This window comes from Heteronotia binoei, chromosome 5 (assembly GCF_032191835.1).
Source record: "Heteronotia binoei isolate CCM8104 ecotype False Entrance Well chromosome 5, APGP_CSIRO_Hbin_v1, whole genome shotgun sequence".
NCBI classification, from domain to species: domain Eukaryota; kingdom Metazoa; phylum Chordata; class Lepidosauria; order Squamata; family Gekkonidae; genus Heteronotia; species Heteronotia binoei.
Window position 1 is genome coordinate 15,489,279 of NC_083227.1, and position 71,619 is coordinate 15,560,897.

At 47.2% G+C, this 71,619-nt stretch overlaps 2 protein-coding genes across 4 annotated transcripts in view; both read right to left on the minus strand.

Moving 5' to 3' along the window:
• The window catches only part of LOC132571089 (gastrula zinc finger protein XlCGF57.1-like), a 13,526-nt gene extending 7,654 nt beyond the window's left edge, over positions 1-5,872 (minus strand). The window contains exons 1-2 of one of the 3 annotated variants that reach the window (XM_060237761.1): positions 5,781-5,872; positions 553-638 (exon numbers count right to left, since the gene is read on the minus strand). In XM_060237761.1, the coding sequence (XP_060093744.1) occupies positions 553-567 (15 nt within the window). In that variant the 5' untranslated portion in view covers positions 568-638; positions 5,781-5,872. Of the gene's footprint in view, positions 1-552; positions 639-5,582 lie in introns of all 3 variants that reach the window. The other 2 variants (XM_060237763.1, XM_060237762.1) reach the window with 2 other exon arrangements.
• Positions 5,873-13,268: 7,396 nt separating this feature from the next.
• On the minus strand, positions 13,269-56,859 carry LOC132571040 (zinc finger protein 208-like). The gene is given in 7 exon segments (XM_060237671.1): positions 13,269-14,612; positions 34,968-35,967; positions 35,970-36,226; positions 52,610-52,637; position 53,613; positions 55,651-55,738; positions 55,740-56,859. Coding segments are annotated over 7 exon segments (3,558 nt in total). The 5' UTR covers positions 56,816-56,859; the 3' UTR covers positions 13,269-13,504.
• Positions 56,860-71,619: the final 14,760 nt, after the last annotated feature.

Genomic DNA, 71,619 nt, shown 5'->3' on the forward strand with positions numbered 1-71,619 from the left:
GGTGGCCAATGGTAGCTCTCCAGATGTTTTTTGCCTACAACTCCCATCAGCCCCAACCGTTGGCCATGCTGGCTGGGGCTGATGGGAGTTGTAGGCAAGAAACATCTGGAGAGCTACCATTGGCCACCCCTGCCTTATGTGATTTTGGGCAGCAGGTGGCTTGCTGGCCTTTTGACTGGGAGGGGTGGCCCAGGAGAGCCCCAGGCGAGAGAAGCCTACTTGGGCTGGCTAGATCTCTAGCCAGCCCAAGCAGGCCTCACTCGCCCAGGGCACTCCTTTCTTCCATCGGGTTGCTTTTGGCTGGTGGGGGGGCGGCATATGCTAATAAGTTATGCTAATGAGCTCCCCCACCTATTTTTCTTCAAAAGGACCCCTGATTCTAATTGTCCTGCTTCTCTGCAAAAAACATCCTAGACAGGGAGGGCCATTTTACTGCCTTCCCAGTGGGGGCCACTAGAATCCGTGGGAAGGAGCCCGACCCTCTGTGCATTACAACAGAAAAGAAAGCATCGCTAACATTTGCCACATGTGTCCCCATTGATTTCCCCATACCTGAGCAGGCTGCATGGCGGCTCTTTTTCTTTCAGCACACAGAAGAGATGATTCAAAAGGCACTGAGAGTGTCTATCCCCTTGTGCCTGGAAAAGAGAAGAAGAAAGAGGGCGGGAAACCCTTTTTGCTCCACGCACATTTTCTGTGCCAGTCTTTGGAGTGAACCTCTCACCATATTGGATTCAGGGAACAATTCAAGATACTGCATTTGATCCACCAAGGCTCAAAAGGATTTGGCCCAACGTCTCTCCCCTCAACCGGCCATTCTATAGGGAGTCAGTTCTGCTTTCCTTATTCATCCATCTCTCTCCTCCAGTGTTCCCTCTAGGCTGAGTTAGTGTGAGCCAGCTCACAGTATTTTAGCCTCTGGCTCACACACTTTTGTCTTCGCTCAGGAAAAATGGCCCCAGAGCAGACTAATGTATGCAGCGGCTCAGTCACAACTTTAACGCCGGTAGCTCACGAAGTAGAATTTTTGCTCACAAGACTCCACAGCTTAGAGGGAGTGTGCTTCCTTGCAAAGTCTGCCAACATGTTCCTGGGAGAGGAATCCCTTTCCCTGCCTGAAGCCACACCCACGGCCGGTGCGTGGGAGTAGGCCAAGTAGGCAGCCATCTAGGGCGCCACCTGGCTTAGGGCGCACCACCAGGTGTTCCCTCTCCCCACCCACAGCGTGTGTGCTCCTTGCAGCCTGCCTTTCCCAATGGAAAGCAGGCTCCATAGAGCGCAGATGCTGCCCGGCCAGTTTTGCATGCCCCAGGTCTGTCACAGACCCAGGAAACACAGACGTGGACGGCGCCTGCACAGTGTGCCCCTCGGAGCCCGGCAGGGATAAATTAACCAATTGTAAATGCTGAAGAAGAGCTAATTCTAAAAAGTGGCTCCTGTTGGAGTTGTCTGCTGCCACTCATCCTTCCGACTCTGCTTTAACAGATCCATGGGGTGGAGCCATAGCTCAGTGGTAGAGCATCTTTCTCACATGCACAAGGCCTTGTCAGTGGTGCCTCCAGCTAAAAGGATCAAGTGGAAATGGTCATGTGAAGGTCTTGTCCCTGGCACCTCTGGCTAAAAGGATCGAGAAGAAATGGCCATGTGAAGGTCTTGTCCCTGGCACCTCCAGCTAAAAGGATCAAGTAGAAATGGTCATGTGAAGGTCTCGTCCCTGGCACCTCCAGCTAAAAGGATCGAGAAGAAATGGCCATGTGAAGGTCTTGTCCCTGGCACCTCCAGCTAAAAGGATCGAGAAGAAATGGTCATGTGAAGGTCTTGTCCCTGGCACCTCCAGCTAAAAGGATCGAGAAGAAATGGTCATGTGAAAGTCTTGTCCCTGGCACCTCCAGCTAAAAGGATCAAGTAGAAATGGTCATGCGAAGGTCTTGGCCCTGGCACCTCCAGCTAAAAGGATCGAGAAGAAATGGTCACGTGAAGGTCTTGTCCCTGGCACCTCCAGCTAAAAGGATCGAGAAGAAATGGTCACGTGAAGGTCTTGTCCCTGGCACCTCCAGCTAAAAGGATCGAGAAGAAATGGTCATGTGAAAGTCTTGTCCCTGGCACCTCCAGCTAAAAGGATCGAGAAGAAATGGTCACGTGAAGGTCTTGTCCCTGGCACCTCCAGCTAAAAGGATCGAGAAGAAATGGTCACGTGAAGGTCTTGTCCCTGGCACCTCCAGCTAAAAGGATCGAGAAGAAATGGTCACGTGAAGGTCTTGTCCCTGGCACCTCCAGCTAAAAGGATCGAGAAGAAATGGTCACGTGAAGGTCTTGTCCCTGGCACCTCCAGCTAAAAGGATCGAGAAGAAATGGTCATGTGAAGGTCTTGTCCCTGGCACCTCCAGCTAAAAGGATCGAGAAGAAATGGCCATGTGAAAGTCTTGTCCCTGGCACCTCCAGCTGAAAGGATCGAGTAGAAATGGTCATGTGAAGGTCTTGTCCCTGGCACCTCCAACTAAAAGCATCGAGTAGAAATGGTCATGTGAAGGTCTCATCCCTGGCACCTCCAGCTAAAAGGATTAAGAAGAAATGGTCATGTGAAGGTCTTGTCCCTGGCACCTCCAGCTAAAAGGATCGAGTAGAAATGTTCATGTGAAGGTCTCGTCCCTGGCACCTCCAGCTAAAAGGATCAAGTAGAAATGGTCATGTGAAGGTCTTGTCCCTGGCACCTCCAGCTAAAAGGATCAAGTAGAAATGGTCATGTGAAGGTCTTGTCCCTGGCACCTCCAGCTAAAAGGATCAAGTAGAAATGGCCATGTGAAGGTCTTGTCCCTGGCACCTCCAGCTAAAAGGATCAAGTAGAAATGGTCATGTGAAGGTCTTGTCCCTGGCACCTCCAGCTAAAAGTATCAAGTAGTAGTCTCACAATTTTTATTGCTTAATCTCACTTTAAAAAAAAAAACAACCCTGTAAATTAAAAATGTAAATAAATTTCAAGTAAATTAAAAATGTAAAAAGTTTCAAGTTTCTTCATTTCTCCTGCAATTCTGTTTTGTTTTGTTTTAATTTGGGAGGGGAGAGCTAGTGGGCAGCTTGCTGAGGGCACCAAAAACCCTAGCACCAGCCCTGGCCACAGCTCTCCCTCCTCCCCTGTGAAGGAAGTCAAGACCTTCCTGCCTACCCCCCCCCCCCCCGCCTTTCCATGAATTTTGCCTGCCTGCCCCCGGGCCAAAGGAGGCCCGCTTGAAGATCACAAGAGACCGGGCCTTCTCTGTAATGGCTCCATTTTGGTGGAACCAGCTGCCGGAGGAGGTAAGGGCCCTGCGGGATCTCACCCAATTCCGCAGGGCCTGTAAGACAGTCCTCTTCCGGCTGGCCCACAACTAACGGCCCTGTATACCGACTACTGAATGCTGTATATTGTATACTGAATTTTTATCTGAAGCTGAATAGAGTGTAGCTCCACGACTGCTGGCTGTTTTAATGATGTATAGTTATAACAAATGTTTGATTTTAATTATATATTGTGAAATGTTAATTTAAAGTGTAATTTTATACTTTTATGTTAGTTTTATATATGTTGTAAGCCGCCCTGAGCCACTCGGTGGGAAGGGCGGGATATAAATCCCAGATAAATAAATAAAATAAAAAATAAATAAATAGGAGAAAGTACAGAGAATGAGGTGGGAGGGCCCTGATGAGATGGAGTGCCTAACAAGAGGTGGCAGGTGAGAGATGCCAGCTTGGAATTAAATTCTCCCTGCACTCAGAAAACTAGCCCTTCAGGGAAAGAGATTTTGCTCTCTCTGCCTGGGTTGGCCATGATGTAGTGGGGAGATTTCAGCAAAGGGAAGCCTCCCAAATTGTGTTCCTCCACCTGCAGTCTTCAGGGGAGCTGTCTTGAATCCATGCGTGGAAAAAAAACTAGGAGAAAAGAGCACAAATGAATCCTGTCTGCTCCCTCAGCTCCCTGAGCCTGCTTTGGCGGGGAGGGCGGGATACAAGTCAAATAAATAAATATGTCTCTGCCTTAAGGGGACAGGTTTCCATGAATTTTGCCTGCCCGAAACTCCCTGAAGTCCACCCTCCAAACAATGGACTGCTCCAGGGTTTCAAAAACCATCAGTTACCATAACAACATAAGAGAAGCCATGTTGGATCAGGCCAATGGCCCATCCAGTCCAACACTCTGTGTCACACAGTGGCCAAAAAACCAGGTGCTATCAGGAGGTTCATCAGTGGGGCCAGGACACTAGAACCCCTCCCACTGTTGCTCTCCCCCAGCACCTAGAATACAAAGTATCGCTTGCCCCAGATAGAGAGTTCCAACAATAGGCTGTGGCTAATATCCACTGATGGACCTCTGCTCCAGATGTTTATCCAGTTCTATGCGAATAGCCTGATAGACGTGTGGTTAGATTGATACTCTAGTCAACTGGCAAATTAAAATACAACACTAACACATATCCAAGGAAGGAAAAACAGCTGTCATTGGGATGGGGGAATGTGAAATGGCAGCCATCCCCTCTTGTTTCCTAAATCCCGCTTCCCCCCAAAGCAGCTTTGGGCAGGATCGCAGAGAAGCCAGGGGGAACTCCAGCAGGGACCCAAGTGTTGCAGGGGGCTGCACAGAGGCAAGAAAAATAAAAACCCCGAAAACATCAAACCCGGATTAAGTCACCTGTGGGGAGGAGAGTGGACCCTCCTGTTTCCATTTCCCCAAGACAGAAGGGGCACTGCCTTGATGCTGAGAAAGAAGATTTCCTCCCAATATCCCCCTTTGCCCTCTTCAGATTCTGTCTTGTGTGGGTCTTCGGAGGGTCCAGTGACACAGTCCCTGTATCACCCCCCTTAACCCCCTCTTCCCAACTCCCCAAACCTTTGCTTCAGCCCCTCCACCCCTGCCCCCCCAATCTCTCCTCAGTTCCCCACTCCTTCAGCCCCTCAACTCTGCCCGCCCCCAAAATCTCCCCCTCATTCCCTCCCCCCACTTCTTCCTAACTGTGCCTCTGGAAGCCACTTGAACTTCCTCTGGTCCCTAGAGGTGCCAGATTCGGATCCTGCACTCAAGTCAGGAGAAGGAACCTGGGTGGCTCTGTAAAAAATTACCAGGGGTGGCCAATGGTAGCTCTCCAGATGTTTTTTGCCTACAACTCCCATCAGCCCCAGCCAGGATGGCCAATGGCTGGGGCTGATGGGAGCTGTAAGCAAAAAAAACATCTGGAGAGCTACCGTTGGCCACTCCTGCATTCGAGGATATGTTAAAGATGTCAATGACCTTTTTGCAGCTTGAAAATATAATAGAAGTTCCATCATTATTAGCGTAATGCAACTAAAATTTGCATGGTGTGCAGGGTTGCCAGCCTCCAGGTGGGGCCTGGGGATCACCCGCTTTTACAAACTGATCTCCAGCTGGCAGAGATCGGCTCCCCTGGAGCAAATGCAATTTGTATTTACATTTAGCATCTATGGCATCATGCAATATGTACAATATAGGTACACTGTAATGACTAAAATATATATATTTCTTTCGCAAAAGTTTTAATTGCGCCTTATTTCCACATGTATTTTTTTTTAAAAAAATTGTATTTATTTCTTACAAAAATTACATGAGAGCCTTATAGTTGTAGGCGGCCGCCCTATGTCTCCTGGCAGCCAATATTTTTAGACCCAGCCCGCTGCTGGTTGGGGAGGGGCAAGGAGGAAATGGGGGGGGGGGACTCTCTTTCACCCTCTGCTAATCCCCCTTCCTTTGGGTCTTGCATTGCACCTCCCAACCCACGCCGCTTTGAGCTCACCGGATTCCCTCCGAAGCTTTGATCAGAGGCTGCTTCTTGCATGGAGTGGAGGAGGAAACGCCTCCCCCCCCCCACCGTGCCTCTCTAGGACTGCGGCTCTGTCTCTTTAACCCTTCGGGAGACAGTGCTCATTGGGTAAAAGGAAATGTGGGAGAATTCCCATAGGACGCTGCACTGTTTTCCACCCCTTCTGCCCTCAGGAATTGGGAGACCCCCCCCCCCCAACAAAAGTTGCTTCTGCACCACCCTGGGGAGAAGGGCCCCCCAAAAGCCCTCCAGGAATCCCTTCTTTACAGAGCATTTGCAGCCCTTCAAGGGAGCCAGGAGGGGAAATGCAAGCCGATAGGGTTGCCAGTCCCCAGGTGGGGGTGAAACCTAGAGTCCCGTCCCGCAGAACAGAAAGGTGATGTAAAGCCGCAAAACCCCCCAAAAAACAAAAACCCCAAACCTGGAAAAATAACGAAGAAAAAAAAATGAAGATTATTTCAAAAATATATGTGATCGTTTAACAAACGATTAAGCCATACCATCCATTAATATCTCTACAAATGCCAAAATAGGAGGTAAACGTGCAAAAGAACACGTTTCCACCGTCCTCTCAGTTCATTAAGCGCTTGAAGGCTGAAATTGACATGATGAACTGAAGGACGGTGGAAACGTGTTCTTTTGCACGCTTACCTGGTATTTTGGAATTTGTAGAGATGTTAATGAATTGTATTGCTGAATAGTTTGCTAAGTAATCACATATTTTTGAAATAATGTTCAATTTTTTTTCGTTATTTTTCCACAGGGTTTTTTTTTTTTTTTTTGAGGCTTTATATTATAAATCCCCAGGTGGGGACAGGTAATCCCCCGGTTTGGAGGCCTTCACACACCCACCCCAGCTTCAGGGTTATCAAAAAGTAGGGGGACGGGTGGAGGGAAATGTCTGTTGGCCATTCCATTATTCCCTATGGAGACTGATTCCCTTGGGGAATAATGGAGAATTGTTCCTTAGGTATCTAGGGCTTGGGGGAGGGCTGTTTTTTTTAAGGTAGAGGCACCAAATTTTCAGCATAGCATCCGGTGCCTCTCCTCAAAACACCCTCCAAGTTTCAAAAGCATCGGGCCAGGGGGTCCAATTCCATGAGCCCCCAAAGAAGGTGCCCCATCCTTCATTATTTCCAATGGAGGGAAGGCATTTAAAAAGTGTGCTGTCCCTTTAAATGCGATGGCCAAAACTCCCTTTGGAGTTCAAATATGCTTGTCACGACCTTTCACCTGACTCCACTCCAATGTCTCCTGGCTACACCCCCAAAGTCCCCAGATACTTCTTGAATTGGACTTGGCGACCCTGCAAACAGAGCTTCTGAGAATGCAATACATTATATCCCTGGGCAGACGGTCAAGCTTATTTTAAAGGGATGAAGATTTTAAAAATCTCTCTGATACGGGGGAGGGGTTACCTCTCTGTAAAAAGATGTTGGTTTGGGGAAAAGGATACCAGCCTCCAGGTGGGACCTGGATCCCTCTTAGCCCATCACAGGGCTGGAGGGGCTGTCCTCATTGGGAGGGGGTTGGCTGCCTCCTGGGGAAAATGCCACAGAAATCCATATGGAAGAGACCAAAAGGCCTGGTCCAGTATTGTTTCATAGTCCCTGCTTTCTCTACACAGGCCATCCTAGATGATGATGACGACGACAATATTGGATTTATATCCTGCCCTCCACTCCAAATCTCAAAGCAGTTCACAATCTCCTTTATCTTCTTCCCCCACAACAGACACCCTGTGAGGTGGGTGGGGCTGAGAGAGCTCTCCCAGAAGTTGCCCTTTCAAGGACAACTCCTGCGAGAGCTATGGCTGACCCGAGGCTATTCCAGCAGGTGCTCTTTAGCTTGGAGAAACGCCGACTGTGGGGTGACATGATAGAGGTTTACAAGATTATGCATTGGATGGAGAAAGTAGAGAAAGAAGTCCTTTTCTCCCTTTCTCACAATACAAGAACTCGTGGGCATTCAATGAAATTGCTGAGCAGTCAGGTTAAAACAGATAAAAGGAAGTCCTTCACCCAAAGGGTGATTAACATGTGGAATTCACTGCCCCAGGAGGTGGCGGCGGCTACATGGGCCACTGGCCTGATCCAACAGGGCTTCTCTTATGTTCTTATGTGACACAGTGTTGGACTGGATGGGCCATTGGCCTGATCCAACATGGCTTCTCTTGTGTTCTTATGTGACACAGAGTGTTGGACTGGATGGGCCATTGGCCTGATCCAACATGGCTTCTCTTATGTGACACAGGGTGTTGGACTGGATGGGCCATTGGCCTGATCTAACAGGGCTTCTCTTATGTTCTTATGGCTGGGAGACCAGGCCCGTAGCCAGGAAATTTTAGATGGGGGGAGAGATCAAAATTTAGTTGGGGGAGCCGTGGGGCAGGCAGGCGAGGAAGGTGGCAGACGGGTAAGGAAGGCCAGAGGAAGGAGAGAAAGGCAGGAGAGGAAGGTGGTGGGTGGGCAAGAAAGGAAGCGGGAGGATGAGGAAGGCGGTGGGCAGGCGAGGAAGGCAGCATGTGAGCAGTGGAGGGGCCAGAAAGGTAAAGCAAGAGGAAGATTTGTGGGGTCCAACCCCCCAGGTTCCCCACCCCCGGTAGCTATGGGCCAACGGGGGACCAAAAGCTGCCTGCTGCAACTGGGAACAAGATCTACCTGTGGAAGGGGGGATAATGAGAGAGCAAAAGACCCCCGCCACACACAAACCAACCAACCGGTAACATTGCTGGCCTTTCCCAGGACTCGGGCAGTGCAGCCTTGTATGATATCACACTCTGTTTACCTGTCTTTGACCAGGCTTTCATGAATGCAGGAGGGCTCCTTACCTTGACCTGATGATGTTAACACATGGATCCATCCCGTAAGAACCACGTGGCTAGGCTACTGTAACACGCTCTACGTGGGTCTGCCCTGAAAGTCAAAGCTCCAGCTGGTCTAGAATATCATAATTTAGTTCCTGCTAGGTTTGAGGCAAAAGATGCATATTAAACCCATTCTGCAGTTGCTCCAGTAACTACCCGTTAGGTTTCAGGTTCAATTTCAGGCGCTGGTTTTAACCTACAAAGGTTTTCAGGGCCCAGGGTTCAAATCTCAATATTTGTATCTTGATAAATTTATTATTATATGTTGAGGCGGAAAGGAAAGGAAAGGTCCCCTGTGCAAGCACCTGTCGTTTCCGACTCTGGGGTGACGTTGCTTTCACAACGTTTTCACGGCAGACTTTTTATAGGGTGGTTTGCCATTACCTTCCTCAGTCATCTACACTTTCCCCCAGCAAGCTGGGTACTCATTTGACTGACCTCGGAAGGATGGAAGGCTGAGTCAACCTTGAGTCGGCTACCCAGCTTCCGTGGGGGATCAAACTCAGGTTGTGAGCAGAGCTTAGGACTGTAGTACTGCAGCTTTAACACACTGCGCAACGGGGGAATCATAAGTATCATATTTACCTGTTATTTGTACATCATAAGGACAAATAACATCAGAGTAAGCATAGAACAGACATTTAAGATACCCAGTATCGAGCAATTTCTACATACTATGCTTGTTACTAAAACCTAAAATTTATTATCACATATTACTATTGCTAACATTCATTATTTCTTGCTGTAGCAAGTTTCATTGCGTAAACTGATATCTGAATTTTACGTTCTAATACTGTCACGGTTATCAGAATCAAATTTAAATCTCAGAGTATTTTTTAAAACATTTCTATAATGTAAAAAGATAACAATAAAGTCCATAGGTACATCAAAGTCAACTTTTCTATTCTGAAGTGTATCATTATTTCATAAGGTATAATGTTTCAAAAATACCTATATTTATGTCATTACAACTGTAACAACCTAAGTTATTTAGGTCGTTACAGCTTTATTAATACCTATCCTAACTTTATACTAATAACTGAAATAATAGTCCATAGGTACATCAAAGTCAACTTTTCTATTCTGAAGTGTATCATTATTTCATAAGGTATAATGTTTCAAAAATACCTATATTTATGTCATTACAACTGTAACAACCTAAGTTATTTAGGTCGTTACAGCTTTATTAATACCTATCCTAACTTTATACTAATAACTGAAATAATAGAAAGCATTTCAGTAGCTAATACAAATAATTCATTTTTCATCATTGTAATTTGCCCTTTTTTCAAATTCTTTGACTTGTCTTCTATTTACATAATTGGTTAGTTTGGCCATAATGGCATATTCTGTCAGGTTATTTCTCCAGTTTTTATCGCACGGACCCTCCTCAGCTTACCATTTGGTTGCCCATATTATTCAGGCATCCGTCAGCATGTATCTGAACAATTCATTAAGTATTCTTTCAGTTTTATCTGGTATAATCCCCAGCAGCATAGTCTCTAATTTTTAGAACTTCCTGAATATCTGTCTTTCCAAAATCTTCTTGCCTTTTTGCAAGTCCAAATTTTTTGGTAAAAAATGCCTTCTGCCTCAAGCTAGAATGGGTCCAGAGGAGGGCGACGAAGATGGTGAGGGGTCTGGAGACCAAGTCCTATGAAGAAAGGTTGAAGGCGCTGGGCATGTTTAGCCTGGAGAGGAGGCAGCTGAGAGGTAATATGATCACCATCTTCAAGGACTTGAAGGGCTGTCATCTAGAGGATGGGGTGGAATTGTTTTCTGTTGTCCCAGAAGGTAGGACCAGAACCAATGGGTTGAAATTAAATCAAAAGTTTCTGGCTCAACATTAGGAAGAACTTCCTGACCGTTAGAGCAGTTCCTCAGTGGAACAGGCTTCCTTGGGAGGTGGTGGGCTCTCCTTCCTTGGAGGTTTTAAACAGAGACAAGATGGCCATTTGACAGCAATGAGAATCTTGTGAATTTAGGGGGAGGTATTTGTGAGTTTCCTGCATTGTGCATGGGGTTGGACTAGATGACCCTGGAGGTGTCTTCCAACTCTATGATTCTATGATTCTTCTGTGATTCTTTGCACTTCCAGCAGAACCCAGCACAGTCCTTTTCCATGTTTCTAATATCTTTAGGAGTGATGAACCATTGAAAGAACATCTTATGCCAGTTTTCTCTCAGTGTTCAACTCACAGTAAATTTTATACCTCTCATTCATAAGTCTTTCATTTGTTGAAATGTTATTTCTTACCCATGATTTTGAGTCCATTTCAGCATACACATTTTGACTCGTTCAGTTTCAGTATCATAGTGAAATAAAAGTTTTTAAATTCATCCTAGTGGATGATCCTTCTGTTGAATAATTGTTTCCCCCCCCCCAAAAAATCCGTTAGATCTCGTATATGTTCTCTATAAGCATGAACAGCTTCTTTCAGTCTTGAAATTAGTTCATATGATATCGGCCTTTTGTTATTGTTTCTTTTAATAGAGTAAATGTTTTGGACCTTTTTGTAGGAGAGTTCAGACCATTCATATTTAGTGATATAACATTTAGGTCTTGCATTTTGCTAGTATAATGGTTTATAATAGTATAATGCTAGTATAATGCTCGTATAATAGTATAATCTCTCTCTGGTGCTGAAAGCAAAACACCACCTTCAGCACCCCATGGAGTCAAGGATCACAGGAGCTGTATAATGAAGCAACTGTTCAAGATGCCATACCAGAAGTCAGGTCAACACTTATCATCCCTCTGTGTCTCTAACTCTCTCTGGATATCAGCCAGTCTATAAATACAAGTTGATGGTTGATGGCGGAGACTGACCAAGAGAGAGCTCTTGGGGTCGTGGTAAATAACTCACTGAAAATGTCGAGACAGTGTGTGATTGCAATAAAAAAGGCTAATGCCATGTTGGGAATTTAGGAAAGGAATTAAAAACAAAGCCGGTATCATAACGCCCCTGTATAAATCGATGGTGTGGCCTCATATGGAGTACTGTGTACAATTCTGGCCACCGCACCTCAAAAAGGATATTATAGCACTGGAAAAAGTGCAGAAAAGGGCAATTAGAATGATTAAAGGGTTGGAACATTTTCCCTATGAAGAAAGGTTAAAACGCTTGGGAAAAGGGCAACTAGAATGATTAAAGGGTTGGAACACTTTTCCTATGAAGAAAGGTTAAAATGCTTGGGGCTCTTTAGCTTGGAGAAATGTTGACTGAGGGGTGACATGATAGGGGTTTACAAGATTATGCACGGGATAGAGAAGGTAGAGAAAGGTATACTTTTCTCCCTTTCTCACAATATGAGAACTTGTGGACATTCAATGAAATTGCTGAGCAGTCGAGTTAGAACTGATAAAAGGAAGTCCTTCTTCACCCAAAGGGTGATTAACACATGGAAATCACTTCGGGGGGGGGAGGGGGTGGCAGCTACAAGCATAGACAGTTTCAAGAGGGGATTGGATGAACATACTGAGCAGAGGTCCATCAGTGGCTATTAGCCACAGTGTATTGTTCGAACTCTCTGTCTGGTGCAGTGATGCTTTGTATTCTTGGTGCTGGGGGGGGGGGGGCAACAGTGGGAGGGCTTCTAGTGTCCTGGCCCCACTGGTGGACTTCCTGATGGCACCTGGTTTTTTTGGCCACTGTGTGACACAGAGTGTTGGACTGGAGGGGCCATTGGCCTGATCCAACATAGCTTCTCTTATGTTCTTAATCTATGTCTCACTTGATGCGGCAGAGACTGGAGTAAATCCCTGAAGTGGCCATTTCAAAAGGAATTGGGTGGGAGAGGCTTCAATGGTCCCCAATTTTTTTTCCTTTTGGGATTTTTCTGCAGACCCAAGAGTCCCCTGGGTCTGTAGAAAAACCTGTTGGGGGAGAGCATGCCCTCTGTTTGAGGAACTAAGTATCTGAAGGCAGATGGGACTGTTGAGAATTAGATTACAGTTCTCTAAGATTTAGGGAAGTCAGTTTTCAAAACTGATAGGCAGAAGAAGGCTATGTACAATAGGTGGCCCTACACATATGATATGCTCAACTGATATAAGGTATTTTCTGATTGGAAGCCACCGGTAGAAAGCCTGATTTACATGACACTTTTGATGGATGTGACAAAAGAAGAGAAATAAAACTTTTGAACTTAAACGTGTGGTTGTTCTCAAAACCACCATCCCCCAGCAACAATTGGACCCTAAAGCGATTATGAAAATAACCAACTATGCTAAATGGACGGAAATATGTCTCGATAGCTTCCATTAAATTCTCAAAACGAGGGTATAGGACAAAGGGCAGCAGTTGTTCATAATCCCAGACCAATAAATCTCTCATGTCTTCAGTTATAGAAGAAGATATTGGATTTATATCCTGCCCTCCACTCCGAATCTCAGAGCAGCTCACAATCTCCTTCACCTTCCCCCCTCCCAAGTGGAGAAGTGGGGAATCAAACCCGGTTCTCCCAGATAAGAGTCTGCACACTTAACCACTACACCAAACTGCCAAAGCTGAGAGGTGGTTCTGAATTCTGATACTTTTCCTGAGCAGGAATTGAAATTTACGGAGGTTATGTAAATACATAATGCACAATTATTCGTAAATACAATATAATTAAAATCATAAATATATGACATATTTCCTCTCCCCTGTGTGCATCCTTCAGTGGGATGTAAGATGTGCACTATGCTAGAAACTTTTCCCACACTGCAGGCATTTGTATGTTTTTTCCCTTGTATGAGTTCTTTGGAATGGGAAGTAATTCATTCTCATAAAAGTTTCTTTTTTGATGGACAGTAAGGAGTCCACTCTTCCAGAAGCTTATTAACATTCTAGGCATTTATATGGTTTCTCTGTGTGAATTTTTCAATGGGAAGACTTGTACTGTGAAGCTTTTTCTGATGGACATTAAGCTGCTTATTGCAGTTGAAGCTTTTATTACACTCCAGACATTTGTATGGTTTCTCCCCTGCGTGACTTCTTCTATGGGAAATAAGGTGTGAAATCTGTCGGAAGCTTTTCCCACATTCCACACATTTGTATGGTTTCTCTTCTGTATGAATTCTTCTATGGGAAGTAAGGTCTGCACTATGCCTGAAACTTTTCTGACACTCCAGGCATTTGTATGGTTTCTCCCCTGTGTGAATTCTTTGATGAGAAAGAAGGTTTGAGTGGTTGCGGAAACTTTTACCACATTCCAGACAATTGTATGGTTTCTCCCCTGTGTGAATTCTTTGGTGGTAAGTAAGGCTTGCACTGAGGCTGAAGCTTTTCCCACACTGTATGCATTTGTATGGTTTCTCCCCTGTATGAATTCTTTGATGGAAATTAAGGTGAGAACTATGGCTGAAGCTTTTCTCACACACCAGGCATTTGTATGGCTTTTCCCCTGTGTGAATTCTTCGATGGGAAGCTAGACCAGAACTCTGACTGAAGCTTTTCCCACACTCCAGGCATTTGAATTGTTTTTCCTCTGTGTGAATTCTTCGATGGGAGGCAAGACCGGAACCATCAGTGAAGCTTTTCCCACAGTCCAAGCATTTGTATGGTTTCTCCCCTGTGTGAATTCTTTGATGGGAGATGAAGTTATCTTTTCTTCCAAAACTTTTGCCACACTCCAGGCATTTATATGGTTTTTCCCCTGTGTGAATTATTCTATGGGAAATAAGGTGTGCACTCTGTCGGAAGCTTTTCCCACATTCCAGACATTTGTATGGTTTCTCCCTTGTGTGAATTCTTTGATGGGAGATGAAGTTATCTTTTCTTCCAAAACTTTTGCCACACTCCAGGCATTTATATGGTTTCCCCCCCGTGTGAATTAATCTATGGGAAATAAGGTGTGCACTCAGTTGGAAGCTTTCCCCACATTCCAGACATTTGTATGGTTTCTCCCTTGTGTGAATTCTTTGATGGGAAGTAAGGTCTGCACTCTGGCTGAAACTTTTCTGACCCTCCAGGCATCTATATAATTTATTTCTGTTACACTTCCTTTGTTGAATATTAATAAGTGCTATTTCTGTGAACTTTTCCCTACTTGCATTGCACTCATTCGTGTTGTCTCCTTGACATATTTTTGGCTGTAGAGAGCCATCTGCCTGTAAAACTTGGGCACTGCTCCTCCCTTTAGGCAATTGTTTTTCCTCTTCCTTCCTTGGCGTGTCCAAATATTCAAATTCCTGTTTCAGTTCTGAATCTGTATCCTTGTTCTCCATCAATAAGTATTGCCTTGTTTCATTTGATGAGTGCCACATGTCTCCTGATGAAAGAAAGAGATACCTGGTGTGATGGCAGACACTTCCTACAAATACCTCATTTTGTGTCTACCGTGTTTCCCCGAAAATAAGACACTGTCTTATATTTATTTTTTCTCAAGAAGACACACTAGGGCTTATTTTCAGGGGATGTCTTATTTTTATTAAGTATAATACAACAATCTACATTTATTCAAATACAGTGGGGCTGGTGTTAGTGATGTGTGAACTCCTTTCCCCTAACCGCTCGCGCGTACGCAATAGGATGCCTGCAACCGCGGTTACCACACGCGCACCCGCGCATGCGCAAACGGCTAGGAGAAAGGAGTGATGAGGTTGCCACTCACGCACCCGCGCAAGTGCGAATGGCTCAGAGAAAGGAGTTATAGCAGATAAAAGGTATTTCATTCTTCCTAACCGCTCCGCGCCGAAATGCATGGCGTGGCTATGCAGATACGCTGCATAGCCACGCCCATCACTAGGTCTTATTATCGGGGTACGGCTTATATTTAACAAATGCATAGAAATCCTGCTAGGGCTTATTTTTTGGGTAGGTCTTATTTCGGGGAAACACGGTAGTAGCACTTAGAATCATAGAAGGCATCTCTAGTCTAGACTCATCTAGTCCAACCCCTTGCACGATGCAGGGAATTCATAAATAATTCCCCCCACACACACACCAGTGACCCCGTTCCACGCCCGGAATATGGCAAAGAAACCCTCCAATATCCCTGGCCAAACTAGCCTGGAGAAAAATTGCTTCCTTACCCCAAAGTGGCAATCAGCAATTCCCTGGGCACGTAAGAAAGGGTCATGAGAACTAATCACTGATGCAGCTCTTCCTGCTCTCCTTCACATGATCTGCCTAAGTTTACACAATCAGCATTGCTGTCCGATGGCCATCCAGCCTTCCCTTAAAAATCACCGAGGAAGGAGAGCCCACCACCTCCCATGGAAGCCTGTTCCACTGAGGAACCACTCTAACGGTCTGCATCATTCTCTATATGACAGCCCTTCAAGTACTTGAAGAGGGTCATCATATCACCTCTCCAATCCAGGCTAAACACACCCAGTTCCTTCACCTTTACCTCATAGGACTTGGTCTCCAGACCCCTCACCATCTTCGTCGCCCTCCTCTGGACCCGTTCCAGCTTGTCTACATCCTTCTTAAGAAGATATTGGATTTATATCCCGCCCTCCACTCCGAAGAGTCTCAGAGCAGCTCACAATCTCCTTTTCCTTCCTCCCCCACAACAGACACCCTGTGAGGTGGGTGGGGCTGGAGAGGGCTCTCACAGCAGCTGCCCTTTCAAGGACAACCTCTGCCAGAGCTATGGCTGACCCAAGGCCATTCCAGCAGGTGCAAGTGGAGGAGTGGGGAATCAAACCCGGTTCTCCCAGATAAGAGTCCACACACTTAACCACTACACCAAACTGGCTCTCCCAGTTTGTGGTGCCCAAAACTGAACACAATATTTTAGGTGACGTCTAAGCCAGAGCAGAGTGAAGCGATACCATCACTTTGTCTGATCTAGACGCTATATTTCTGTTGAAGACTCACAAGATTTTCCGGGTAAAAGCTTTTGAAGTTAAGTCTCCCTTTGACATTTTAAATTAAAAATTGAGATCTTTCAGTCTTTATATCCCAGTCAGAGGGTGGGAGGGGTTTTCTAGAAAAGAAACTCAGGATGCAGAGGCATCGATCACAGTGTAATTAGCTATATTAGAAAAAAGAAATGTTTAGGGACAGAAAAACAGAATTTGTGGGATAAGAATCCTGTATCCCTGTTCAGCCCTGGGGGTTCCATTGTTCCAAATCTGTGAGTGAAGTTAAGCTCAGCAATGATACATTTTGCTTTCTCCTTGAAATGTCTCTGTTTAAGGACTGACACTCTTTCATCCAACAAAGCAGGAGTCAAGTGGCACCTTTAAGACCGACCAATTTTTATTCAGAACGTAAGCTTTCGTGTGCTCTCTAAGCACACTTCACCAGACGAGGGGATCAGGTACCTATGTTTTGTCTTAGGGATTAACCTGTTTGTCCAATGAATAGAGTGGAAGGCCACTGCTGCCATTTGCTTTGGAAACTTTGGAAAATAACAAGTGAATGAACCTGGGATGGCATGGCTGGTGTTGTGAGGGGATAGTATTGCCCGAATGAACTTGAGGAGAGTTTGTTGCAGGCCACGCCCTTCGATACTGTGTCCATGTTAGGAAAGGATTTGTTCTGGGTTAGAACTTGTTAAAAGTAAGAGGCAAGAAAAAGTTTGCCTTCCAATGCCTAGGCTTTGAGAGTAATCTATCATCATCCAGCCACGGCTGGCTCTTCCACTAGGCAAACTAGGCGCTTGCCTAGGGCGCTGGCCCTGGAGGGGTGCCAAATTGGGCACCCCCCACCTTTTTGTTTTAAAAAATTCCTTCCCTGCCCCACCCCAAATTGCTGTCTTCCTCAGTTGCCTTTCCACTGCTTCTTCCTGCCTCCTTCCCCTCCCACCCCGCCCCGATCGCTACTGTCTTCCCCATTGCTTTGTCGTCACTTCTCCCCACCTCCTTCCCCTCCCTGCCCCAATCGCTGCTGTCTTCCTCTGTTGCTGTGAAGGGGTGGCAGGGAGAGTGGGGAGGGGGCGGCAGGGGGCGACAAGGCTGACTGGGGCCCTAGGGCCGGCCCTGCATCCAGCATAGGTTGTTAATGAAGCACTGAACTGGTTTTAGCTGAGAGCTATCTGTGACCACCAGTAGAGAAGATAAGAAGAGCCCTGCTGGATCAGACCAGCAAGGGTCCATCTAGTCCACCATCCTGTCTCACACGGTGCCCAGATAGTCCATCAACAGGCCCCTACCTGCCAATCTCTCCTCTTCATCAGAAGCCAGAAGAAACGGCTCTTCTTCTTCCTCCAGCCGGGATATGAGGTCAGGTTTGGCAATCAGAGGTCCTGTTTACCAGAGAAGAAACCCACAAAATTAGACCTGGAGTGTGAGAAAAGCGTCAGCCAGAGTTCTCGCCTTAATTGCCATCGAAGAATTCACACAAGGGGGAAACCATACAAATGTACAGAGTGTGGGAAAAGCTTCAGCCAGAGTGCAGGCCTTACTTCCCCTCAAAGAATACACATATTTCCAAGCCAGATTGATTGTCCCTACAGAAACACACAACGGGCATGAAATAGGGGTAGGGTTCAGTACAGTAAGAGATCAAGACTCATCCTTTTTGTTAACCTGAGACTCTGCAGGAGAATGGGTATATGGCCATGCACACATAAGTCACTGAACTCTAGCCTCTGTATACACAGACTGCGGATGGGCGCAGCATTTTCCCATAAAGTTGTGAGACCACTCTTTTAAAAGGGCTCACTTTTATCAAGTGCAACGGTACAGATTGGGAGGCATGACAGAAAGGACAATTTTAAAGGCAGCTGGCCCTCAACACCCTAAAATATCTACTTGGGTAATTCTAAATTGAACAATTTCTAAAATCTTTTATTATTAAGGTGCCCGATTATTTCTCACTCGTGGCCAGCCCAGGAGAGAGTTGTGGGACTGCGTGCAGACCCTGAAGAACATGAGAGAAGGAAGTCTAGATGACAAAGAGAATGAAACACTGAGGCTTGTGGATCCAAGGAGGGGGAGAGTTATGTTGGGAACATGGCTAAAAGGAGGGCAGGAGCCAGGGAATCGAGGGATCTGGGGCAATGATGCTCTGTATTCTTAGTGCTTGGGAGGGCAACAGTGGAAGGGCTTCTACTGTCCTGGCCTCAGTGGTGGACCTCCTGATGGCACCTGGTTTTTTGGCCACTGTGTGACACAGAGTGTTGGACTGGATGGGCCATTGGCCCGATCCAAGATGGCTTCTCTTATGTTCTCTCTCTCTCTCTCCGGGGGAGTGATGCTTTGTATTCCTAGTGCTTGGGAAGCAACAGTGGGAGGCCTTCTGGAGTTCTGGCCCTGCTGGTGGACCTCCTGATGGCTCCTGGGTTTTGGCCACTTTATGTCAGAGTGTTGGTCTGGATGGGCCATTGGCTTGATCCAACATGGCTTCCCTTATGCTGTTGTGTCTGGGACAGTGATCTCTGTTTTCTTGGTGCTTGGAAGGGCAACAGTGGGAGGGCTTCAGGAGTTCTGGTCCTGCTAGTGGATGTTCTGGTGGCACCTGGGCTTTGGACACAGTGTGACAGAAAGTACTGGACTGGATGGGCCATTGGCCTGATCCAACATGGCTTCTTTTATAGTCTTATGAGAGAGACACTGAGGGGTTACCCAGCAGATACCAGGAGCAGCACTGGAAGCAACGGGGAGAAATTCTATGGTGACTGTGAGCCATAGTGAGAGAAAGGGAGAGATGAAGAAAACCAGAGAAAGATCATAGCTGCCGACTGAAGAGCACATCTATCTCCTTCAGGGTTGCCAGTATCCCCTTGCCACTGGAATGGGAAGTACAATAGGACTGCCAGATTCAGACTGGCAATCTGGAGATTTTGGGATGGAGCCTGGGGAGGACAGGGACCTCAGTGGGGTAAATTGCACAGAGTCTAGCCTCCAAACCATCCTTTTTCACCAGGGGGACTCATCTCTGTAGTCTGGAGGTAAGTTGTAATTCCTGGGGATTCCACCTGAAGACCAGCATCCCTAGTTTCCTTAGGGCAAGGATGGGGAACGTCTGGCCCAAGGGCCGTGGACGGCCCATGAAATCACTTGGTCTGGCCTTTGGGGGTTGCTGGGCTGAGCGGAGCCACGTGGCGGCCTCCCTGGGGCCCGGCTGGCCAGCAAGGATTGTGGGGCCCAGCCGCACTGTGCAGTGGCCTCCTCAGGGCCCAGCTGGCCAGAAGGAATTGCAGGGCCCAGCAGCGCTATGTAGTGGCCTCCCTGGTCAGCCAGGATCGCTGCAGGGCCTGGAAAAATCACTGTCACAGTTCAGGTAAGTTTTCTCCTCATTTCTTTGTTTCCCTTTCTTTTTATTTCTTATCCCATTTCTTTGTTTCCCTTAATTCCCCTTTCTTCTCCCCTTTCTTTCCATTTCTTCCCCCCATTTCTTTATTTTCCTTTCTTTCCATTTCTTCCCCACATTTATTTCCTTTTCTTCCCCCTTTCTTTATTTTCCTTTCTTTCTTTCTATTTTCCCCCCTTTATTTCTGCTTATTTCCCTTTCTTCCTCCCATTTCTTTATTTCCCTTTATTCCCATTTCTTTATTTTCCTTTCTTCCCTTTTCTTCCCACCCGTTTCTTTGCTTTCCTTTATTCCCCTTTCCCCCCTCCATTTCATTTCCTTTTCCTCCCCCCTTTCTCTCTGTGGAGCCTGAGTGGTGGGCATTGTGAAGGACTGCTGCTGGGGTACATGGGTGCCATTAAAGGTCTGCTGGGAGCAGCTGCAGTTTCCGCGTGAAGGGAGGGAGGGAGGGGTGGCAGGGGTGGGGGTGCAAGCCAGCTATCACCAGTTCAATTTGCACTTGATTATCCCAGGTGGTGTGGCATAATATGCTAATGTGTGTGACCTAATATGCTAATACTAGGAGATGTGGTCTAATATGCTAATGAGTTCCTCATTTTTCTACAAAAAAGTCCTGGCCTAGGGCAGCGGGCCGGGGTGTGAGTGTGTGTGTGTATGTGCCCGATTAGGCTCTCCCCACATGACGTCAAATATAAAAACAATTATTTGCATTAATTTTGCTGGCCTGAATCGTTCTCCCTTGACGGAACACTGTTTTGATAATTGATAATTTTTTACGGCTGATAATTTTGTATGGCTCACAAACAATGTTATAGATATCCAAATGGCCCTTTGCAGAAAACAGGTTCTCCCACCCCTGCTCTAAACTAACCCATTTCCTGTCCTGTGGGGCAGACTGAGACCCTAGACAACTGGAGGGGTGCTGGGACAACAGAGCAGTTCCATGCCTGTTCCCTGCCAAACTGAGATGGAAATGCCAGCTGAGAATTAAAATGACAGGAAAGAACAGCAGAGTTCCTTCCACAGCCACATCTCAGCCCAGGTAAGGCCAGGACCAGACTGGAGAGAAGCCCCTGCTTAGACCACCCCACCATCTCCAGACCAGGCCTCCCTGGCACCTCTTCTGATGCCCTCTCACTTGGCTCGGGCACAGAACTGCCAGGCAGGGGCTCTCTCTCTGGAAGGAGAGCACAGAATTCTATCCATATCAGAGGAAGGATTGTGGAGGGAGGCAGAGACCAGCTGTGGGGACCAGGGCAAGCAGCTTGACCACGTCCTTCCTCCTTTATTGTCACTCCTCACTTCAAGAAGGAGAAGAGACTCCTCACCCAGAGAGGCCACGTTCCCATAATTCTCCAGCATGACTTCCTTGTAGAGAGCTCTCTGGGCTGGGCGCAGCAGGGTCCACTCCCCCGGGGTGAAATGCACGGCCACCTCTTCGAAGGACACCCCAGCCTGTGAGAAGGAGAAGGAAGCGTATCTGCGCATCGCTGGAAAGCTGGTCCATGAGGGGAAGCCAAAACCAGAGAGAGTCAATTCATAGCGGAAGAACATCATGAAGAGATGGTGAGAAGATGCCCCGTGGGGACATCTCCCCCCACCCAGCCCTACTCAGGAGCATTTTGGAAGCAGAGAGGCTTGTCCACAGGTGCAGTGGTTTAGCAGCAGCGTTCCCTCTAAGCTGAGTTAGTATGAGCTAGCTCTCAATCTTTTAGCCTCCATCTCAAACAATTGTGTCTCCGCTCAGGAAAAACGGCCCTCAGAGCAAACTAATTTATTCGATAGCACAGAGTTTTAATGCCAGCAGCTAACGAAGTAAAATTTTTGCTCACAAAACTCTACAGCTTAGAGGGAACATTGATTAGCAGCCTTCTGGGGTAGAGGAAAGATATGTCCAGGTAATAAAGGACAAAATAGATGGGAAATTCAACATTGCTATGAAGACATTTAGAGTTGGGCCAAATCAAAAGTAATGTCGTATTGTTTTGTTTCTCTGCAAAACACATCCTAGACAGGGAGTGACTGGTTTTTTTTTTTTTGTCTTCATATGAACATATATGAAGCTGCCTTCTACTCTCGGCCCATCAAAGTCAGTCTTGTCTACTCAGACTGGCAGCGGCTCTCCAGGGTCTCATGCTCAGGTTTTTCACGCCTACTTGCCTGAAACCTTTTTAGTTGGCGACTGAACCTGGGACCTTCTGCTTACCAAGCAGATGCTCTACCATTGAGCCACCACTCCTCCCTGAAATATATTGAAACAGATGACACTGCCTTATACTGAATCAGATTCTCGGTCCATCAAAGTCAGTATTGTCTACTCAGACTGGCAGCGGCTCTCCAGGGTCACAAGCGGACGTTTCTCACGCCTATTTGCCTGGACCCTTTTTAGATGGAGATGCCGGGGACTGAACTTGGGACCTTCTGTTTACCAAGCAGACGTTCTATCACTGAGCAACGGTCTGTCTTCCTTTCCTTTCCTCGATCCATCAAAGTCAGTATTGTCTACTCAGACTGGCAGCAGCTCTCCATGGTTTCAAGCTGAGGCTTTTCACACCTATTTGCCTGGACCCTTTTTAGTTGGAGATGCCAGGGGTTGAAGCAGATGCTCTACCACTGAGCCACCATTCCTCCCTGAAATATATTGAAACAGATGAAGCTGCCTTATACTGAATCAGAGCCTTGGTCCATCAAAGTCAGTCTTGTCTGCTCAGACTGGCAGTGGCTCTCCAGGGTCTCAAGCTGAGGTTTTTCACGCCTATTTGCCTGGACCCTTTTTAGTTGGAGATGCCGGGGATTGAACCTGGGACCTTCTGCTTACCAAGCAGATGCTCTACCGCTGAGCCACCGTCCCTCCCACTAGAATTAATGAGGAGCCTCATCTTCTGAGCATTACAACAGAGAAGAAAGCATCTCCAGTCTGCTTCACATCTCCCCAATGCCCCCTCCCCCCAAAAAACCTGAGCTGGCTTCATGGCGGCTCTTTTCTCTTCAGCGCACAGCGGAGATGGCGGAGGAGGCATCCAGGGTGTCCTTCCAATCTTGCCTGAGGAGAGAAAGAAAGAAGGTGGGAAACCCTTTTTGCTCCCCACACATTTTCTGCTCCAGGCCCTGGAATGACCTGATTGGATTCAGGGCACAACTGAAGATACTGTATCTGATCTATCGAGTCTCAGCAGCATTGGCCCCATATCTGTCCCCTCAACCGGCCATTCTATATGAGGGTGGTCCCACCATCCTTATTCACCCATCGTGCTCCTGCCCTCCAAATATTTCCTTATAATCTCTGCCAACCAGTTCCTGGGAGACAAGTCCCCTTCCCTGCTTGAAACCACAACCCTTCCTCCTTTCCTCCAAAAATAGCCCAGTGTTCCCTCTCAGCTGAGTTAGTGTGAGCTAGCTCACAGATTTTTAGCCTCCAGCTCACACATTTTTGCCTTGGCTCAGGAAGGAGGACCCCGCAGCACAATAATTCATGCAGTAGCTCACAAGTTTAATTCCAGTAGCGCACAAAACAGAATTTTTGCTCACAAGGGAACGCCCTCCTGCCTGCCCCTTCCTTAGAAGAACGTGCTGGGCGGGGCTTTTCTTTTTTTAAACAGAAACGCACAGGAACACAGTTCTGGCTGGCTTGGTGTCAAGGGGCGTGGCCTAATATACAAATGAGTTCCTGCTGGGCTTTTTCTACCAAAAAAGCCCTATGTGAAACAATGCTGACATCAGGAGGTGTGGCCTAATATGCAAATCAGTCCGTGCTGGCCTTTATCTACCAAAAAGCCTTATGTGAAACAATGCTGACATCAGGAGGTGTGGCCTAATGAGCAAATAAGTCCATGCTGGGAGCGATGCTTCCGGTTGATAAACTTTGGTGCGAAGTTTCCAGCGTAAATAATTGTACTGGTGTCCCCGTTGATTTAAATATGATGCTTTAGAAGGAGCTGTCAAGCAGTAAAGTACTAAGAGATGAGTGACTGATAAAGGTGTGAAGCCGAAACTGGTCTCCATTACGTCTGAGGCTTTGTCTGACGCACTGTGAAGACTACCTTGCAAGATTGCATTTGGAAACTTTGAACACAATGTCTGAATATTTATTAAGGACTATAGTGTGATTGTATTTTGACCACTTACATAGTGGGTTTTGTTACAAGTGAACTTTGTGTCATTATTTAATGTTTACTGTACCTTTAATGACTGCTGATAAAATATGATGTTTCCTTGAATTTAAAAGAACAGTTTTTGTGTTACACAGATATCTTTACTTTTGTACCATATCCTACTGTGCATCCTCTATTGTTATCTAACATTGAATCCATGCGGGGACAAAGCAGGAGAAAAAGGGAAGATGATGATGAGATTGGATTTATATTGGATTTATATCCAACCCTCCACTCTGAATCTCAGAGTGGCTCACAATCTCCTTTATCTTCCCCCCCACCCCAACAGACACCTTGTGAGGTGGGTGGGGCTGAGAGAGCTCTCCCAGAAGCTGCCCTTTCAAGGACAACCTCTGCCAGAACTATGGCTGACCCAAGGCCATTCCAGCAGGTGCAGGTGGAGGAGTGGGGAATCAAACACGGTTCTCTCAGATAAGAGTCCGCGCACTTAACCACTACACCAAACTGGCGGGCTATCTTCTCTCCCCACAACAGACCCCCCTGTGAGGTGGGTGGGGCTGAGAGGGCTCTCACAGCAGCTGCCCTTTCAAGGACAACCTCTTTCAGAGCTATGGCTGACCCAAGGCCCTTCCAGCAGGTGCAGGTGGAGGAGTGGGGAATCAAACACGGTTGTCCCAGATAAGAGTCCGCACACTTAACCACTACACCAAACTGGCGGGCTATCTTCTCTCCCCCAACAGACCCCCTGTGAGGTGGGTGGGGCTGAGAGGGCTATCACAGCAGCTGCCCTTTCAAGGACAACCTCTGTCAGAGCTATGGCTGACCCAAGGCCATTCCAGCAGGTGCAAGTGGAGGAGTGGGAATCAAACCCGATTCTCCCAGATAAGAGTCCGCACACTTAACCATTCCCAGATAACAGTCCGCACCCTTAACCACTACACCAAACTGGCTAGGGTTGCCCAAAGGAACGAGGGTTGCAAAGTCCAATTCAAGAAACATCTGAAGACTTTGGGGGTGGAGCCAGGGGACATTGGGGGTGGAGCCAGGAGCAAGGGTGTGACAAGCATAAGGGAGTTCTGGCCATCACATTTAAAGGGACTGCACAGCCTTCCCTCCATTGGAAATAATGAAGGATAGGGGATCTTAGACTTGAGAGAGAGGACAAGGAAGTTTAAGTTGTTATTAATCATACAAAATAAGCATACATAGTTAGACTGCACTCTCCTGCCTTTTAATGTATTGTTTTTGTGTAAGATATGCGGCAAATTTGAGTATGTAGATATAGTTTATTTTGGTTTATGAAATTTGAAATGTCATGTAACTTGATACTGTAATAAAGATTAGTATAAATGTCAAAAAAAAGGATAGGGGTACTTTCTTTTTGGGCTCATAGAATTGGACCCCCTGGTCCAATCTTTTTTGAAACTTAGAGGGTATCTTGGGGAGAGGTACTGGATGCTATGCTGAAAATTTAGTGTCTCTATCTAAAATAATACCTATGGATCAATTCTCCTTTATACCCTAAGGGAATCGGTCTCCATAGGGAATAATGGAGTGCCCAGCAGACATTGCCTTACTCCTCCCCCCACTTTCTGATGACCCTGAAGTGGGGGGGCCCCTCCAAACTGGGGGATCCCCCGCCCCGCCCTGTGGATTAGCAACACCAAGAAAAACCGAGTAGCACAACACTATATTCTTAAAGATACATTACCAATTTACAGTCAAGTGTACCAAAAATCAATGTCATAGAAAATTGTTATGTGGGAATCAAGTCCTCAGTATCTGTTGATCCTTGGTGTGAATCCAGGGAAGACAGCCATCCACGTGGCAATGTAGCACAACTGTAGTCCGGTTTTGAACTTGCCTTTCTCAACTGTGGACTCTAGCAGCAATCAATGTATCATAGTTTCCCAATATAAACAATTTTTCACAAATGGGGACACTAGTACAAACTGGTTTTTTTGCAGGCACGCCCTTATCACACTCTCATTACTGGTAACGTTACAAACAGTACAACTTTAAGAATATAGTGTTGTACTACTCGGTTTTTCTTGGTGTTGCTAATCTACACCGAGTATCCATTGTTTGTTACCCACCTGGGGATTGGCAACTCTAAAAAGACCCCCGTCTGCGGGGAGGGATGGTGGCTCAGTGGTAGAGCATCTGCTTGGCAAGCAGAAGGTCCCAGGTTCAATCCCTGATATCTCCAACTAAAAAGGGCACAGGCAAATAGGTATGAAAAACCTCAGCTTAAGACCCTGGAGAGCCGCTGCCAGTCTGAGTAGACAATACTGACTTTGATGGACTGAGGGTCTGATTCAGTATAAGGCAGCCTCATATACTGTTCATATGATCTGCTTATGTCTCTGCCCCAAGGGGAACAAGTTTCCCTGTCCCAAACTCCCCGCAGAGCCCCACAAAGCAACAGTTAACACATGGGCTAACCAACGTTTTAAAAAAAACATCCATTCTTTATTAATACATTGGTGCGGCTAGACAGTAGAGTGGTTATAGTGACACTACTCAACTGCCAAAGGAAAAACAAAGCAAAACTGACACACTCCATAACTGGGGAAGGCGAAACATCTACAGCTGAAAGGGGCCAGGGGAGGATTTGAAATGGCAGTTCAGTTAAGAACATAAGAGAAGCCATGTTGGATCAGGCCAGTGGCCCATCCAGCCCAACACTCTGTGTCACATAAGAACATAAGAGAAGCCATGCTGGATCAGGCCAGTGGCCCATCCAGTCCAACACACTGTGTCACATAAGAACATAAGAGAAGCCATGCTGGATCAGGCCAGTGGCCCATCCAGCCCAACACTCTGTGTCACATAAGAACATAAGAGAAGCCATGCTGGATCAGGCCAGTGGCCCATCCAGTCCAACACTCTGTGTCACATAAGAACATAAGAGAAGCCATGCTGGATCAGGCCAGTGGCCCATCCAGTCCAACACTCTGTGTCACATAAGAACATAAGAGAAGCCATGCTGGATCAGGCCAGTGGCCCATCCAGTCCAACACTCTGTGTCACATAAGAACATAAGAGAAGCCATGTTGGATCAGGCCAGTGGCCCATCACCAGCCCAACACTCTGTGTCACATAAGAACATAAGAGAAGCCATGTTGGATCAGGCCAATGGCCCATCACCAGCCCAACACTCTGTGTCACAGTGTGGCCAAAAAACCCAGGCACCATCAGGAGGTCCATCAGTGGGGCCATGACACCGGAAACCCTCCCACTGTGTCCCTCCCAGCACCAAAAATACAGAGCATCACTGCCCCAGACAGAGAGTTCCAACAATACGGTGTGGCTAATATTTGAAGTTCTGAAATTAAACTTCGCCCCAACCCAGCTTTGGGCAAGATGGCAAAAAAGCCAGGCGAGACTCCGTCGGGAGGCCAAGCATTGCAGAGTGCTGTATGGAAGCAGGAAAAATAAATCCCCCTAAGTTTCGAACCTGGAGCACATCTTCTGTGGGGAGAAAAGCTGGATAAACATCTGGAGCAGAGGTCCATCAGTGGCTATTAGCCACAGCGTATTGTTGGAACTCTGTGTCTGGGGCAAGAGATGCTCTGTATTCTTAGTGCTTGGAGGGGGGGGGGAGCAACAGTGGGAGGGCTTCTAGCATTCTGGCCCCACAGATGGACTCCTGATGGCACCTAGGCTTTTTGGCCACTGTGTGACACAGTGTTGGCCTGATCCAATATGATTTCTCTTATGCTCTTCTTCTGCTTCCATTTCCCCAAGGCAGAAGGGGCACTGCCTCTCCTCCCAAAATCCCCCTTTGCAGTCTTCTGATTGCTTGGTATGAGTCTTCTGAGGGCCAAGGGGTACAGTCCCTTTGCCTCCCCCCCACCAACCCCTATCCCGGCACCATCAGCCTTTTCTTCGGAGCCAGTTTGGTGTAGTGGTTAAGCGCCTGGACTCTTATCTGGAGGAACCGGGTTTGATTCCCCACTCCTCCACTTGCACCTGCTTGGAATGGTCGTAGCTCTGGCAGGAGTTGTCCTTGAAAGGGCAGCCGCTGTGGGAGCCCTCTCAGCCCCACCGACCTCACAGGGTGTCTGTTGTGGGGGAGGAAGATAAAGGAGATTGCAAGCCGCTCTGAGTCTCTGATTCAGAGAGAAGGGCGGGGTATAAATCTGCAATTCGTCTTCAGCCCCTCTGCCCCTGCCCCTGCCCCGTCATATCTCCCTGGGGCGGGGGGGGGGTTGCTTTCTTTCACTCTCTGCTACATCCTCCCGCCCCCCCTTGCTCTCTGCATTGGGTCTTACATTGCAGCCTACAACCCCAGATTTCCCCCCTGCAAAACTTCTTCCAGCTCACCGGATTCCCTCCACGCCGTTCAAGCAGAACCTCCCAAAATTCAAAGGCGCTCCCTTCCAAGGGGGCGGAGGAGGAAATAGCTCCCCGATTTAGCCTCCCCTCCCTCCCTCGCATGTTCCTCTCTAGGGCTGAGGGTCTCTCTCTCTCTTTTTAACCCTTGGAACAAAGTTGAGACTCCAGCAGCTACCACCTTTAAGAGCAGGCCTTATTTTAAGCCCCGTGGCGCAGAGTGTTAAAGCTGCAGTACTGCAGTCCTAAGCTCTGCTCGTGACCTGAGCTTGATCCCCGGTGGAAGCTGGGTTTTCAGGTAGCCGGCTTGAGGTTGACTCAGCCTTCCATCCTTCCGAGGTCGATCAAATGAGTACCCAGCTTGCTGGGGGAAAGCGTAGATGACTGGGGAAGGCAATGGCAAACCAACCTGTAAAAAGTCTGCCGTGAAAACGTTGTGAAAGCTAGGTCACCCCAGAGGCGGAAATGACTGGTGCCTGCACAGGGGATCTTTCCTTCCTTTTTCATTTTGGGCAGGCACTCACAGGAGTGGAGCTCCGGAACCTCTTAAATTTTATGGTGCTGTTTCTTTCTTAAACCTCCCCCCTTACAGTTAGATCCTTATGCAAAACTTTTGATTACAGGTGACATAGGAAGAGAAATAAAACTTTTGAACTCCCCCCTTCTTTCTTAAACCTCCCTTTCTTAACCCCCCCCCCCCAAATAAATAAATAATACTCGCTTCTGGGCTCCATTGTTCAAGCCCCCTGTGAGAATTTTGCTGAACTCTTCAGATTTGACAAACTTTCTAATATTTTCCCTCACAAAAACATAAGAAAAAATAAGCAAAACATATCAAGCTGACAGATGGGAATCTTCATCATGCCACTGTGGCCACATAGGAGAAAGTCATTTAAAAAGTATGATGGGAGTAAGATTTTATTATGATAATTATAATTCAAGAAGCATTTTAAGGTAGATGCTAGAACATAAGCCATGTTGGATCAGGCCAATGGCCCATCCAGTCGAACACTCTGTGTCACACAGTGGCCAACATATGTGTGTGTGTACATTCATACACACATATACACACACACACACACATACCGGTATATACTGTGGTTAAAAGCCACTACCTCTGCTCCATATTTTTATCCAATCCCCTCTTACAGATGGCTATGCTTGAGCCGCTGCCACCTCCTGTGGCAGTGAATTCCACATGTTAATCACCCTTTGGGTGAAGAAGTATTTCCTTTTATCTGTTTTAACCTGACTGCTCAGCAATTTCATTGAATGCCCACGAGTTCTTGTATTGTGAGAAAGGGAGAAAAGGACTTCTCTACTTTCTCCATCCCATGCATAATCTTGCAAACCTCTATCATGTCACCCCGCAGTCGACGTTTCTCCAAGCTAAAGAGCCACAAGCATTTTAACCTTTATCAAAGATTTCAGGTTTTCACGGTTGGCAATATCATTAGAGTTTGCAGAATCTTTGGGGCTCAAGTGCCGTGTTCTACTGGAGAAAGTTTTTCTTCCAGACATTTCGTTCTCAGCTGCGGAGAACATCCAGTGGCTGCAACCCCACTGAGGATGTTCTCCGCAGCTGAGAACGAAACGTCTGGAAGAAAAACTTCTCCAGTAGAACACGGCACTTGAGCCCCAAAGATTCTACAAACTCTAATGATTTTAACCTTTCTTCCAAGGAAAAGTGTTCCAAACCTTTAATCATTCTAGTTGCCCTTTTCTGCACTTTTTCCAGTGCTAATATCCTTTTTGAGGTGCGGTGACCAGAATTGTACACAGTATTCCAAATGAGACCGCATCATCGATTTATACAGGGACATTATGATTCTGGCTGATTTGTTTTCAATTCCATTCCTAATAATTCCCAGCATGGTGGTGGCCTTTTTTATTGCAATCGCATGCTGTCTTGACATTTTCAGTGAGTTATCTACCACGACCCCAAGATCTCTCTCTTGGTCAGTCTCTGCCGGTTCACAACCCATCGACTTGTATTTGTAGCTGGGATTCTTGGCCCCAATCATAGCTGAGCTGCTATGATTCAGTACACCTTCCGATGATGTCAGGAGTGTGTGACATACACAAATGGATTATGCAAATGAGTTGTGCTAATGAACTCAGACACCTCTTTTTCTACAAAATGACCCCTATTTAAGACCAACAAAGTTTTATTGAGAACACAAGCTTTTGTGTGCTGGAAGCATACTTCATCAGAGTCTCGGATAATGAAACGGGGTACAGTGAGCAGAGTTACATATAGCGAATGGGCAGTGGTTGAGCATGCAAAGTAGCACCAAGTTAGACTCCAATGGCAAAAACGCAAAATTAACAGATTGAAAGAACATTTGGTCTGGACAGCATTTGAGTGGGAAAACAACAAAGGGAGTAAACATGTCAGAATTGGAGAATGATCCAGGTGGGCAGCCGTGTTGGTCTGAAGCAGCAGAACCAAGTTGGAGTCCAGTAGCACCCTTAAGACCAACCAAGTTTTATTCGGAATGTAAGCTTTTGTGTGCACGCACCCTTCATCAGGTAATTGGAGCATGGCGGTGGGAGTGTCTCAGGGCAATAAATGCAGTCTGCTAATTGCTCTATTGCTCCCCTTCGAGATTAAAAAAAAAGTGCTGGCACACCGCACTGCAGAAGCATGCCACCAAAAAGCTCCCCCCCCCCTCCACCAAGATGCTCTGCTTATAGAACATTTCAGATGTTCTGCTTAGAGAACGTTTCAGCCTTTCAAGGGATTCAGGAGAGAAAATGCAAAGCAGAGCATCTGGGAAAAGAGGAAATGAATTATGACATCTCTCAGCAAAAGGTGAGAGGAGGGTGTGGAATTGTTTTCTGTGGCCCCAGAAGGTAGGACCAGAACCAATGGGTTGAAATTAAATCAAAAGAGTTTCTGGCTCAACATTAGGAAGAACTTCCTGACCATTAGAGCGGTTCCTTAGTGGAACAGGCTTCCTCCTGGAGAGGTGGTGGGTTCTCCTTCCTTGGAGTTTTTTAAACAGAGGCTAGATGGCTATCGGCAATGAAGATCCTGTGAATTTAGGGGGAGGTGTTGGCCATGCTGGCTGGGGCTGATGGGAGTTGAAGGCAAAAAACATCTAGAGAGCTACCGTTGGCCACCTCTGGTCTAGGGCAGGGGTGTCAGTCTCATTTGGTGTAGTGGTTAAGTGTGTGGACTCTTATCTGGGAGAACCGGGTTTGATTCCCCACTCCTCCACTTGCAGCTGCTGGAATGGCCTTGGGTCAGCCATAGCTCTGGCAGAGGTTGTCCTTGAAAGGGCAGCTGCTGTCAGAGCCCTCTCAGCCCCACCCACCTCACAGGGTGTTTGTTGTAGGGGAGGAAGATAAAGGAGGTTGTAAGCCGCTCTGAGATTCAAAGTGACGGGTGGGATATAAATCCAATATCTTCATTTGTTATGAGGGCCAGATGTGACGCAAATGAGACCTTGTCAGGCCAGGCCAACTTTATGAAGCACACAAATACAATTAAAGATTTAAATAACTTAAAATGCTTAAAACATTAGCACTCATTGGTCTTAAAGTGCTTTTTTTGTATCTCTCCCATGTGATAAAAGGAACTAGGCAAAGGAAGTTCTGGCTCTTTCCCTGCCTTCCTGAGAAGGGGGAGGAGCCTCAGCCAATAGAAGGAAGAGAGGCTTGCCTCAGTACCTCTGCTGTGCGATTGAGAGAGCCTGGCAAAGCAAGCTGTCCTCCCCCCTACCATTCCTCCTCAAGGGAGGAGCGTCAGGCTATGTACAGTGGGAGGCCTAGCACATGTGACATGCTCGCCCAATAAAAGGTCTGTTCTGATTGGAAGTAAAAAACAGATCCTTACGCAACACTTTTGATTACAGGTGACTTAGGAAGAGAAGTAAAACTTTTGAACTTGAACATGTGATTGTCCTTCAAATAGAACACTTTGACTATAAAGTGATTGAGCAAAGGAATAATCGTCAAGAAAATAGACCTCTCGTCAATTTCTTGATCTTTCATTAAACACAGAATTAAGCTTTGGTTCAGGCTTCATATCAAATGTTATGCCGGGAATTTGGGGAACAGATCAAAGGGAGACGTCTGGGGTTTTGTCAGGAGAAAACTAGACAAGCCTGGCTTGGCATTTTGAATAACAGAATCAAGGAAGAAGACTGCAGATTTATACCCCACCCTTCTCTCTGAATCAGTCTCATAGCGGCTTAAAATCTCCTTTATCTTCTTCCCCCACAACAGGCACCCTATGAGCTGGATGGGGCTAAGAGAGCACTCCCAGAAGCTGCCTTTTTAAGGATAACTCTTGCAAGAGCTATGGCTGACCCAAGGCCATTCCAGCAGGTGCAAGTGGAGTGGGGAATCAAACCCGGGTCTCACAGATAAAAGTCCACGCACTTAACCACTGCACCATCTCATCACTTGGAAGGTTTGTAGCACATCTCATCACCTGGAAGGTTTGTAGCACACACACCTCACTTCATTTGCTGCTTCATATACACTACAGAGAAACGTCTCATCATAAAACTGTTTTCTCTGCAGGACCATTTTGTCATCAGAGGTTAACAAACACCATGTTAACATAACATCACTGGTTTGATTTTTGATCGAAGAAGAATTGCAGATTTATACCCTGCCTTTCTCTCTGAATCAGAGACTCAGAGCAACTTATAATCTCCTGTAGCTTCTCCCCCCACAACAGACACCCTGTGAGGAGAGTGGGGCTGAGAGGGCTTTCACAGAAGCTGCCCTTTCAAGGACAACTCCTACGGGAGCTATGGCTAATCCAAGGCCATTCCAGCAGCTGCAAGTGGAGGAAGAAGATGATATTGGATTTACTCAGAGTGGCTCACAATCTCCTTTATCTTCCTCCCCCAAAACAGACACCCTGTGAGGTGGGTGGGGCTGAGAGGACTCTCACAGTAGCTGCCCTTTCAAGGACAACCTCTGCCAGAGCTATGGCTGACCCAAGGCCATTCCAGCAGGTGCAAGTGGAGGAGTGGTGAATCAAACCTGGTTCTCCCAGATAAGATTCTGCACACTTAACAACTACACCAAACTGGCTCTCTGGACAGAATTGGACAGAAGGGCCCTCCACCCTCTCAAATCTTAGACCTTAAAACATCTGGTTTCATGGTTCTTTGTAAAGCTGTTCTCAGCTCACAGGAGATATGAGCTAACTTTGGAAGACACCAGGCGTTGCCACCACTGGAAAGAGTAACTTACTGTCTAGTTAGAACCTTAAACGGTAGGCTTTGAAATTTTTCTTTCTTACTGCTTCGAAAAAATTTTGCAGTCTTTAATAAATACCTTTTGATTATCCTGGGTGTTCTCTGCTTCAAGTATTGCAATCTAAATTCAGTACTCAAAGTGCCAACCTACTAGTAATTTGTTCATAGAAACTATTTCCGCAGGAAGGCTCCCATCTTACAGAATTGATTTTCTGGTTTAATCCCAGAAAGATCAGGAGTCTTCCCACTGTCTTCTGATTGTAGGGATACTCTAAGACAGGGGTGATCAGATTTGCTTAACAAGGGCCACATAGAATAAATGTCAGATGTTTGAGACATGAACAAATATTACACACATGCCTTTACTATAACTCTGAATACTTTCTTTCCACAGAAAGATGAAATGCATATGTATGCACTTGACAACATGACCATGCAAGAAGGAGACTTTTTAAAAAAGGAAGGCTGGGAATAATAGTCCCCATAAGACCAGCATAGGAAAAGGTATGGGAATTCTTTTTTGGCACTAGTGGGAGAAGGAAACACACATGTACCACATAAATCACTGACCACTGTCTGCATCATTATGAATCTCTCTTTGTCTTGACACCAAGGTTACTAAATACAGCTCCTACAAGAGCTGTGAAAGTAAGGGGAAATCTTGCACAGCCCTCTTTAATACTATCCCACCTCCCAGTGGCTCCTTCATCTCTTCTGGTCTCTTTCCCTGCCCTTTATCTCTGGGCAACCTCTGCAGTAGAGGAAACAAGCTTGCAAACCTGCCTATTTCCTCCTCCTTTCTCACTTCACCCATTACATATGGGTCAGACCTTGGGGGCTGACTGAGGTCCTGATGGTAAGCATGCTTACTTGAGAGTAAGCCTGCATTAAGTTCCTCCTTGACCCTCCAGGAGCCGCAGAATATATGTGAAAGAGCCGCATGTGACTCTTCAGCCTCATTTTGATCACTGCTGCTCTAACTGGCTAACAGCACAGCAACCCCCCACCCCCAGTTTGTGAGGATTCGCATTCAAGGTTGATTGTGTTATCTTGAGCTCTGCCCAGTACTACCAAAGATTCCCTGGTTGGGGAATTCTTGACAGGTAACTATACTACATGAACTAGAACACATCTTAATGACTGTCATTAAATTCTGAGAGCAAGATTATAAGACTCAAGACAACAGTTCAGTGCAATTCCAGTGCAATAAATTTCCTATTTCTTTAGTTATATTAATGACATGTCAAGGTTGAGAGGTGGTTCTGAACTTCTGGCACTTTTTCTGACCAGGAATTGAACTTTACAGAGATTATGAAACTGCATAATGGATAAATATTCTTAAATATAATTAAAATCATGAATATGCAACTTATTTCCTCTCCCGTTTGTGCATCCTGTGGTGGGAAGTGAGGTGTGCCCTCTGACAGAACCTTTTCCCACACTGCAGGCATTCATATGGTTTTTCCTTTTTGTGAATTCTTTGATGGGAAGAAAGATTGGAACTCTGACTGAAGCTTTTCCCACACTCAAGGCATTTATATGGTTTCTCCCCTGTATGAATTCTTCGATGGGAAGCAAAATTGGAATGGTCAGTGAAGCTTTTCCCACATTCCAGGCATTTATATGGTTTCTCTCCTGTGTGAATTCTTTGATGGGAAGTAAGACTGGAATAATGACAGAAGCTTTTCCCACATTCCAGGCATTTGTATGGTTTCTCCCCTGTGTGAATTCTTTGATGGGAAATAAGACTGGAATAGTCAGTGAAGTTTTTCTCACACTCCAGGCATTTATATGGTTTCTCCCCTGTGTGAATTCTTTGATGGGAAGCAAGACGGGAACTGCCAGTGAAGCTTTTCTCACACTTCAAGCATTGATATGGTTTCTCCCCTGTGTGAATTCTTTGATGGATTGTAAGAGTGGAATTCTCACTGAAGCATTTTCCACATTCCAGGCATTTGTATGGTTTCTTCCCTGTGTGAACTCTTTGATGGGAAATAAGATTGGAACAGTCAGAGAAGCTTTTCTCACACTCCAGACATTTGTATGGCTTTTCCCCTGTGTGTATTCTTCGATGGGAAGTAAGAGCAGAACTGCTAGTGAAGCTTTTCTCACACTCCAGGCATTTGTATGGCTTCTCCCCTGTGTGTCTCCTTTGGTGGGAAGTAAGGTACCCCCTCTGACTGAAGCTTTTTCCACACTCCAGGCATTTGTATGGTTTCTCCCCTGTGTGGATTCTTTGGTGGGAAATAACATTAGAACTGTCAGTGAAGCTTTTTCCACATTTCAGACATTTATATGGTTTCTCCCCTGTGTGAATTCTTTGGTGGGAAGTAAGAGTGGAACGCTTAGTGAATCCTTTTCCACACTGCAGACATTTGTGCCGTTTCTCCCCTGAGTGAATTCTTTGATGGGAGATGAGGTAATCTTTTTTAAAAAACTTCTCCCACACTGCAGGCATTTATATAGTTTCTCACCTGTGTGAATGTTCTGATGGCGATGAAGGGATGAACTGTGACTGAAGCTTTTCCCACACTCCAGGCATTTATATAATTTCTCCCTCGTGTGAGTTCTTTGATGGGAACTAAGGTATGCACTCTGGCTGAAGCTTTTCCTACACTCCAGGCCTTTGTATGCTTTCTCCTCTGTGTAAATTCTTTGGTGGGAGTTGAGATTATCGTTCCACAAAAAACTTTCCCCAGAAACCAGGCATTCATATATTTTCTTCCTGCCACACATCCTTTGTTGAATATTAATAACTGATATTTCAATGAAAGTGTTCCCATTTCCAGTCCTCTTTTCTCCTAGATCTATTTTTTGCCATAGCTGCTCATCTCCTTCTAAAAGACCAGATTTATTCCTCCCTTTAGGCGGGTGTTCTCCCTCGCCCATCCTCAGTGCATCCAAATATTCACATTCCTCTTGCAGATCTGAATATACATCCTCCTTCTCCATCAGTGAGTGTTCTCTTGCTTCATTTGCTGACTGCCACACGTCCCCTGCTGAAAGAAAGGGATACCTGGTGTTATGAGAAGGCATTTTCCACAAATACCTAATTTTGAGCCCAGTAGCACTTAAAGACTAAGGCAAATGCAATTTTTGGGCTGTATCAACAGAAGTATAGTGTCCAGATCACGTGATGTGATGGTATTGTTTTACTTTGCTCTGGTAAGACCTTACCTGGAGTATTGTGTTCAGTTTTGGGCACCACATTTTAAGAAGGATATAGACAAGCTGGAATGGGTCCAGAGGAGGGCGACATAGATGGTGAGGGGTCTGGAGACTGAGTCCTATGAGGAAAGGTTGACGGAGCTGGGGATGTTTAGCCGGGAGAGGTGGCGGCTGAGAGGTGATAGGATCACCATCTTCAAGTACTACTTGAAGGGCTGTCATCTAGAGGATGGTGTGGAATTGTTTTCTGTGGACCCAGAAGGTAGGACCAGAACCAGTGGGTTGAAATTAAATCAAAAGTTTCTGGCTCAACATTAGGAAGAACTTCCCGACCGTTAGAGCGATTCCTCAGTAGAACAGGCTTCCTCGGGAGGTGGTGGGCTCTCCTCTCCTTCCTTGGAGGTTTTTAGATGGCCATCTGACAGCGATAGAAGATCCTGTGAATTTGGGGTAGGTATTTGCGAGTTTCCTGCATTGTGCAGGAGGTTGGACTAGATGACCCTGGAGGTCCCTTCCAACTCTATGATTCTATGAGTCTAAGAATTTCTGGGTATATGGTTTTGAGAGTCAAGCCTCCTTTTGTCAGGTATGATTCAGGATGGAGATCTCTCAATCTTTCTATCCCAGTCAGAGGGTGGGGGGTGGTGGTGCAAAAAAGCAACTCAGGATGCGGGGGTACCATGCACAGTGTAATTAACTAGATTAGAACAAAGGAGAAATGCTTAGTTGCAGAAAATCAGCATTTATATGATGGCAACACCTGCAGCAATGGGACTGGCGCATAAGAATACTACCATGGCCTACCTCGCCATGCTATGGTGACCCCGAGATCGCTTAGAACAGCTAACCACCAGAATTTAATCGCTGTCTGAAACCATGGTATTAGCACATGCAGGTGTTTTAGTAAAATTTTTTTAATGTTTTTATTGTCGTTTTATCTTGGTCACACTAATGCAATCATGTTGACCTTTAATTTGTGAGCCACCCTGAGCCTGCCTTGGGGTGGGGTGGGGGTGGGGAAAGGCGGGATATAAAATAAATAAATAAATAAATAAATAAATAAATAAATAAATAAATAAATAGGCCATTGGCCTGATCCAACATGGCTTCTCTTATGTTCTTATGTTCTTATTGTTTTCTGTGGCCCCAGAAGGTAGGACCAGAACCAGTGGGTTGAATAATATCAGTGGGTTGCTGATATTTGTGAGATAAAATCCTACGTCTCTGTTCAGCTCGAGGGACGGGGGGGGGGGCATCCCATTGTTCTGAATGAACAAATCCAGCAATCATATCATTAGGAATCATTATTAGCAATCATATTATTAGGAAGGGAATTGAAAACAAATCAGCCAGTATCATAATGCCCCTGTATAAATCGATGGTGCGGCCTCATTTGGAATACTGCGTGCAATTCTGGTCACTGCACCTCAAAAAAGATATTATAGCATTGGAAAAAGTGCAGAAACGGGCAACTAGAATGATTACAGGTTGGAACACTTTCCCTAGGAAGCAAGGTTAAAACGCTTGGGGCTCTTTAACTTGGAGAAACGTCGACTGCGGGGTGACGTGATAGAGGTTTACAAGATTATGCATGGGATGGAGAAAGAGAAACAAGTCCTTTTCTCCCTTTCTCACAATACAAGAACTCATGGGCATTCGATGAAATTGCTGAGCAGTTGGGCTAGAATGAATAAAAGGAAGTACTTCTTAACCGAAGGGTGATTAACACATGACATTCACTGCCACAGGAGGTGGTGGCGGCTACAAGCATAGCCAGCTTCAAGAGGGGATTGGATAAACATATGGAGCAGAGGTCCATCAGTGGCTATTAGCCACAGCATATAATTGGAACTGTCTGGGGCAGTGATGCTCTGTATTCTTGGTGCTTGGGGGGGAGGGCGCAAAGTGGAAGGGCTTCTAGCCCCACTTGTGAACCTCCTGATGGCACTTGGGTTTTGGGGGTTTTTTTGGCCACTGTGTGACACAGAGTGTTGGACCGGATGGGCCATTGGCCTGATCCAACAGGGCTTCTCTTATGTGACACAGAGTATTGGACTGGATGGGCCACTGGCCTGATCCAACAAGGCTTCTCTTATGTTCTTATGTGACACAGAGTGTTGAACCGGATGGGCCATTGGCCTGATCCAACATGGCTTCTCTTATGTTCATACACTTTAATTTTTCCTTGAAGCTTTTCTGTTTAAGGACTGCCACTCTTTAGGTTCGTTTATTCTTTCGTGTAAGGACTGACCTATTTGTCTGATGTACAGAGTGGAAGAGCACTACTGATATCGGATGGCCTAGATAAGCCTGGATGGTAAGAAGTGAATGAACAAGAGATAGTATGGCTAGCGTTATTATGTCTTGTGATTGTGTTGTCTGAGTGAACAAGGGGACAGAGCCTGCTGCAGGCCTTGGCCTCAGATTCTCTGCCCTTGTTAGGGAAGCATTTTTATTTTTGTTAATTTGTATTCCGCCCTTTCCCACAAGTGGGCTCAGAGCTGATAACAACAAAAGTTAAAACAATTAAAAACTACAAGCTAAAACCATAGGAAAGGAAATGGAAAGGTCCCCTGTGCAAGCACCAGTCGTTTCCGACTCTGGGATGATGTTGCTTTCACAATGTTTTCACGGCAGACTTTTTTACAGGGTGGTTTGCCATTGCCTTTACTTTACTTTGCATTGCATTACTAAGAGCCCTGTGGTGCAGAGTGTTAAAGCTGAAGTACTGCAGTCCTAAGCTCTGCTCACGACCTGTTTGATCCCCGGTGGAAGCTGGGTTTTCAGGTAGCCAGCTCAAGGTTGACTCAGCCTTCCATCCTTCCGAGGTTGGTAAAATGAGTTCCCAGCTTGCTGCGGGGAAAGCGTAGATGACTGGAGAAGGCAATGGCAAACCACCCCATAAAAAGTCTGCCGTGAAAACATTGTGAAAGCAACAGAGTCGGAAACGACTGGTGCTTGCAGAGGAGACCGTTCCTTTCCTTGCCATTGCCTTCCCCAATCATCTTCACTCCGCCCCCCCCCACTCACCCAGCAAGCTGTGTACTTATTTTGCCGACCTCAGGATGGAAGGCTGAGTCAACCTCGAGCCGGCTACCTGGAAACCCAGCTTCTGCCGGGGATCGAACCATAGGATACAATACAACAAACAGCATATATATGTCGCAGGCAGCAGTTTCCAATTGGGCGCATATATATATATATCAATACAACAGTAGGCCCAGAGATGGAATAATAGATTAAGATAAGATTAAAATAAGATAACATCATGCTAGGTAAGGGAGGCCAAGCAGATGGAAATAAGGATATCCGCTGCCTCAACCAAAGGCTCAGTGGAATACCTCTGTCTTGCAGGCCGTAATGGCATTAATTCAGGTAGGGCCTGGATCTCCACAGGGAGCTGATTCCACCAGGCCGGGGCCGAGGATGAAAAGGCCTTGGCCCTGGTTGAGGCAAGTCAAACATCCTTCAGACTAGGGCTTAAACATACCCTGGGAAGAAGCCAGGGCTTCCTCTGGAAGAGGCTGGATTTTATATTGGCATACTGTTTGCCCCAGACCTTTCACAATCATATGGGACACTGCTCCGTGTCGAAGGGGTGGGGAAATAAACGGGGTCACATAAGAGCCACCTGGGGTTGCTTTGAATCATAGCTGCACCATAAAGGATGTGCTTTACTTTGCAGGCACATAGATCCAACATCAAGGCCTGGCATCTCTAGTTAAGGGGATGTTGGGCGAAACAGAACCGACAAAAACTCTGGTCTGAATAACACTACTTTCCAGAGTGGACAACACTGGGCTAGACTTGGCATAAGTGCCAGAAGAAGATATTGGATTTATATCCCGCCCTCCACTCCGAAGAGTCTCAGAGCGGCTCACAATCTCCTTTACCTTCTTTCCCCACAACAGACACCCTGTGAGGTGGGTGGGGCTGGAGAGGGCTCTCACAGCAGCTGCCCTTTCAAGGACAGAGGCTCAGAGCGGTCTACAATCTCCTCTCCCTTCCTCCCCCACAACAGACACCCTGTGAGGTGGGTGGGGCTGGAGAGGGCTCTCCCAGCAGCTGCCCTTTCAAGGACAGAGGCTCAGAGCGGCCTACAATCTCCTTTCCCTTCCTCCCCCACAACAGACACCCTGTGAGGTGGGTGGGGCTGGAGAGGGCTCTCACAGCAGCTGCCCTTTCAAGGACAACCTCTGCCAGAGCTATGGCTGACCCAAGGCCATTCCAGCAGCTGCAAGTGGAGGAGTGGGGAATCAAACCCAGTTCTCCCAGATAAGAGTCTGCACACTTAACCACTACACCAGACTGGCTCTTGTTCTGGGCTGATGATTTACAGGCACTCTTTCAGCAGCCGCAATTCATCCAAGTTCTTCTTCGAGGGAAAACTGTGAGCATAAACAAAGCCCCAGAAACCCACTGGCCCTTGGAAGGACGCCCAGGAAACACACAGTCCCAAAACCGATATCTTAAACCCCCTACCTGCTAGCCTGTCCTCTTCATCAGAGCCCAGAAAAAACACCTCTTCTTCCAGCCAGGATATGAGGTCAGGTTTGGCAATCAAAAGTCCTGTTTATCAGGGACAAAACCCTCAAAATTAGACCTCTTCTGCGTGCCCATATATTCATGAATCCTAAACCAAATTGACTGTCTCTCCAGAAACATACAGGTAATAGGACTAGGATGGAGGACCATACGGGGTCAAGACTCATCCCCAGGGGTCGTTTTGTAGAAAAATAGGTGGTGGAGCTCATTAGCATAACTCATTAGCATATACTGCCCCCCCCCAGCCAAAAGCAACTCGATGCAAGAAAAGAGAGCCCCGGGCGAGCGAGACCTGCTTGGGCTGGGTAGAGATCCAGCCAGCCCAAGCAGGCCTTGCTCATATGGGGCTCTCCTTGGCCTCCCTGCCCAGTCAAAGGCCAGCAAGCCACCCGCCACCCAGACACATAAGAAGTGGAGAAAGGGTGGTGTGTGCTTCTCCAGGGGTTAATGGGGGCTGCTGGGGGTGTTGCAAAGCTCCTGGTGGCTGGCTGCTCTCCTAATCCAAGGACTGTTATGCAGCTGCACCTCCTATTCAATGGGCAAGGTAGGTGGGGAGGAGGAGGGGGAACCCTCAGAAAGGTTCAGGAGCTGCACTCCTGTGAGCTCCTGCTGAATCCAAGGCCTGCTCATCCCTCTTTTGTTATCCTGAGAACCAGTTTAGTGTAGTGGTTAAGTGCGCGGAATCTTATCTGGGAGAGCCGGGTTTTATTCCCCACTCCTCCACTTGCAGCTGCTGGAATGGCCTTGAGTAAGCCATTAGCTCTGCCAGGAGTTGTCCTTGAAAGGGCAGCTGCTGTGAGAGCCCTCTCAGCCCCACCCACCTCACAGGGTGTCTGTTGTGGGGGGAGAAGATATAGGAGGTTGTAAGCCTCTCTGATTCTGAGAGAAGGGCAGGGTATAAATCTGCAGTCGTCTTCTTCTGTGAGAGCTCTCTCAGCTCCACCCACCTCACAGGGTGTCTGTTGTGGGGGAAGAAGACATAGGAGATTGTAAGCCGCTGTGAGTCTCTGATTCAGAGAGAAGGGTGGGGTATAAATCTGCAATTCTTCTTCCTCTTCTGAGACTCTGTAGGAGCAGGGATATGAGGCCCACATGTACACCCAACTCTGGGCCTCTTGGAACCTCAGCCTCTCTATGCACAGCCTGAAGATTGGGACACTTATTCCCCCACAAAGCGGCATGACCATTCTTTTAAAAGGCTTGACATTTATTAAGCATAAAGGGAAAGGTTAAAGGCAAGACCAAAAGGAAAGGGGGTACGAAGGAGCCAGGTCCTGGAGAGGGACACTGGGAGGCTAACCAGCAGAAACCAAGAACAACAACAGAGCAAGAGGGAGAAATACTCTGGTGACTGTGGCCCATAGTGAGAGGAGGAGGAAGAGAAGAAGAAATTGGATTTATATCCTGCCTGATACTCTGAATCTCAGAGTCTCAGAACGGTCACAATCTCCTCCACCTCCCTCCCCCGCCCCCTGCACAACAGACGCCCTGTGACGTAGGTGGGGCTGAGAAAGCTCTCCCAGAAGCTGCCCTTTCAAGGACAACTCCTATGAGAGCTATGGCTGACTCAAGGCCATTCCAGCAGGCGCAAGTGGAGGAGTGGGGAATCAAACCCGGTTCTCCCAGATAAGAATCCATGCACTTAACCACCACACCTAACTGGCTCGCAAGGGGGAGAGATGAAGAAAGAGGGAGAAGAAGAACATGTCTGTCTCCTCTGGGGTTGCTAGATTCTCTCTGGCCATGGCCAGGGGATGGTGGTGGGGGAAGGGATGCCAGATTCAAATTGGGAAACTCCTAGAGATTTGGGGATGGCAGAGACCACAGTGAGGAACAATGCCAAAGAATTGACCCTCCAAAGGATATCTTTTCTCCTTGGGGACAGATCTCTGAACTGTAGAAATGCATCAGCCTGAACCATGTCCTTCGTCCTTAATGGCTACCTTACAGTCACTCCCCATTGCAAGAAGGAGCAAAGGATCCTCACCCAGAGAGGCCACGTTCCCAAAATTCTCCAGCATGACTTCCTTGTAGAGAGCTCTCTGGGCTGGGCGCAGCAGGCTCCACTCCCCCGGGGTGAAATACACGGCCACCTCTTCGAAGGACACTCCGGCCTGCAAGAAGGAGAAGGAAACATTCTTTTATATCACCGGAAAAGTGGTCCACGGGGGAAGGCCAAAACCTGAGAGAATCAATTCACAATGGAAAAGCAGCATGAAGCTTTGGCAAGAAGAGCCCAGTGGGGATATCTCCCCCCTCCCAGCCCTACTTGGGAGCACTTTGGAACCAGAGGGGCTGTCCTCAGTTGCAGGGGGGCAATCAGCCTTGTGGGGAAGAAGCCAGAGATGTCCAGGTAATAAGGAACCAAACACTTACTGCAGAAATTTTAGTATCGTTACAGAAAGGTTTATAGTGAGCCCAAATCAAAGCGATCTTCAAATTTCCCTGCTGTCTGTGCAGGGGTTGACCTGCCTTCCCAGTGAGTAACACTAGAATCAACGGGAAGGAGCCTGATTCTCTGAGCATTACAACGGAGAAGAAGGCATCTCTACCATCTGCCACATATCCCCTCAGTGATTCCACCCTCCCATACCTGAGCTGGCTGCATGGTGGTTCTTTTCCCTTCAGCGCAGAGAAGATGGCGGAGGAGGCATCCAGAGTGTTCTTCCACTCCTGCCTGGGAAAAAGAGAAAGAAAGAAAAAGGTTGGAAAAGTCTTTTTGCTCCACACGCATTTTCGGGATGCAGGGCACGATTCAAGATTTGACCCCTCAAGACCCAAGTGTGTTTGACCCGACATCTCTCCCCTCAACCAGCCATTTTATACTGGAGAGGGGGTCCAACCTTCCTTATTCATACTTCCCCCTCCTCCCTTTGAAATGCTTCCTCGCAAACTCTGCCAGCCCATTCCTGGGAGACTAATCCCTTTCCCTGCCCAAAGAAGCATCTCTTCCTTCTTCCCTATGAACGAATCAAAGACCTGGAGGAGAATGGAGGCGATGAGGTGGGAGAGCCCTGAGAGGATGGGATGGAGTGCCTGACTCCACAGATGGCAGCTAAGAATTATACTCTCCCTGCACACAGAAATCTAGCCCTGCAGGGAAAAAAAATTTGTTCTCTCTGTCAAGGTTGGCCACGAGGCTTTTTGTAGCAGGGAGATTTTAGGAGAGCGAGGCCTCCCAAATCGTGTTCTTCCACCTGCAGCCTCAAAGGAAGCTGGCCTTGAATCCGTGTGTGGAAAAAAACAGGAGAAAAAAACACACAAAACAATCCTGTTCGACCCATCAGTGCAGGTCACTGCCAGTGGAGGGGAGGAGGGATAGGTTTCCCTGCGTTTTCCGAGCCCCAAATTCCCCGCAGTGTTCCCCCACCCCCGCCAACAGATACCACATCGGCTTTCCAGGGTTTTAAAAACCATCGGTTTTATACTAATATTTTGGTACACGTGTGGTCATACTGATACACTAGTCAACTGTCAATTTTTTAAAAAATAAACATTGACACCCACGCCCCATACTTGGGGAAGGAAAAACAGCTGTTATTGGGGAGGGTCTGGGGGGAGATTTAAATAGCAGGTAACACACCTTGTTTGCAAAATTCCACTTCCCCCCAAAAGCATCACATAGAATGCTGGTGATCACTGTTCGGAAATTCAACGCCGCCTATATTGTACGGATGCAGCACTATAGAATGGTTTTAATAATTGTAACATGTTTTTTAAAAATTGAAATATGTAAATTATGGTTTTATATGTTTTATTGGTTTAACTGTATTGACATGATGTTGTGAGCTGCCCTAAGTCCGCTTGCGGAGAGGGCGGGATATAAGTTGAACGTAATAAATAATAAATAAAATAAATAGCAGGCAACACACCTTGTTTGCAAAATTCCACTTCCCCCCAAAGCAGCTTTGGGCAAGATGGCAGAAAAGCCAGAGGGGAAACTCAGGCAGGGGCCCAAGCACTGAAGGATGCTGTGCAGAGGCAGGAAAAATGACCCCCCCCCCCAAAAAAAGCATCTAACCTGGAGTAAGTCACCTGTGGGGAGGAGAACTGACCCTCATGCTGCCATTTCCCCAAGACAGAAGGGGTATAGCCTTGATGCTGAGGAGGAAGGTTTCCTCCCAAAATACCCTTTTGCCCTCTTCAGTTCTGTATCATGTGGGTCTTCTGAGGTTCAAGTGCCTCAGAAGACCCTGTCCCCCCACTTTATAGCCCCCCCCGCCTTCATTGGTAGGGACAGTGACTCACTGGTAGAGCATCTGCTTGGTAAGCAGAAGGTCCTAGGTTCAATCCCCGGCATCTCCAACTAAAAAGGGTCCAGGCAAATAGGCATGAAAAACCTCAGCTTGAGGCCCTGGAGAGCTGTTGCCAGTCTGAGTAGACAATACTGACTTTGATGGACCTGGTGGGGTCTGATTCAGTAGAAGGCAGCTTCAAATGTTCTTTAGGGGAGGGACGGTGGCTCACTGGGAGAGGATCTGTTTGGTAATCAGAAGGTCCCAGGTTCAATCCCTGGCATCTCCAACTATAAAAGGGTCCAGGCAAACAGGCGTGAAAGACCTCAGCTTGAGATCCTGGAGAGCCGCTGCCAGTCTGAGTAGACAATACTGACTTTGATGGACCGAAGGTCTGATTCAGTATAAGGCAGCTTCATATGTTCCCATCTCCCTCTGCCTTTCCTTCAGCCCCTCCACCCTGGCCCCCCCAAATCTCCCCCTCAGCCCCCCCCCTTCATCTTCTCTCTCCTTTTTCTCCGGTCCCAAATGTCACTCTCATCCCCCCCCCCCTTCCTAAACGGGCCTCTGGAAGCTGCTTTGAAATTCCTCTAATCTCCAAAAGTACCAGATTCAGATCCTACACTCAAGTCTGCTGTAGGAACCTCTCCACACAGGGGACAAGAAGAGGCTCTGCTTGGGGCAGGAGTGGTGGTGGGGAAACCCCAAGGAAAAAAGGGGGGAGGGTTAGGGGCTCTCTTTCACCCCCCTCTGCTTTGGGTCTTGCATTGCAGCCCCCAACCCCCCCCCAAAGCCTCTTCTTGCCGCTCACCTGGTTCCCTCTGAGCCGTTTGAGCAGAAGACCCCGAGATTCAAAGGCGCTTCCTTACAAGGGGCGGCGGAGGAAATGGCTTCCCAACGCCCACACCGTGTGCCTGTTTAGGACTGCAGCTCTCTCTCTCTCTGTAGCCCTTATAGGGGACAGTGGCGCGCCAGATGTTTTTTTGCCCTCAACTCCCATCAGCCCCAGCCAGCACGGCCAATGGCTGGGGCTGATGGGAGTTGTAGGCAAAAAAACATCTGTTCCCTACTCCTGCTAGAACAAAGCGGGAGTCAAGCGGCACCTTTAAGACCAACCCATTTTTATTGAGAACGTAAGCTTTCGTGTGCTCTTAAGCACACCTCATCAGACGAGGAATGAAGTGTGCTTACGAGCACACGAAAGCTTACGTTCTCAATAAAAATGGGTTGGTCTTAAAGGTGTCACTTGACTCCCGCTTTGTTCAGCTGCTGCAGACCAACACGGCTGCCCGCTTGGCTGTAACCCTTAGAGAACGTGCTTATTTTGGACAAGAGAAAAGGGAAGGTGGGTACTCGTGTTACGAGTCGTGTATAAAGTGGCCAGTTTGGTATTGGTGCAGTGCATAAGAGCAGCAGCACTCTAATCTGGAGAAACCGGAAGAAAGCAGTAGATAAGTGGCACCTTGAAGACCAACTACATTTTAAGGGTTTGATTCCCCCCCCCCCCGCTCCTCCTTCTCCCCATGCAGCCAGCCAGCCAGCCAGCTAGATGACCTTGGATCAGTGAGATCTAGGGTTGCCTTGTCCAATTCAAGAACTATCTGAGGACTTTGGGAGTTGGAGCCAGGAGACTTTGGGGGTGGAGCCAGGAGACTTTGGGGGTGGAGCCAGGAGCAAGACTGGGAGAAGCGTAAATGACCTCCAAAGGGAGTCCTGGCCATCACACTTTTAAGGGACCGCACACCTTTTCCATGCCTTCCCTCTATTGGAAATAATGAAGGATAAGGGCACCCTCTTTTGGACCCCCTTGGTCCAGTCATTTTGAAACCTGGAGGGTATTTTGAGGAGAGGCACTGGATGCTATGCTGAAAATTTGGTGCCTCTACCTCAAAAAACAGACACCCCCCCCCCCAGCCCCAGATACCCGTGGATCAATTATCCATTATACCCTATGGGAATCAGTCTCCATAGGGAATGGAATGCCCGGGAAACATTTCCTCCCCCCCCCACACACACACTTTCCTCCCCCTACACACACTCTCTGAAGTCGGGAGAGGGCCTCACATCCTCCTCCTCCGGTTTCTCCCAGTTTCCCTCTCGGGAATTGGACCCCCCCCCCCAAAAAAAAGGTGCACTGCACCAGTGAGAAATGCCACCAAAAAGCCCCCCAAGAATCCCTGCTTAGAGAGCATTCCAGCCCTTCAAGGGGGCCAGGAGGGAAAATGCCAGCAGAACATCTGAGAAAAGGGCAAATAATTGAAATACTCCGCACCTGGTGTATTGTGTTCAGTTTGGGGCACCACATTTTAAGAAGGATCTAGACAAGCTGGAATGGGTCCAGAGGAGGGCGAGAAGATGGTGAGGGGTCTGGAGACCAAGTCCTATGAGGAAAGGTTGAAGGCGCTGGGGATGTTTAGCCTGGAGAGGAAGCGGCTGAGAGGTGATAGGATCACCATCTTCAAGTACTTGAAAGGCTGTCATCTAGAGGATGGGGTGGAATTGTTTTCTGTGGCCCTGGAAGGGTAGAACCAGGACCAACGGGTTGAAATTAAATCAAAAGCATTTCCGGCTCAACATTAGGAAGGACTTCCTGACCGTTAGAGCGGTTCCTCAGTGGAACAGGCTTCCTCAGGAGGTGGTGGGCTCTCCTTCCTTAGAGGTTTTTCAAGTTCAACAGAGGCTAGATGGCCATCTGACAGCAATGAAGATCCTGCAAATTGAGGGGGAGGTTTGTGAGTTTCCTGCATTGTGCAGGAGGTTGGACTAGATGACCCTGGAGGTCCCTTCCAACTCTATGATTCCCCAAGGTGGCCATTGTGAAATGAATTATGATATCCCTCTGGAAATGGTCAGACCTGTTTTGAAGAGATTTTGATTTTAGGGATGCCAGCTTCCAGGTGGGACCTGGAGATCCCCTGGAATGAGAGTTCATCTCCAGACTATAGTTCCCCTGGAGAAAATGGATGCTTCAGAGGGGCGGCTCAATGACATTTTACCCCATTGAGGTCCCTCACCCCACCTCACCCCCCACCAACAGGCTCTACCGGCAAATGTCCAAGAGTTTCTCACCCCCTTCGCAGAGAAGCCAGGAGGGGGAACTCTGGCAGGGGCCGCAGTGCTGCAGGACAAATAAACCCCCAAAAGCATCAAACACAGAACAAATCCTTTGGGAGGGGGAGAGCTGACCCTCCTACTTTGGGATCCTGTTTTGTGTGAGTCGTCTGAGGACCAAGGGACAAAGTGCCAGCCCCCCTTCGCACCTTCTCCTTCCCAGCTACCTGCTCCCCGGCCCCCACTCCTTCCGCCCTTGATCTGTGCCCCTTTCTCCCACCCCAAATCATCCCTCAGCCCCCTTGATCTGTGCCCCCTTTCTCCCACCCCAAATCATCCCTCAGCCCCCCTCCTTGATCTGTGCCCCCTTTCTCCCACCCCAAATCATCCCTCAGCCCCCCCCCCCCTCCTTGATCTGTGGGGCATAGAGTACTCATGTATAACCTCAGTGGTTAAGAGCAGCAAACTCTAATCCGGAGAACTGCAGCCATTCTGGGGGACCTTGGATCAGTCACAGTAACTCTCAGAGCCCTCTCAGAGCCCCCCTCCTTGATCTGTGCCCCCTTTCTCCCACCCCAAATCATCCCTCAGCCCCCCTCCTTGATCTGTGCCCCCTTTCTCCCACCCCAAATCATCCCTCAGCCCCCCTCCTTCATCTGTGCCCCCTTTCTCCCACCCCAAATCACCCCTCAGCCCCCCTCCTTCATCTGTGCCCCCTTTCTCCCACCCCAAATCATCCCTCAGCCCCCCCTCCTTCATCTGTGCCCCCTTTCTCCCACCCCAAATCATCCCTCAGCCCCCCCCCTCCTTGATCTGTGGGGCATAGAGTACTCATGTATAACCTCAGTGGTTAAGAGCAGCAAACTCTAATCCGGAGAACTGCAGCCATTCTGGGGGACCTTGGATCAGTCACAGTAACTCTCAGAGCCCTCTCAGATCCCCCCTTCCTTTTTCTCCTCATCCTCCTCTGATTCCCCCCCTCCCAATTCTACCCTCAAGATTTGGGAATCCCCCTGCAAAAAAGGTGCTGGTACATTACACTGGTGAACAAAACCACCCTAAATCCCCCAAAGAATCTCTTTTTAGAAAGCATTTCAGCCCTTCAGGGGAAACAAGACAGAAAATGCAAGGACACCAGAGAAAAGGGCCAATATATGAAATATCCCTCAGCAAAGGCCTGTTTTAAAGGGATGCATATTTTTTTAAAGGATGCATATGTTTTAAAGGGATGCATATTTTAAAAAACCTTTTGTATAGAGGGGATTGCCTCTCTGTGAAGAGATTCAGATCTCTGATAGGGGTGCCAGTGAAGCAGAGAAATAATGAGGTCCGCACATTGCCGTGTTGAAACAATTTTACTTTGGCACCAAAGCAGAACTTAGCCGGCCATAAGCCTCGAAACTGACTAAGTAAACGTTATTCTCATTCAGACCCTTTTTATTCACACCCCAAAACAAGCAGGCAGGTCCCCAGGCTTATCTAACTCAACATGCCCCACTTTCCTATAATTTCTAGTATTTTTCCATACGTCCTGTCTCCAAGCATTATCAGCTCTTGCAAGAAACTCCTCTGAGGCCTCTTTGTTATCTACTTTACAAATCTGTGAATTCGCACCCACTGAGACTATCTGGCCTCTAACATTGCATCAGACATTCTCTTTTTTTTAAGGCATAAGCATGCCTTCATTCATTATTATAGGGGTATTCATTAATTATTCAGGGGTCCCCCTTCACCAACCTCCAGGTGCGACCTAGTGTCCCCTGGAATGACAGCCCATCTCCACAGTACAGAGATCAGTTCCCCTGGAGAAATGGATGTGTTGGAGGGTAGACCTGCCCCCTCCCCTTGCCCAAGGCTTGAACAAGGCTGTGTGATGGGTTGCCTTGGAATGGCCCATATAGGCAATTGTTCCTACAGGCTCTGCCTCTATTATTGGGTGGCGTTACACTCCCAATGGAGATTCCAGACATTTCCGCATGCCAGGTGCTTTGTCAGAACTGTCTTTTCTGTTCATGGCTTCAGAACGGAATACATTGAGATACACACAATGTCTCAGTCCTAAGAATCATTGTGGTATTCTGTACCACCCAGAGTGTCTGACTTGAAGGGCCGACCCATAGGGAGTGCGCTGCAGTAGTCTAGCCACATGGTTATTTTTGACACTGAGTGAGCCAAAAAGGTTGAGGAAAAAACTTGGAAAAAAGAAACCCAGACAAAGACAGAATCATAGAGTTGTAAGTGACCTCCAGAGCTATCTAGTCCAACTCCCTGCACAATGCAGGAAATTTACAAGCATGCTCTCTCCTCCCCCCAGTGACACCTGCTCCAAGGCCAGAAGATGCCCCCCCCCCAAGCCCGTTCAGGATCCCTGGCCAAACCAGCCTGGAGAAAAACTGCTACCTGACCACAAAGTGGTCATCACCATTCCCCAAAGGGTGATTAACATGTGGAATTCACTGCCACAGGAGGTGGTGGTGGCCACAAGCATAGCCACCTTCAAGAGGGGGTTGGATAAAAATATGGAGCAGAGGTCCATCAGTGGCTATTAGCCACAGTATGTGTGTGTGTGTATATTTGGCCGCTGTGTGACACGGAATGTTGGACTGGATGGGCCACTGGTCTGATCTAACATGGCTTCTCTTATGTTCTTATTTCCTGGGCCTGTAAGAAAGGGCCATGAGAACTAAGCACTGAAGAAAACTTTCCTGCCCTCCTTCCCGTGATGTGCCAAAATCCACAGAATCAGCATGGCTGTCAGATGGCCATCTAGCCTCTGTTTGAAAACCTCCAGAGGAGAGCCCACCACCTCCTGAGGAAGACTGAGGAACTGCTCTGTCAGAATGTTCTTCCTGATGTTTAGCTCAAAACCCTTTTGATTTAATTTCAATCCGCTGGTTCGGATTTGCCTTTCTGGGGTGACAGAAAACAACTCCACCCCATCCTCTAGGTGACAGCCCTTCAGGTAACTTGGAAGATGATGATCGTTATCACCTCTCAGTCATATCCTCTCCAGGCTAAACATACCTTTCAACCTTTCCGCATAGGTTTTGTAGCTGATATGGGGTGTGAGCAGTGGGATACTCAGGAGAACAGCAGGAGTAAGAGTTCGGGCATTGCTTCATCTCTTTTAGGGAGACGGCAGACAAACATCTGGAGCGGAAGCTTATTGAAGTGACCAGCATTTATGTCTCCAGGACATGGGCATAGTTTGCTCAAAGCGCAGCCCTTTAGTTGCTTCATCGTGTGTCCCCTTTCCCATTCATTGGCTGGTCAGCTCAGCGGTTGTTTAGCCTGTTGCTGAAGCCTTTGACCCCTGACTTGTTTGCATTTGCTTTGGGTTTCTCATAATGTTCAAAAGATCGAACTCTAAGTGGGGCCACGTAGATGTGAGCATTCTTTCTTCTTTGTGTCTTTTATAGTTCGCCTTTTCCACTGAGACTCGGAGGATTTCAGAGTGATAGACCATTTAGATCAACAGGAATGAAACATCTAGGACACAATACAATAGAAACCCTAAAGAAAGGTAAAGGTAGTCCCCTGTGCTAGCACCAGTCATTTCCAACTCTCGGGTGACGTCACATCACAACGTTTTCATGGCAGACTTTTTGCGGGGTGGTTTACCATTGCCTTCCCCAGTCATCTACACTTCCCCCCCCCCCGAGCAAGCTGGGTACTCATTTTACCGACCTTGGAAGGGTGGAAGGCTGAGTCAACCTGAAGCTGGCTACCTGAACCCAGCTTCCACCGGGTGGAACTCAGGTCGTGAGCAGAGCTTGGACTGCAGTACTTCAGTTTACCACTCTGCGCTACAGTACTAGTTTGAAACTATTTTTCGTTCCATAAGACGCACCTGACCATAAGATGCACCTAGTTTTTAGAGGTGTTTGTGTGAATTTTTTTGCAGTATTTGCTCCTTAAGACGCACACACTTCCCCCCCTTTTTTTGGAGGGAAAAGTGCGTCTTATGGAGCAAAAAATACAATATATATTGGCCACTGTGTGACACAGAGTGTTGGACTGGATGGGCCATTGGCCTGCTCCAACATGGCTTCTCTTATGTTCACTGATATAACCTTTTCCCACACTGCAGGTATTTATATGCTGTGTGATTTTTTTGGTGATGGACATTAACGTGTGCACTCTGAATTAATCTTTTCCCACTCTGCGAGTATTAATATAACTTCTACTTTCTGTGAATATTTGTGGTAAGCAAGCCAATTATTCCAATAGCTTTTCCCACGCTCTAGGCATTTTTATTTCTTCTCCCAGTGTGTGTCGAAGTGCAATTGGTGACTGAACTTTTTTGCACAACACGGTCGTTCAAATGGTTTAGCAACATAGGAGTCAATCGCACCTTTAAGACCAATTTAGATTTTATTCAGAACATAAGCTTTCGTGTGCTCTCTAAGCACACTTCATCAGACCAGGAATCCGCTACAGTGAGCAAAGCCACACATGGCAGGTAGTCAGTGGCTCAGAATGCAAACTGGTACAAAATTAAGATCCAATGACACTATAGTAAAATTATCTGGTAGGGAGTGGTTTAGAATGCAAAATGGTACAAGTTTAAGATTCAAAGGCAGAATAGTAAAATTAACAAATTGAGCAAACCTTTGATCTGAGTAGCATGAGCATGCAAAAGCAATAAAACAGTAATATGCCAAAATGTGAGAATGTCTTTTTGATGACTATATTGTATTAAGCCTAGGTCAAACGGAAGGTATTTATATCTCAGAAGATTTCCCGTCCAACTGATTTACCTCTTAACATGTAACATACATATAGTTTGCCATTAGGAGAAAAAATACATTAAAATATAGTGTGAGATGGGTTCAGAATATGTAATGGGATAAACAGCCAATACCCCTGCTTGAGTAGGTCCATACAGCAAAAAGAGAAATACATTGGATAGTGATGTTCTTGTTCACCTAATTTACTTTTTAACATGTAAACATCATTCTAGTTTGCCATAGGAAAAAAAGAATACAATAAAATATAGTGAAAATGTGTGTGTAATGAGATAAACAGCCAATATCCCTATTTTGAGTATGTCAATACAAAAAATCATTCTGATACGCTATTCTAAAAGAGAAATACATTGGAATACTGTGGATGTATAACTTACTCAGGGAGAGTGGGTTTAGCATCTGTAATGAGATAAAAACAAATATCCCTGTTCTGTCCTGGGGAGGTGTTTGTTCCAAGTTTCATAATAATTTGTAATTCAGAAATTTCTCTCTCCATTCTGTTCTTGAAGTTCCTTTGCAGTAAAACAGCTACTTTGAGGTCACCCATTGAATGCTTTGGAAGGTTAAAGTGTTCCCCCACAGGTTTCTCAGTTCTGTAATTCCTGATGTCAGATTTGTGTCCATTTATCCTTTGGCGGAGGGTTTGTCCTGTTTGCCCTATGTAGAAAACGGACAGGCATTGTTGGCATTTAACGGCATATATAATGTTGGAAGATGAGCAAGTGAATGAGCCTGAGAGAGTGTAGTTAATGCTGTTAGGTCCAGTGATTGTGTTCTCTGGGTGTATGTGGCAGCAAAGTTGGCACTTGGGTTTACTGCAAGCTCTGGTACCAGCGTCCATGCTCAGATGAGATGTTATATTGTTGTGGGTGAGTTGTTTGAGATTAGGGGGCTGTCTGTGTGCAAGAAAAGGTTTACCCCCCGGTACTTTTGAAAGAGAGCTGTCACTATCCAATAGAGGTTGTAAGCTGTTGATGATACGTTGAACTGTTTTCAGTTGGGAGTTGTGTATGACCACTAGTGGTGTTCTGTAATTGTCTTTTTGGGGTCTTGTAACAGATTTTCTCCGGGTATCATTCTGGCTTTGTTAATCTGTTTCCTGACTTCATCAGGTGGGTACTTTAGTTCCAAAAAGGTTTGTTGTAGATCCCTCAGGTGAGAATCTCTGTCAGCAGGATTGGAGCAAATGCGGCTGTAGCGTAAAACCTGGCTATATACAATGGATCGTTTGGTATGTTTGGGATGGTAGCTGGAGGCATGCAGGTATGTTTGTCGGTCAGTAGGTTTCTGGTATAAGGTAGTGTCAATGCATCCATTGTGTATTTTAACAGTGGTGTCCAGAAAATGTATTTTTTGCGTAGACTGGTTCATTGTCAGGTTGATGGTAGGGTGAAAGTCATCGAATGCCTGGTGGAATGTATCCAGGGCTTCTTTACCATGTATCCAGACCATAAAAATATCATCAATGTAATGCAGGTATAAGGTAGGTAGGAGTGGGTGGGATTCTATGAAGCATTGCTCCAAGTCAGCCATAAAGATGTTAGCATATTGTGGGACCATGCGGGTGCCCATGGTTATACCATTGATCTGTAGGAAAAGTTCATTGCCCAATCTGAAGTAGTTATGGGTGGAAACAAAATGGCACAGTTTGGTGGCAAAATCAGCTGTGTTTTTATCAGAGATTATATTACTTACGATTTGTAATCCATCTTGGTGTGGGATGCTGGTATGTAAAGATTCCACATCCATGGTGGCTAAGGCTGTTCAAAGACTGGAAGGTTGTTCAAAGATTGTATTTTCCTCAGAAAATCTGTAGTATCATGAACATCACTGGGGGAACTGGTGGCATAGGGTCTTAGAATAGAATCCATATATCCAGATACCTCCTCAGTGATGGTGCCTATCCCTGACACAGTGGGACGTCCCGGGTTGCCTGGTTTGTGTATTTTGGTAGAAGATAAAAAGTACCTGGATGACGTTCCTGTGATATGTCTGACAGGATCTGATCCTGAATACTCAGTGGTAATTCCTTTGTAATCTTGTTTAGTTCTTTTTTATATTCCTGTGTGGGGTCTGAGTCCAGTGGTCTGTAAAATGAAGCATTTGAGAGTTGTCTTTGAGCCTCCTTGATGTAGTCTGATATGTTCATGATGACAACAGCTACTCCTTTGTCTGCCTCTTTAACTGTAATATCCATTTGTTCCTGAGACCGTCCTTTCAGCATGGTGGAGATTCTGCTGTGCATGGTGCTGTTTGTTGATCACATCAGTTTGGACTCTCTGTCGAAAGCACTCAATGTAGTGATCCAGTGTGGCACTGCGACCCTCAGGAGTCCACGTGGAGTTTTTTTTTCTTTTTTCAAATGCTTTCTCCCCTGTGTGAATTCTTTGATGGACAGCGAGTTGGCTACCCTGACTGAAGTCTTTCCCACATTCCAAGCTTTTATATGGTTTCTCCTGTGTGAATTCTTTGATGGGAAGTAAGAGTAGAACGCCATCTGAAACTTTCCCTGCACTCTAGGCATTTGTATGGTTTTTCACCTGTGTGAATTCTTTGATGGGAAGCAAGAGTGGAACGCCGACTGAAGCTTTCCCTGCACTCTAGGCATTTGTATGGTTTCTCCCCTGTGTGAATTCTTTGATGGGAAGTAAGACTGGAACTGTGACTGAAGCTTTTCCCACACTCCAGGCATTTATATGGCTTTTCCCCTGTGTGCATTCTTTGATGGGAAATGAGATTATCTTTTCTTCCAAAACTTTCCCCACACTCCTGGCACTTATATGGTTTCTCCCCTATGTGTGCCCTTTGGTGGAAAATAAGGTTTGCATTGCGACTGAACCTTTCCCCACACTGCAGGCATTCATATGGCTTTTCCCCTGTGTGAATTCTTTGATGGGAAGTAAGACTTGAACTGTGACTGAAGCTTTTCCCACACTCCAGGCATTTATATGGTTTCTCCCCAGTGTGTGTCCTTTGGTGCGAAGTAAGTTGTGAACTGTGACTGAAACTTTTCCCACACTCAAGGCATTTGTATGGTTTCTCCCCAGTGTGTGTCCTTTGATGCGAAGTAAGATGTGAACTGTGGCTGAAGCTTTTCACACACTCCAGGCATTTATATGGTTTCTCCCCAGTGTGTGTCCTTTGGTGTGAAGTAAGATGTGAACTGTGACTGAAGCTTTTCCCACACCCCAGGCATTTGTATGGTTTCTCCCCTGTGTGTGTCCTTTGGTGGGAGAGGAGGGTATATTTTCTTCCAAAACTTTTCCCACACTCCAGGCATTTATATATTTTCTTTGTGTTACACATCCGTTGTTGAACATTAATAACCGATATTTCAATGGAAGTTTTCCTGCTTGCAGTGCACTCATTCCTGTTTTCTCCTTGATGTATTTTTTGCCATAGCTGCTCATCCCCCTCCAAAAGACTGGAATTATTTCTCCCTTTAGGTGAGTGTTTTCCCTCTTCCTCCCTCAGTGCATCCAAATATTCGTATTCCTCCTGCACCTCTGAATAGGTATCCTCTGTCTCCATCAAGGTGTGTTCTCTTGCTTTCTTCACTGACTGCCACACGCCACCTGCTGAAAGAAAGGGATACCAGTTGTGATGATAGGACACTTTCCACAAATACCTAAATTGGAGTCAGTAGAACCTGAAGACTAACAAGAATTTCTGTGTATAGGGTTTTGAGACTCATGCCTCCCTTTGTCAGATATGATTCAGAATGTGGAACTCCCACAGTCTTTCTATCCCAGTCAGAGCTTGGGATGGGTGTTGCAAAAAAGGAACTCAGGATGCAGGGGTACCACGCACAGCGTATTAACTAGATTAGAACAAACGAGAAATGCTTAAGGGCAGAAAATTAGCAACCGTGAGATAAAATCCTACGTCCAGCTACGGAGAGGGTGGCGTCTTTTATTCTGATTTTGTGAATGAACAAGTTCGGCGATCACGCATTTCAGTTTCTCCTTGAAGCTCTTCTGTTTAAGGACTGCCCCCCTTAGGTCCAATTATTTTTCTGTGTAAGGATGGACCTATATGTCCAATGTGCACAGTGGAAGGGCGCTGCTGACATTGGATGGCATACATTAGCTTGGATGATAACAAGTGAACAACACGAGATGGTCTGGCTAGTGTTGTTATGTCTTTTGATTCTGTTGTCCGAGTGAACATGGGGACAGAGTTTATTGCAGGATGTCATGAGCCCTGACGAGGGGGAATTGGAAGGGTTAACAGACCTGGAAGAGTTGCCAGCCAGTTCCTCAGCCGAACAACCAGCATCTGGCCCATCAATCACTCTCCCCACATTCCAGGCACCAGTGTCAGCTGTTGATGATCAATCTGCTCCAAGCTCTCCCCCTCTCATCTCAAGAGTTCAAAGCAGGCTCCGGAAAGAACTTTCAGAGTGAAGACATGAGGCACGCCGGTGCTTCAGATCTTTCAGCCCTGAGTTCTAGCACAGTCGCTGCCACCCAGGAAGCAGGCTAATTGAGGCTCCCATATAACTCCCACCCAGGACCTGGTAACCTTGTGGAAGTAACAAGTCTATTCTCTGGCTTGCATCCACACGCCTTCCTGATCCTGACCTGCTTGAATTCCTGGGCACCCTGACCCTTTGGGTCTTGGACACTGACTTCTGATTCCGGTTTGTGATCTTGCATTGGTGACTTGGCTCCTGGTTGACATCCTGGACTTTGACCTTGGACTGTCACAGTTCAGTTTGCACTTGATGATCCCAGATGGTGTGGCCTAATATGCTAATGGGTGTGTGACCTAATATGCTAATATTAGGGGATATGGTCTAATATGCTACTGAGTTCCTGCTGGGCTTTTTGTACAAAAAAGCCCTGGACCTATGCATTTGCCTAGGGCGGCGGGCCGGGGTGTGTGTTTGTGCGTGCCAGATTAGGCTCTCCCCACATGACTTCAAATAGAAAAAAACAATTATTTGCATTAATCTTGCTGGCCTGAATCATTCTCCCTCGGCAGAGCACTGTTTTTTAAGTTGATAATTTTTTATGGTCCCCAAATGATATTATAAATATCCATATGGCCCTTGGCAGAAAAAAAGTTCCCCACCCCTGCAACAAAACAACAGAACAAAGCTGGACCACAAGAGAATTTAATGAAGTGACAAAGGCTTGAAGCCCAGGGAAATGCTGATCGCCACTTTGGGGTCAGGAAACAATTTTTTCCAGACCATTTTGGCCAGGGATCCTGGAGCTTTTTTCCCATCTTATGGGCAAGGAGCAGGGGGTCACTGGGGGTGTGGGAGGTATTTTTGAATTTTTGTGGGAGGTATTTTTGAATATCCTGCATTGTGCAGGGGGGTTGGATTACATGACCCTGGAGGTCCCTTCCAGCTCTAGGACTCTATGAATGGCTAAGGAGAGGGGTGGGAAGAGGACAAATCCTCCATGCCTTCTTTTAAAGGTTTAAAAAAAGGTTCCAGAGGAGACCCGGGAAATTACAGGCCAGTCAGTCTGACTTCAATACCGGGAAAGTTGGTAGAAACCATTATCAAGGACAGAATGAGTAGGCACATTGATGAACACGGGTTATTGAGGAAGACTCAGCATGGGTTCTGCAAGGGAAGATCTTGCCTCACTAACCTGTTGCATTTCTTTGAGGGGGTGAACAAACATGTGGACAAAGGAGACCCAATAGATGTTTACCTTGACTTCCAGAAAGCTTTTGATAAAGTTCCTCATCAAAGGCTCCTTAGAAAGCTTGAGAGTCATGGAGTAAAAGGACAGGCCCTCTTGTGGATCAAAAACTGGCTGAGTAATAGGAAGCAGAGAGTGAGTATAAATGGGCAGTCTTCGCAGTTGAGGACGGTAAGCAGTGGGGTGCCGCAGGGCTCGGTACTGGGTCCCATGCTCTTTAACTTGTTCATAAATGATTTAGAGTTGGGAGTGAGCAGTGAAGTGGCCAAGTTTGCAGATGACACTAAATTGTTCAGGGTGGTGAGAACCAGAGAGGATTGTGAGGAACTCCAAAGGGATCTGTTGAGGCTGGGTGAGTGGGCGTCAACGTGGCAGATGCGGTTCAATGTGGCCAAGTGCAAAGTAATGCACATTGGGGCCAAGAATCCCAGCTACAAATACAAGTTGATGGGGTGTGAACTGGCAGAGACTGACCAAGAGAGAGATCTTGGGGTCGTGGTAGATAACTCACTGAAAATGTCAAGACAGTGTGCGTTTGCAATAAAAAAGGCCAACGCCATGCTGGGAATTATTAGGAAGGGAATTGAAAACAAATCAGCCAGTATCATAATGCCCCTGTATAAATCGATGGTGCGGTCTCATTTGGAGTACTGTGTGCAGTTCTGGTCGCCGCACCTCAAAAAGGATATTATAGCATTGGAGAAAGTCCATAGAAGGGCAACTAGAATGATTAAAGGGCTGGAGCACTTTCCCTATGAAGAAAGGTTGAAACGCTTGGGACTCTTTAGCTTGGAGAAACGTTGACTGCGGGGTGACATGATAGAGGTTTACAAGATAATGCATGGGATGGAGAAAGTAGAGAAAGAAGTACTTTTCTCCCTTTCTCACAATACAAGAACTCGTGGGCATTCGATGAAATTGCTGAGCAGACAGGTTAAAACGGATAAAAGGAAGTACTTCTTCACCCAAAGGGTGATTAACATGTGGAATTCACTGCCACAGGAGGTGGTGGCGGCCACAAGTATAGCCACCTTCAAGAAGGGTTTAGATAAAAATATGGAGCACAGGTCCATCAGTGGCTATTAGCCACAGTGTATGTGTGTATATAAAATTTTTTGCCACTGTGTGACACAGAGTGTTGGACTTGATGGGCCGTTGGCCTGATCCAACATGGCTTCCCTTATGTTCTTATGTTCTTAAGGACATTATGAACAAAGCAAAAACCTTGTTCTCTGCCATTTTGGTGTAGTGGTTAAGTGCGCGGACTCTTATCTGGGAGAACCGGGTTTGATTCCCCACTCCTCCACTTGCACCTGCTGGAATGGCCTTGGGTTAGCCATAGCTCTCGTAGGAGTTGTCCTTGAAAGGGCAGCTGCTGTGAGAGCCCTCTCCAGCCCCACCCACCTCACAGGGTGTCTGTTGTGGGGGAGGAAGATATAGGAGATTGTAGGCCGTTCTGAGACTCTGTCCTTGAAAGGGAAGCTGCTGTGAGAGTCCTCTCCTCCCCACCCCACTCACAGGGTTTCTGTTGTGGGGGAGGAAGGTAGAGGAGATTGTAGGCCGTTCTGAGACTCTGTCCTTGAAAGGGCAGCTGCTGTGAGAGTCCTCTCAGCCCCACCCCCCTCACAGGGTGTCTGTTGTGGGGGAGGAAGGTAGAGGATTATAGGCCGTTCTGAGACTCTGTCCTTGAAAGGGAAGCTGCTGTGAGAGCCCTCTCCAGCCCCACCTACCTCACAGGGTGTCTGTTGTGGAGGAGGAAGATAAAGGAGGTTGTGAGCCGCTCTGAGTGGAGGGCAGAATATAAATCCAATGTCTTCTTCTTCATTTGACCATACTTGGTATGAGCACAAAGGAAAAAGAAAAAAGGTGCTTGAAATCAGGTCACGAGCCAATATAGTTACTCCTTGGTTCCTTCATCAACCAAAAGGGAGACTGCACTCAAGAAATCAGAAGAGACTGAAACTAGGAAGGACAGCCACGAAGGAGCTATAAGAAATCCTTAAGTTTAAAGATGTGTTGCTGGTGACCACAATAAGGTTAAGTCATGCCAGAGTATTGCCCATTACTATGGGGTGTGTGTGTGTGTGTGTGAAGTTGGGCAACAAAGAAAGCCAACAAGAAGAAATCAGATTCATTGAAATGTGATGTTGGAGGGGAATTTTATAGATACAGTGGACCGCAAAGAAGGCAAATAAGTGGGATCTAGATCAAATCAAACCTGAACTATCCCTAGAAGCTAAAATAACTCAAATGAGGCTATTGACATCATGAGAAGGCATGGGTGACTGAAGCAGACTATAATGGCATGAAAAGTGGGAAGCAGAAGCAAAAGAGGAAGACCAAACACGAGAGGGCTTGATTTCATCAAGGAAGCCATGGCCCTCGGTCCACAAGATCACCGTAAATCGAAAGCGACTAGACAGCAGTCATCACACCCACGCACACAGAGAAGCCAAGAAGTCAACAGCTTTGTGTGCGGAAAAACATTTTTAAGGCCATGATTGGGAGTCTCGTCCTGTGACGGACTAGATGGTATTAACCAGGGCTTTTTTTTTGTAGCAGGAACTCCTTTGCATATTAGATCACACCCCTCTGATGTAGCCAATCCTCTTGGAGTTTACAACAGACCCTGTAAGAAGAGCCCTGTAAGCTCTTGGAGGATTGGCTACATCAAGGGGGTGTGGCCTAATATACAAAGGCGTTCCTGCTACAAAAAAGCCCTGGTATTAACCACCTTGGAGCTTGGAGCAATGAGGCAGAGAACAGAATTTCACTGGCTGAAATAAAGGAGAGATGACAGTCTGACCTAAATGTTCAACTGCGTTTTGTGTGTGTTTGTATGTGTACGTATGCTATAGTTTATATAATAAACCGTTCAATTGCTGGAATTGGTGTCATTAAATCTCTAGTTACAGGGAGCTCCAGCAAAAAGGGGCTGAGCTAACGGCCAGAGAGATAATGCCTTCCAGAGTGGACGACGCTAGGCCAGACTTGGCCTAAGGGTCATAAGAGTAGGCAGAAGGAAACCGCCTCTGGTCCTGGGCTGAAGATCTACAGGCCCCATTTCAGCACCCACAATTCATCCAAACTCTTCTGAGGGAAAACTCTTCTGAGGATATACTCTTATCCTCAGATAAACTCTTCTGAGGATATACAACTCTTGCGGTAGCTATGACCAACCCAAAGTCATTCCAGCAGGTGCAGGTGGAGGAGGGGGGAATCAAACCCGATTCTCCCAGATAAGAGTCCATACACTTAACCACTACTGATCTTAACCAAACTGATCTTTGAGCCCTAGTTCAAGGGACAGAAGGTAGAAGGCTGTGGGGGGTGTGGGGGAACAGGGGCTTTGAAGGTCTCCAGTGGTGCCTGTGAAATCATCTAGCACCATTTCAGCGTCCACAATTCACCAAGCTCTTTTCAGGGAAAATTATGAGGATAAACAAGGCCACAGAAATTCATCAGCCCTCAGAAGGAAGGGCAGGCAACACACAGTCTGGAGAAAGAGACCTTCAGCCCCTACCTGCCAATCTCTCCTCTTCATCAGAGCCCAGGAGAAACACCTCTTCCTCTTCTTCCAGCCGGGATATGAGGTCAGGTTTGGGAATCAGAGGTCCTGTTTATCAAGGACAAAGCCCGCAAAATTAGACCTCCCTTGTATCCCCATACATTCAAGAATCCTAAGCCAAATTGACTGTCCCTCCAGAAACACACAAGTAGCAGGGCTTAGATGGAGGACTCTATGGGGACAAGATTCATCCCTGCTTCACTATGTTGAAACTCTGTAGAAGCATGGATATCTGGCCAAGCATACATGTAAACTTTGGGCCTCTTGGAACCTCAGTCTCTCTATGCACAGGCTGAAGACTGGGGCACTATTTCCCCACAAAATGGCAAGACCAGTCTTTAAAAAGGCTCGGCATTTAGTAAGCATGAAGGGAAAGAGCAAAGGCAAGGCAGAAAGGAGACTGTTAAAAGGCAGCTGGCAATCAGAATCCTTAAAGTATCAATTTGGGTAATTCAGAATTAAACAAATACTGAGATATTTGACGATTAAAACACGCAATTAAGGCTCTCTCATGGCTAGTCCAGGAGAGACTTGTGGGGTTGCGTGCAGACCCTGAAGAACATGAGAAGGAAGGCTAGAGGAGAGAGGGAAGGGGAATCAAACACTGCATGGAAGACACCTGAAGACCGAAGGAGGGGAAGAGTAATGCTGCAGACAAGGGAGGGGTGTAGACATAAACCAGGGAACCAGGGGATCTGGAGAGGGACACTAGGAGGCTCCCCAGCAGAAACCAGGAACGGCATCAGAGCAAGAGGAAGAAATTTGATGGAGACTGTGGGCCATAGTGAGAGAAAGAGGGAGGAAGTAGACCACAGACGCCAACTGAAGAGTGAGGGTGTCTCCTTTAGGGTTCCCAGGTTCCCTCCAGCCATGGGCGGGTGAAGGGGGGTGGGTAGAGTTGCCAGGTTCAGACTGGGAAACCTCTGGAGATTTGGGGATGGCAGACACCACAGTGGGGAACACTGCCATAGAATGGACCCTCCAAAGCATCCCTTTACTCCAGGGGGACTGATCTGTGTTCTGTGGAGGTGCGCTAGCCTGACCACTTCCTTCCTCTTTAAGGGCTACCTTACAGACACTCCTCCCTGCAAGAAGGAGCAAAGGATCCTCACCCAGGGAGGCCACGTTCTTGAAATTCTCCAGCATGACTTCCTTGTACAGAGCCCTCTGGGCTGGGCGCAGCAGGCTCCACTCCCCCGGGGTGAAATCCACGGCCACCTCTTCGAAGGACACCCCAGCCTGCAAGAAGGAAGCATTCATTTAACTCCCTGGAAAAGTGGTCCAAGGGGTGAAATCAAAACCGGAGAGAGTCTATTCACAATGGAAGAGCAGCAAACAAAGTGGTAAGAAAAGCCCTGCGGGGACATCTCCTCCTCCCTGGACTTCTTCGGAGTATCATGAAACCAGGGAGGTTGTCCTCTATTGCAGGGGGTTATCAGCCTTGTGGGGAAGAAGCCAGAGATGTCCGGATGAGAAGGGACCAAACAGTTCTCCATAGAAGACTCCATATTTTCATGGAGACATTTGTGGTTGGGCCCAGATCAAAGCGATTTTCTAATTTCCCCACTTCTCTGCAGGAAGTCTACCAGACAGGGGGTGACTGTTTTTCTGCCTTCCCAGTGGGGAACACTGGAGTTAAGGAGGGCGAGCCCAGTCCTTAACAGAGCCCAGAGAAGAAAGCATCCCTACTGTCAGCCAAGGGTTGCCAAGCCCAATTCAAGAAATATCTGGGGACTTTGGGGGTGGAGCCAGGAAACTTTGGAAGTGGAGCCAGGAGACATTGGGGGTGGAGCCAGGAGCAAGGGTGTGACAAGCATAATTGAACTCCAAAGGGAGTTCTGGCCATCACATTGAAAGGGACCACACATCTTTTAAATCCCTTTCCCCCATAGGAAATAATGAAGGATAGGGGCACCTTCTTTTGGGGCTCATAGAATTGGACTGCCTGGTTCAAACTTTTTAAAACTTGGGGGTTATTTTGGGGAGAGGTACTGGATGCTATGCTGCAAATCTGGTGCCTCAACCTCAAAAAACAGGTCCCCCAGAGCCCCAGATACCCACGGATCAATTCTCAATTATTTCTTATGAGAATAAGTCTCCATAGGAAATAACAGAGTCCCCTCCCCTCCCCTCCCCCCGCTTTCTCTCTCACACTCACACACACGCTTAACTGTCTCTGGTGCAAGAGGGCAGCCATGTTGGTCTGAAGCAGTAGAACAAGTCTACTCTGGTGCCTCCACAACGAGGTCTGGAAAGTATAGGGGCTACGCTGCTCTTTTACACACACCCTCACTTGTCCGAAAGGAAAGCAAAACAAACCGAGGGGCTGCACTCTCAGGAGGTCTGCTGTTGCCAACCCTTGCCCATGAAGCACTTCCTGCTCCAATTTAAAGGCACACACACATTTTAAAACCGGATCTGTTTGCAGGTCCTGCCCAAGATCTAGAAGTACAGGGTGGCTGTTGGGGAGGGGCTTCCCCCGCTAGCCAGCTGGCTGGGGGCGGGGGGAAGCCTGTAAAACCGGGGAATCCCCCGCTGGGACCTGGGGATTGGGAAGCCTATGTCTGCTGGACGTCTCCCCAGTGATTCCCCACCCCACCTCCCATACCTGAGGTGGCTGCATGGCGGCTCTTTTCCCTTCAGCACGCGCAGGAGATGGGGAAGGAGGCATCCAAGGTGTCTTTCTGCTCCTATCACAGAGGGAGAGAAAGAATGAGGGGTAGGAAACTCTTTTTGCCCCACTTACATTTTCTGGGTTCAGGGCACAATTTAAGATATGGATCTGATCCATCAAGAATAATACGGGCAACCAAATGGAAGGCTGAGGAGTGTCCCGACAACGAAAACTGGAGAGGTAAAATGGAAGAATGTGTCATTATGGCCAAACTAAGCAATTCTATAAGGAGAAGGCCTGCCAAAGAATTAGAAACAAATGGGGAAATTACCATGCCTGCTATAAGATGAAAAATGAATGATTTGTATTAGCTATTGAAATGCTTTCTATTATTTTAATTACAAGTACAGAATTAGCCCAGGCATTAATATTAAAATAATTTAGATTGTTATAAATAATATTATACTGGCATAAATATAGGGGTTTTTTTTAAACAACATTATACTTTATGCAATAATGACACGCGTAAGGTTACAAGAGTTAATTCTGATGTACATGGGAACTCACTTTACTGTTACCTTTTTACATTTTTAGAAATGCTTTTTAAAATACTCCCCGATTTAAATTTGACTCCGATAACCGTGATGGTACTAGGATGTATTAGGATATAGAAAGATTTCACTCTGGAGAGCCAGTTTGGTGTAGTGGTTAAGTGTGCGGACTCTTATCGGGAGAACCGGGTTTGATTCCCCACTCCTCCACTTGCACCTGCTGGAATGGCCTTGGGTTAGCCATAGCTCTGGCAGAGGTTGTCCTTGAAAGGGCATCTGCTGGGAGAGCCCTCTCAGCCCCACCCACCTCACAGGGTGTCTGTTGTGGGGGAGGAAGGTAAAGGAGACTGTAGGCCGCTCTGAGACTCTGTCCTTGAAAGGGCAGCTGCTGTGAGAGCCCTCTCCAGCCCCACCCATCTCACAGGGTGTCTGTTGTGGGGGAGGAAGGTAAAGGAGATTGTGAGCCGCTCTGAGACTCTTCGGAGTAGAGGGCAGGATATAAATCCAATATCTTCTTCTTCATCATCTAAATAAAGAAATAATGACTGTTAACAACAATAGTAATGTATGATAAAAAATGGCTCTTTCACTCATCTCTCTTTAAATCACTTCTTGAAGGCAAGACAGATAACGGCTTAGAGAATGCATTTAAAATTAAAGCTGCTTTCCCCCCATATCTCTCCCCTTTTCCTTTTTGCCTGCCTGACTTGCAGCTCTCAAACATCTGAAGTTCATGTCATCCAGCTCTCAACCCTTTTGTGTGGCTCTTACCATAAGCAAGTTTGGCCACCACCTCTGCCTTAGGAGAATGGAGGTGGGAAATGAGGTGGAAGAGCCCTGGCAGAAGGGGATGGAGTGTCTGACTCCAGAGACATCAGCTAGGAATTATACTCTCCCTGTGTCAAGCATGCGGGTTCAATGACCAGTCGAAGTTGATACAAAGACTACGTTTATTGATAGACCGATACTTTCTATGTAACAGGTTCTTGAGAGTAATGCTACAAATACATTGATACAACACTTTTAAGGCTTACTTCAAAAAGATTCCAAAGGGTGGGGGTGCGGGGTAGCTCTCACACATAAACTATCATAAATGTCTACATTCTCACAGTGTTATCAGGACTCTGTCCTTGCTTTCCCCAGATGTGTCGCACTCCCTACCAGGAATATATGGGAAGGTGCTGATTACTTCTTCTCAAGTTAGTTTCATTTCTCACTACTTCGACTTTTCAGGCAATAAAGCAAGGAGGGGGGGGGAGGGAAAGAATAACAGAGCTAGCAAAGCGGGATCCTCCATGATACCTCACAGACCAGTGTTAGGCAGGACCCTATAACAATCAATTATCAATGGAATTTCACCATGCTTGACACCCTGCACACAGAAAACTAGCCTTACAGGAGAAAAATGTTGTACTTTCTGCCAGGACTGGGCATGAGGCTTTTTGTAGCAGGGAGATTTTAGCACAGTGAAGCCTCCACATGCAGTTCTCAGGGAAAGCTGCCTTGAATCCGGGGGGGGGGGGGGGGGGGGAGGAAGAGCACAAAATGAACCACTTCACTCATCAGCTTATGTCTCTGTCACTTGGGGGGGGGGGGGGACAGGTTTCCCTGCATTTTTAAAGCCACAGGTTCCCTGTAGTGTCCCCTGCAACAGATACCACATGGGCTAAACAGGGTTTTAAAAAACATCTATACTGGGGTGGCCATACTTGCTTAATGTAAGAGCCACATAGAATACACATCAGATGTTTGAGAGCTGCAAGATAAGAAGAGAGGAAAGCAAAGAGATGAAAGGAGGAGGGGAGAGGTGGAAAGAAAGCAACTTTCATTTTAAATGCATTCTTCAAGCCACCAACTGGCTTGGGTTGGAGAAGTGATTTAAAGAGAGAAATACCTTCTCCAAATTGGCCAACAGGATGGGGAGGGCTTCGAAAGCTACACAACGCGATTGAAAGAGCTACGGTTTGGTCACCCCAAACTATACTAATATATTTAAGCAGGCAGCCGTGTTGGTCTGAAGCAGTTGAACATATTAGTGTAGGCTGACAGACATGTGTTTATGCTGATAAACAGGAAAGGAAAGGAAAGGAAAGGAAAGGAAAGGAAAGGAAAGGAAAGGAAAGGAAAGGAAAGGAAAGGAAAGGAAAGGAAAGGAAAGGAAAGGAAAGGAAAGGAAAGGAAAGGAAAGGAAAGGAAAGGTCCCCTGTGCAAGCACCAGTCCTTTCCGACTCTGGGGTGACATTGCTTTCACAACGTTTTCATGGCAGACTTTTTTACGGGGTGGTTTGCCATTGCCTTCCCCAGTCTTTTACACTTCCCCCCAGCAAGCTGGGTACTCATTTGACCGACCTCGAAAGGATGGAAGGCTGAGTCAACCTTGGGCCGGCTACCTGAATCCAGCTTCTGCCGGAATCGAACTCAGGTCCTGAGCAGAGAGTTCAGACCACAGTACCGCAGTACTGCTGCTTTACCACTCTGCGCCACGGGGCCGCTAAACTAGTAAACAGTCAATTTTTTTAAAAAAAAACTCCCGCTGACCCCCACACCCAAGGAAGGAAAAACAGCTGCCACTGGACGGGACCAGACGCTGAAAAGGCAGCCCCCCTGCAATGCATGCAAAGTTCAACCTCACCCCCATGCACTTTCGGGCAGGGCCGGCTCCGGCAGGGACCCCAGTGGTGCAGGGAGCTGCTGGGAGGCAGGACAAATACCCCCCCCCCCAAGCATCAAACCCCCTGGGGGGAAGAGAGCTGGCCCTCCTGCTTTGGGATTCGTTTCGTGTGGGTCTTCTAAGGGCTAAGGGACACAGTGCCTGCCCCCTTCCCAGCTACCTCAGACTTTTCTCCAGCCCCAACTCTGCCCCTGCCCCAAAAAATGCCTTCAGCCCCCCCCCACACCTCCCCCCTCCTTGATCTGTGCCCTCCTTTCTTGTTTCTCCCACCCAAATCTGACCCTCAGTCCCTCAACTCCTTCCCCCCTCCTTGATCTGTGCCCCCCTTTCTCCCACCCCAAATCTGACCCTCAGTCCCTCAACTCCTTCCCCCCTCCTTGATCTGTGCCCCCCTTTCTCCCACCCCAAATCTGACCCTCAGTCCCTCAACTCCTTCCCCCCTCCTTGATCTGTGCCCCCCTTCTCCCACCCCAAAATCTGACCCTCAGTCCCTCAACTCCTTCCCCCCTCCTTTTTCTGTGCCCCCCTTTCTCCCACCCCAAATCTGACCCTCAGTCCCTCAACTCCTTCCCCCCTCCTTGATCTGTGCCCCTTTCTTCCACCCCAAAAGGCGCCTCTGGAAGACCCCTGAAATGCCTCTGATCTCCAAAGGTGCAGGATTCGGATCCTGCGCTCCAGCCCGCTGCAGGAACCACGCGGCTCTGCTCTGCCCAAAGGGGAGAAGCGGCTCTCCGTGGGGCAGGAGTGGGGGGTGGGGAGCCCAGGCAAGGGACAAACGGGGGTGGGGAGGATTGAGATGCTTTCTTTCACCCCCTGCTCCATTCCAGCTCCCCTTGCTCTCTGCTTTGGGTCTTGCACTGCAGCCCCCGAACCCAGATTTCCCTCCTGCAAAACCTCTTACAGCTCACCGGGTTCCCTCCACGCCATTCAAGGCGCTTCCTTGCAAGGGGCGGGGTGGGGGGGCGAGGACTCGTGTGCCTCTCTAGGAATGCAGCTCTCTCTCTCTCTCCTTAACCCTTAGAGGGAAAGCTGTTTTTTTTATAACAGAGAAAAGGAAAGGGTGGAGGTTAGGGTTGCCAATCCCCAGGTGGGGGCAGGGGATCCCCCGGTTTGGAAGCCCCCCCCCCGCTACAGGGTCATCAGAAAGCGGTGGTGGTGGGGGAAATGTCTGCTGGGAACTCTATTATTCCCTATGGAGACTTATTCCCATAGGAAATAATGGAGAATTGATCCATGGGTATCTGGGGCTCTGGGGGGAGCTGTTTTTTGAGGTAGAGGCATCAAATTTTCAGTATAGCATCCGGTGCCTCTTCCCAAAATATCCCCCACGTTTCAAAAGGATTGGACCGAGGGGTCCAATTCTATGAGCCCCCAAACAAGGTGCCCCTATCCATTATTCCTTATGGAAGGAAGGCATTTAAAAAGTGGGTGATCCCTTTCAATGTGATGGCCAGAACTCCCTTTGGAGTTCAATGATGCTTGTCACACCCTTGTTCCTGGCTCCACCCCCAATGTCTCCTGACAACCCTAGGGGGGTACTCGTGTAAGATGGCACTTATAGGGAGCCAGTTTGGTGTAGTGGTTAAGAGCAGCAGACTTTAATCCTGAGAAGCGGGTTAACTTCCCTCCCTCCTCCCCTCACGCAGCCAGTTGCGTGACCTTGGGTCAGTCACTGCTCTCAGAGCTCTCTCTCTCACTCCTCCTCCTCCTCCGATTCCACCCTATTCTGTCTCCAGAATTTGGGACTCCCCCCCCCCCCCAAAAAAAAAGCTGCTGGTACACCACGCTGGTGAACAATACCACCCAAAAGCCCGCAATCTCTGCTTAGAGAGCATTTCAGCCCTTCAAAAGAGCCAGGGTGGAAAACACAAGCAGAACACCTGAGAAAAAGGCAGATATGTGAAATATATTATGTTGTTCAGTCGCACAGTTGAGTCTGATTCATTGCGACCCCATGGACAAAGTCACACAAGACCCTCCTCTTCCACCATTCTCCGAAGTCTGCTCAAATTCATGTTTGTTACATCAGTAATGCTGTCCAGCCATCTCATCTTTTGCCGTCCCCTTCTTCTTTGGCCTTCTGTCTTTCCCAGCATCAGGATCTTCTCCAGGGAGTGCTCCCTTCTCATTTGGAGGCCAAAGTATTTGAGCTTCAGCTTCAGCATCTGACCGTCCAGAGAACAGTCTGGGTTGATTTCCCTTAGGACTGACTGATTTGATCTTGCAGTCCAAGGGACTCTCAAGAGTCTTCTCCAGCACCACAGCTCGAAAGCATCTGCGCTCAGCCTTCCTTATGGTCCAGCTCTCACAGCCATGCATTGCTAATGGGAATACCATCGCTTATTGTGTGGTGTTAACACTCCCAATGTAGATTTCAGACTTTTCTGCAAACCTGACAGTTTCCTTAAGCGGTGTGGTGTTAACCAACGCCATTGTAGATTTCAGACTTTTCTGCACGCCTGGTACTTTGAAAGAACTGCTTTTTTCTGTTCACGGCTTCAGCCTCTGGATTTCAGTATCCATACATTTGCTCGTATTGAGAATTGGATATACTGATATACATACAGTGCCTCAATCCTAAGAATCATTGAGTTGTGGCATTCTGTATGACCCGGAGGGAGTGAGTTGCAGTAGTCTAGCCACATGGCTATTTTGACACTGGGTCAGCTAAAAAGGCTGAGGAAAAACAGCAAGAAACCGGAATCATTGAGTTGGAAGGGACTTCCAGTGTCATCTGATAGCAGCTCCTGCACAATGCAGGAAATTCAGAAGTATCTCCCCCCCCACACACCACACACACAGTGACACCTGCTCCAAACACAGAAGATACTGCCTCCCCCCCCCCAAAAGCCCCTTCAGGATTCCTGGCCAAACTGGCATGAAGAAAAAATGCTGTCTGACCCCAAAGAGGCAATCAGTATTTCCCTGGGCATGCAAGAAAGGGCCATGAGAACTAAGCACTGATGCAGCTCTTCCTGCCCTCCTTCCCATGAAGTGCTTAAATTCACAGAATCAGCATAGCTGTCAGATGGCCATCTGCCCTCTGCTCGAAAACTTCCAAAGGAGAGCCCACCACCTCCTGAGGAAGACTGTTTCACTGAGGAACTGCTCTGTCAGGGCATTCTTCCTGATATTCACCTCAAAACCCTTTTAATTTCAACCTGCTGGTTCTGATCTGCCTTTCTGGGGCGACAGAAAACCACTCCGCACCATCCTCTAGATGACAGCCCTTCAAGTACTTGTCTTCTTTGAGAGAAGATGGCTGACA